Here is a 71804-nt window from a genome sequence, read left to right on the forward strand (position 1 = left end):
ATTGACCCTCATCAACTCTTAAGGCCCCCAACCTCCTTTTCATTCAAGGGAGATTAAGTTACCAACACAGAAGAATCGTGACAGACATCCAGGTCAGAGGGACGGTATTTTTTTGTTGTTGTTGTTGTTGTTTTATTTTATTTTATTTTATTTTATTTTATTTTATTTTATTTTATTTTATTTTATTTTATTATTTTATTCCCCTTTCATTGGAGAACATGGGCTCACAGGTTTGAGTGACTTATCCAGAGTCCAACAGACAGAGTTCCCACTTGAAGCGTGGGGTATCCAAACTCCAAATCCCCACCTTTTTTGTTGCTACTGGCCCGCAGGGAAGTCAACCAGTGGCAGGGTCTCACTAGGAGGGCTCCTTAGGGGTGGAGAGTTTCTGCTATCTGTAGTGCAGATTGGAGTAGTTAACTCCCTTTGCAGGGCTCTGGAGGGACTCTCATTCCTTCCCACTCCAAAGTAGGAGGCTGTCACCCTGTGCATCCTACTTCCTCCTTCTCCAGGGCTCCTCCTGCACTCATGAGCTTACTGACAGCAGGCTGACTGTCCCCTGCACGGAGCTGGGGAGAACTTCCTGGATTACAGGCTGCAGTTTATTACTTGTCCGTAAGTACCTGGTGTGGCAATATTATTGCCATGGAGATGTGTAACAGTCAAACATGTAAGAAAAAAGTGACTGCACAGCAGACCTTTGAGATAGTTTCCCTATTGAATATTTGATCTTTTAAATGAAAAAACAAGTCGTTTTAAAGAACAATACCAAGGGCACCATGATGCTGAGAGTATTGAACCCAGGCCTGCCAAGGGTAGTAGTCAGATGGAGCTAGAAGTGAAGTGTGCATCTGTACCCGACACTGTATCTCAGAACCTGCAGACTAGTGCTGGACCTAGAAGGTCAGCTGGAAGCCAGGATGCTATGGTTCATTTGCTAAAGTCTTGGCACCAATGACGGCACGATTAGGCCTTTAAAGTGGGTCCTGGTGAGATGTCATTAGGTCACTGAAGGTATTTCTTTAAAGGAGATTATGGGACCTCAGACTCCAGACTTTCTGCCACCTGGCTCCTGATGAACCTGCTTAATTCAGACATATGTGTCTGCAAAACTATATATATGGACTTTGCCAGAACAGTGAAGATTCTGCATTTTGGACTTGATTCACCAGAACCACGAGTCAAAATAAACCTCTTTACTTCATAAGCAACCTGTGCCAGGTAATTTTTTTTTTTTTTTGTAGTCATGTAAAGTTGGCTAATGTCACATAGTGAGAGACTCTGGCTTCTTTAAGTGGTGGGACCACTTGTCTCATCTTATCACCCTGCCTCTCTGGCACATGTAGGGATGTGGCACTAAAGTGGCCCCAGCGATCCTAGCCTCTTACACCATCCCTTCCTCTAAGTGTACGCTGGAGTGAGGAATTCTAAATTCTGAGACACTGCTTCCAGTGTGGGTGGTAAGATGGTGGCAGCTCCCCTCTTGGGTTCAGGCTCTTGCTTCCTCTTGGATAACTCTGTAGGGATAGAGGAGAGGAACATCTGCATGCTCCAGGCAGGAACTGAGGGGCCTCAGACCCACAGCCCTAGAAGAATGGAACCCCATTTGGGTGAGCGTACTGGCCTGGCTGGTCCGAAGTCAAATGGTCCACTGAGGGGGGAGTGAGGATGATTATAGGAAAGATAGAAAGAAGATACAAGAGACAGGTATGGGAGGGCTGCAGGTCAGCACCACGCCAGCCTTGAATGTATTTTTCATAACCTCATACTACAGTACTGTGGGAAGCAAAGCCACAAGCTAACTGAAACAACTTTGATAAAATGTACACAAGATATTTGTTCCCATCCTCCAAACCTCTCTGTTCTTTCCACCAAAGTCAATAGAATCTTCAGCCCCTAGCCTCGAGCCTCGGGTGTACCTCCTCTTATCTTTCCATGTCTTAGCAAGCTGAGAAATCTGCCAACAGGCCCTGACCTGCCTTGACTCTGCCTGGCAGGCAGATTTTTTTTCTCCAACAGAGAAAAAAGTGTCTGGAAGTGTCCCCTTTCCTAGTGGTTTTCAGGCCACACAGCAGCCTAAGCTCTTGGGCTTTAGGTGGGAGGCACTTCCATCTTCTCTCTCTCTCTCTCTCTCTCTCTCTCTCTCTCTCTCTCTCTCTCTCTTCTCTCTCTCAATATTTATTTATTTTATGTGAGTACACTGTATCTGTTTTTAGACACCCCAGAAGAGGGCGTCAGATCTCATTATAGATGGTTGTGAGCCACCATGTGGTTGCTGGGATTTGAACTCAGGACCTCTGGAAGAGCAGCAGTCAGTGCTCTTAACTGCTGAGCCATCTCTCCAGCCCCTATCCACCATCTCTTAACCCTGGTGCAGAGCTAAGTGAAAATATCTGCTGATGATACCCTGCCATGGACCAGTGCTAGCTACCATCCAGGGTTTAGCGGGAGCTCCCCTCCCAGCTCTCTCTAGCACCATCTCCTAACCTCCAATTATCAGAGTAGAAGAGCTGAATCCGAGAAGGAGCAGGTGGGATCATCAGGGTCCAGGCATGAGGCAGGGGTCTGGTACCTCCTTGTGCCAGGCACTGGCCATCAGCCGCCTTTCAGATACAGCTGTATGCCAAGGTTAAGAGCTTTCCGTGGCTTCCTTGGGGTGGAGAGGTTGGGGTCCTCTTTCCATTGCTATGGACTTGGGCTCACCGTCTGTTTTATTAATAATACATGCCTGGCTGTGCAGCCTGTGAGCATGGGTTCATCTCTCAAGTCTAATTGTTCTGTCGGCATGCCTCCTGTAGATGTATCATTTTGTCTCTGTTCTTTATTTAGCAGTTTTATTGCAAGCAATTAGTAATGGCATCAGTTGGAGTCCCTCTTTATGGGAAGATTCATCTCTGTTTACTCAGTGGGACGCTTTTGGGGTAAGGGAGCTTGCTGGGGTAGACTTGGCCCACTCGCTTCTCTCACCCAGCAATGTCATGTTCCCCCAGTGCTTCCCAAACTAGGGACTGCTCATGTCAAGCCGCGGCCCCACCCTTCCGGCTGGGCACAGATATCCCTCAGGCTGGACCCTGTCTCCTGCCCATCAGGAGGTCTCAGTAGCTAGCAGGTATGAGATAACTTCACTTTTTCTTTCTCTTATAGCCCCTTAAGAACTGAACACCTGACACCCCGAGTTTCCTTCCTTGATGTCCCCAGCACTATCTCTTAATAGCAAGCTCCTAGGAGTGTTAATCTGTGGAGATGCTCCTGAAAACAGATCTGGGGTGAGAAGTTTGTCATTGTCACCAAAGCATCCGAGAATACCCATTGCTTGACCGTCCATTGCTGTGGTTGTACTTATGAGCCAAGAATGGACCTTTCTCACTTCCAGTGACTATGCTCTTCACTTGAAGTGGTCCTCAGTGACAATGGTGACTCCAGAAATCAAACAAAGCCTACAGGAGTGAAGCTAGGCCCAAGGTTTGCATCTGCATTCCAACTCATGTAGACATGGGACTTCGGCCCATTGCTGAGGCGTTCACGTGAAGCTAGTGTGTGGAGAGAGTCAGAGTGAGACAGGCTGCATGTGGGTTTGTGAGGCAAGCCATGGACTTGCTTTGCTTGGGAGGGAAGTTAGCTAACAGCAGTGGGGGTTCAGCCCACCACGCAGGATGCCAACCCAGCCAAGTCTGGCTATGAGGCAGTTATAAAATTCCTTCTTTCAGAACCCCTCCCCAAGTCCTCTCACCCTGGTGCAGTCTCCACAGATGGCCTCAAGGATCCTGGGTATAAGAATGTACCTTGGCATTTGTAGTTGGATCTGAAATACAGTAACTTTGTCATGTCAGGGATTATTTAGATCTTCGATTGTTCTTCAGCACAATGGACACCATAATTATCCATTGATGAGGGGTTTAATCTGGAGCAGTTCTCGACCTGTGGCTGCAGCCCCTTGAGGCTTGAAGCACCCTTTCACAAGGGTCACATATCAGTTTCCCTGCATATTAGATATTTATATTAGTATTCATGAAAGCAGCCAATTTACAGTTATGAAGTAGCAAAGGAAATCATTTTATGCTTAGGGCCTCACTGGAGCCTGAGGAACTGTATTAAAGGGTCGTGGCATTTGGAAGGTTGAGAACCAGTGCTCTCCAAAGTGAAGTCAGACTTGAATGGAAGGGAGGCTGGCCGACTACAGCTTATGCAACAGCATCGACTCCAGTCACCAAGTGCCCTTGAGCTGTTCTCTTACTAACAAGCTGTCCTCCAATGGTGAGCCATGGGATGAAGGGTGCTTCTCCTTTTAACCCCAGCACAGAGACCCTTTTCCTGACTCTTAGTAGCATAGCATGGCCCAGTGGAAATTAGCTTCAATGATCTAGTTATCTATTGCAGAGTGACAAGGTATACCACGACCTGGTAGCTTAAGACAGTACTAGTGCCCAGTGCCAGTCAGGGAAAGGGGTAGATTCTTTTTTGATATTATGGGCCTGTAAGTTAAGAATGGTTTGCTTGGTGCTTCTAGGTCTAGATTTTTTAATAGGGAATTTTATATATTTATATAATGTGATCAAACAATCTCATCTCTCCCCTCCAGTCTTCCCTTACTCCCCATCTCTCCAAACTTTATGTGCCATATGTATATGTATATGTATCTGTATATGTATATGTATCTGTATCTGTATGTGTATCTGTATCTGTATCTTTATCTGTATCTGTATGTGTATCTGTATGTGTATCTGTATATGTATACACACACACACACACACACACACACACACATTAAATGTACCGAATTCACATGTGCATGGGTGTGAGCCATCTACTGGACTGTGGGTTGCCTTTCAGGCACTACATCCTTGAAGAAAACTGACTTTCCTTTTCCCAGCATCCCTCAGTTGCCAGCAACACCTTAGGCTGAGGCGAGACTCACGAGCCCCTTCCCAACTCGTGCTGGGATTTCGCTGGCTTGATCTTCTGCAAGTGGTCCCGACCTTTGTGAATTCTCGTGTGCAGCAGCGCTGCCAGGTCCAGCACACACTGTTCTACTGTAGATGTCCTTCACCTTTCTGCCCCTGCATCTGTGATGATCTCTGCGCCCTGGGGAAGGGAGTGTGATGAGGATGCTCTGTTTAGAGCTGAGCACTCCACAGTCTCTTCTCTGCACATTGACCAGTGTTGGGTCTCTGGGTTAATCTGCTTCTAGATTTCTCCTGTGGATGTTCCAAGACAGTGCCTGGAGTTGAAGGGCAAGGGCTGGGCTAGCTGAGCGCAGCCCCAGGGTTTACCAAGTTGTCTGCTCATGTGACCTAGTTAGGCTTTTTCATAGCATGCTTGATTCAGGTGTCCTACTTGGCAGCCTTAGGCTGCAAAGACAGACACAGATGAGAGGAAATTATAACTAATTTTGTGACTCAGGCTTACATAGGGTCATTTCCATTGTACTATATTCCGATGTAATCTCTCTCTCTCTCTCTCTCTCTCTCTCTCTCTCTCTCTCTCTCTCTCTCTCTCTCTCTCTCTCTCTCATCTATACATATATTTGTGGGAAGTCAGAGGACAGGAGCAAGAGGAGGAGATTGTTGATAATAGTCAGGTTTCTAGGAGAGCAAGCAGGCTGGGACGTATTTGTCATATTCATCCCTCTATAAAACAGAGTACCTACAAAGAGATTTATGACTCTGGGAATCATTAGGGCACAAGGCACCTTACTTCCTTCAGCTTGGGGTCATCATGGCTGCACCCTAACCACTTTAATGACCCCTGCTACAGGCAGTAGCTCAGTAATTCTCCCTGGAGGCTGTCGTGTACATAGTCAAGGCTTGAGAAAAGTGCTCCAAGAGCTAGGGTAGCCTTGTCTTCCTGGCCTGGCTTTCCTTTCAGGGTCCACCTCTGGTCTAAGGATCTAGCCCTTTCTTCATGACTATTCACCCTATCCTAGGGAGCAAAACGCTATAGTCCATTGCCTGGTGCTATGGGCCAAGTACTGGGCCCATTAAGTGATGGTCCTCACATCTGCGGTGTCTTGTGGCAGCGACTGAGCAGGAAGAAGAATCTCACCTTAGTTCTTAGTCTGGCAGCTTCCTGGTCCCTCTGACACCTAGTTCATTGAGCTCAGAATTCTGCAGGGTTGGGGGTCCTGATAGCCTAGTAAGCAGCAGCCTTCATCTCAGTCTTAAGCTTGCTTTGAAGCTGGAGGCCTTCTACCAGACACTAACCCATTGCACTCCTGCCACCCAGCAATTCCCCCTTGGTTCTTCCCTGTCTCCTCCCATAGTTCCCTGCTTTCTTCTACCATCTATATCCCATATAGATGGAGCAGAAGATGCTTGGAATGTATGTTCTATGGATCACATAGATCACATTGCACATAGATGTGATCACATAGATGGATCACAAACAGCTTTGAGTAGGTGAAGAACAGCAAACGTTTTAAATTTATTTTTACTTTTTAATTACTCTTCCTTTTCTTTCCCAGCAGTTATTATTTGAGAATAGCTTCTTGGCTCAGGGTGAGACATTGTGTCTGCTTCCCTTCCTTCATTTTGAGATTTTGTTCTTCTTGAGCTGGTGCTGGTATAATGTAGTGACCTGAGTTCATCTGCACTCTACCTGTTGTGTGAGGAAAAATGCTATTTCATTAAAATCAGCATAACCTCTTCTCCTTACACTCTTCCTGCCCTCTCTTTCACATATGTCCCTAGACCTTGAGGAGAGGGGCATAGAAAAGACCCGGAGCTCAGGGCTCTGCTCTCCAAAGCCTCTCACTCTGCACATTGTTGACTCTGTGTGGCTCTCTGTGTTAATCACCATCACTGCAAGAAGAGGCTTCTTTATTGGAGGCTGAGCCATTCTGTGCTCTGTGTAACATGTTATCAGGATTCCGTATATTGTCAGTTAGCAGAGTAACGATGGTAGGTTGTTCTCTGGGCTCACAACCTATGTAGTCTTAAGTTCTTCTTTTGCCTTACAGAAACTTTGTAATTTTATGAGGTCCCATTTGTCAATTCTTGATCTTAGAGCATAGGCTATTGGTGTTCTGTCCAGGAAATTTTCCCCTGTGCCCATGTGTTCAAGGCTCTTCCCCAGTTTTTTTTTTTTTCTATTAGTTTCAGTGTGTCTGGTTTTATGTGGAGGTCCTCGATCCCCTTGGACTTGAGCTTAGTACAAGGAGATAAGAATGGATCAATTTGCATTCTTCTGCATGCTAGCTGCTAGTTGAGCCAGCACCGTTTGTTGAAAAGGCTATCTTTTTTCCACTGGATGGTTTTAGCTCCTTTGTCAAAGATCAAATGACCATAGGTGTATGGATTCATTTCTGGGTCTTCAATTCTATTCCATTGATCTACCTGCCTGTCACTGTACCAATATCATGCAGTTTGTATCACTATTGCTCTGTAGTAATGCTCGAGGTCTTGGATGCTGATTCCCCCAGAAGTTCTTTTACTGTTGAGAATAGTTCTCGTTATCCTGGGTTTTTTGTTATTACAGATGAATTTGAGGATTGCTCTTTCTAACTCTATGAAGAATTGAGATAGAATCTTAATGGGGATCGCATTGAATCTGTAGATTGCTTTTGGCAAGATGGCCATTTTTACTATATTAATCCTGCCAATCCACGAGCAAGGGAGATCATCTTTCCATCTTCTAAGGTCTTCTTCAATTTCTTTCTTCAGAGACTTGAAGTTCTTATCATACAGATCTTTTACTTGTTTGGTTAGAGTCACATCAAGATACTTTATATTGTTTATGACTATTGTGAAAGGTGTTGTTATATATACACCATCAGGGAAGAATTGCACCAAGCTATGACCCTTGTTAGCTAAGACAGCATGCCTGCAAGATATGTCCACTAATGCAACCATGACATGACTGTTAAGGAAGTAACCAACTACTTTTGCTCAGAGTAAGGTTCATTCTAGAAGATAGAATATGCTCTGACACTATTAATGAGGGTATGAACTTAACCAGAGAACTCCTACAGTTGCTAAACAACTTCAGCAAAGTGGCCGGATATAAAATTAACTCAAACAAATCAGTAGTCTTCCTATATTCAAAGGATAAACAGGCTGAGAAAGAAATTAGGGAAACGATGCTAGCCAGTAGGGGTGAAGTTTCCAACTGAGTGCCGCCTAGATTTCTCCATGCTCTATGCCATGGTATAGTCAGTATTAGGATCTTATGGTCAAGCTGTGGAAGGTAACGGCCTTTGTAGCAGCCAAGAATGTTTGTGTAGCAACCCAAAAGATGTAACCTGTTACTGGGGATTTATTTGGTAGTATATGATAACTAGTTGGGATATTCTTCCTCCATTATATGGTGATTCTATTTAGGTATCCTTAACACAGGCATGTATTTTAGGACGCCTCTAACAGTGGTATGTTATCACACAGTCTTTCAGAAGGCATTTAGTGTCAGTTATTCATCCCATACTCACCCCTCTAACCTGTTCTCCCACTCCCTACCCCTTTAATCTTCTTGGTCTGATTTCTCTCTTTCCCTTTATTACACTATATTTTAAAGTGAGGAGGGTTATAGGAGCTGTTTTGAAAAATTATCCTTGGCTACAAGGTTAATACAGTGGATGGCATGGTTGAAGAGGCAGCTGCAGGGTAGCTATTCCTATAGAAGTGTTTTATGCAATGCTGCTGTTGTGATGTTCTCTTTCGATGTTATTATTGGGCAGATACAGTGACACCTTTTTCTTCTTGCATTTGCCCTTGCTCTTTTTCTGGCCTTGGTAGATTCCTCTCATATCTATGTGTGCATATCACAACTTAGCAGGGACTGGAGAGACACTCTGCAGCTTTGCAGTGCTTTCTTTTGTAAAGTCCCCTTCTGTCCAGTTTGTCACCCTGGCAATGCTCATATTCAACTCTGACCTCTGTGACCACTGATCCAGATTTCCTCTGTGCTCCTATCTGGAAACTGCTTCCAGATAATGAGTTGGTCCTTTCTTTTCAGGACCTCAGTGCTGCCTGCTGTTCAGGGACTAGAAGCTATAGCTTCATGCAAAATGCTGGCTGTGAAGATGAAGACTTTAAGAAGGTTGTTTCTACAGCATGCACTTTAGCTGGCAATGGCAACTAATTTAAATTACTGGCAAACTCAACTAAGAGTTTATTCATGGACCATAGCAAAATTATTTCCAAGCACTTTTCTTTTGATACTGAGTTTTCTTTAAAGGTCCAGAAAGCTTTGGTTTACCTGGAATGGAGTGAATGGACGGACTCACAGATGCCTTTTGCATAGTCACATTTCATCTACTTTGCTGGAATTCCTACCTGGGTGACAGAAAGGAAGATTCCCACTCAGCCCCACTGACCTGATAATTCTTCTCCAGGGCCATCTGCACAGCACCAGATCTACACAGAAGATGCGCACTTAGCACATCCTGTCAATAGCCCCCAGAAATTACATTAGATTAAAATGCAATGATGTGTTTTTGAAGATTCATTTCCTCCTCCCCTCCCCTCTCTCTTTCATTCTTCCTTTACTCCTTTCTTCTCTCCTCCCCTTGCTTTCTCTGCTCTTGGTGGCTTCTACCTTCTCATGTGAAGAGTGTAAGGAGCAAAGGTCTGTCCTGGGGCTATCAGGAAAGATAATATGCAGTAGGGTGACAGCATAGTCAGGGCCCCTTTAACAAATGTGCCCAACTGTGTCAACTGCTTTCAAGTTGTTGGAACCCTGCAGCCAGGCTCTAGGGATTTTGGTATACACTTGTGACCTAGTCCTTGGGAAGGTGGAAAGATGGATGCACAAGACCAACCTGGGATACAGAGTGAAGCCTTGATTCAGACAGACAGACAGACAGACAGACAGGGGCAAAGCAACATGTGTTAAGGAACTTCCGGACCTTTGGAGGGCATTCAGATAACCTCCCTCTGGCTGATTTGAGCTCCCAGCAACCTTCAGAAGCACACATTTCAACAACTCAGAAAACGGCCTCATGTGTGAAGATGTCCGGCACTGTAAAGATGCACTGGGCTCTCCAGAAACTCTGCTGTACCTGATGATGCTCAAACACTCCTCCAGATTCAAACCTCGGTGTTCAGGGAGAGTGCAACTTATCATTTATCATCATTTACATCTGAGATAACCTCCATCCACCCCTCACCCCATGGAACTAAAAGTAGACAGACTCATTTGAATGGGGTGAGAAGGATAAGAAAGCCCCACCCATTTCCCTGACTCTGACAGATGGCACCTGGGATCTTCTCAGGATACATAAAAGTTGAAACTCACCTTCATTAACCTGGCCTCCCCACTTGGCAACTGGGTATGAGAAATGCTTTAGAAGACTGGACTCTGATGCTGAGGTCTCCCGTGGTAATAAACACAAATCTCAGGCACATTTAACACTTTCACATAATTCAATTTGCTTAATGTCCTCATCAGTCCACATCACAGAGCCAAATAATTATTTGGTTCTAATTTGGGTTTTGGATGTCATCTGGGTGCTGGGCAGGCTTTTTGGCCTCGTCTTGTTGGCAGGTATAGATTTCTCATCAAAGACCATTAGTAAAGTGTGAGTGCTTACAGGTTACATTGTGGGACATCTGTTCATAGTTTTTGGGTCATGACCCAATTTCTGGAGTACAGGGTACATGGTTATTCAGCACAGGGATTGGATCAGCAGAATGCTTGCTTTGCCATGCATGGCCTAGGGATATCTATATGATGTTCTTCCATTGGAAAAAGCAATAACATGGAGCGCTCATGGCTACTTTCCCAAAAGACTCTTTTACCCAGCTTCAATCCAGGAGTTGAAAAGAAGAATTCTACCATATTCAGTGAGGTTTTCAGACGGTCTTCCTTTTGTCTTTGTGAGACACTGGACAATGAAGCAGTCACATAGACAGTTTCCTCCCTTCAAAATTGACTACCAAGCAGGCTTTGTAAACACATGTTGCACACATTATTATAATATGTGCAGCTTGTGTGAGGTACATAGTGCTTGCAGACTCAGGAAATTAGGTACGGCTAGGAATTAGGACATCTCACAGGCTAAGGTAGGGCACTTTGGGGTACATAGGAAGGAGGTAAGAAAAACTGTGAACTTAGGACTTATAATGAGTTTAGCGCTCATAAGGAAAAGGTTGTAAAATCAGGGTCTGTAGGTATCTGGTAAACAAAAACTACACTGTTAAGATTCATAAGAAATATGTATAAGAAAAGTGTTTATGCTTGTTTTGTAGACAGGAGGAGGCTATGAGGGACAGACACAGAAAACAGACAGGAGGAGACTGTGAGGACAGGACAGGCAGAAAACAAACTATGGGTGTATGTTTGTAAGAATAGGAGCCTGAGAAAGCAGACAGGAAAGGGTATAGGTTGGACTCACACAGGAAGTAGCAGGAGGCTGCAGTAGGTTCGGACTTATAGGAAGTAGACAAAAGACTGTCAGGGAGAGGGTGAAGGCACGAGAAGGTGGAGTGGGAGAGAGCACCTGCTTACCTCCTGCAGTGTAACCACATTCCAAAACCCAGAGCTTTAAAAGTGACATCACACGGGGCTGGAGGGAAGGCTCAGCAGCTCAGAGCACTTCCTGCTCTGCCACTGGACCTGGGTTCCGTTCCTAACACCCACACCGCATTGTGACCACCATAAGGCCTATTCTAGGAGATCTGACCGTCTTCAGGCCTCCTCAGGCACCTGCAAGCATATGATACACATACATTTATGCAGGCACATGCACATACACATGCAGTAAGCAAACAAACAGCTAATCTTTCCAAAATAAAAATTAATAAGAATTCTTTAAAACCCCACCACTTTACCATCTCTTGTGGTTTTGTTAATGTGGACTTTGAGAAGAATCTCACCACCTGTGGCTGGAGCTAGGCGGGAGGACTCTTCCCTCTTCCTGTATATGGATGATCTCAAGGCCTCTCAAGGCCATTTCTCCACAGAGGCTGGTGGGCTTCTTTATAGATGAGTGACCTTGGATTATGGACTGTCTTTTTGGCAGCTGAGAGGTCACTGAGGCCCGTGGGAGTGGGCCAAAAATGTGGTGACATATTTTAACACTACAGCAAGAAGAATTCTACACATGCAGTGTATGGTCAGTCCAAAAAGGCTCAGGGGAGCTGGTGTTTCGGAGAGCTGCAGGGACAGATGGGTGTCAAGGAGTCCCAGTCTTTCTCGAGGTAAGCAAGAACACTCTAGCAATGAACATGAGTGGTCAAACATCTGTTTGAGTCCCTGTTTTATTTATTTATACTTTTTTACAGACCGCTGACATTACTGTACCATGTGATAATTAATTATATATTCAAAATGTTAAAGGGATCACCATACTGTTATGCTCTAGCAGTATCATCATTTGTGTTAATCAGCTCTGTTTTGCTGTGACAAAATACATGAGAGAAATGAAGCTAAAGGAGGAAAAGTTTATTTTGGTTCATGGCTTTAGAGGTGTCTACCCATGGTCAACCAATCCCATTGCTTTCAAAACTGTGGTGAAACAGATCATGGCAGTAGGAATATGTGACTAGAGAAATGCTTATCTCATGGAAACCAGGTTGAGGATCTCAATAGTCCCATCAAGGCCAATCTATGTCTTTGACCAGATCTCCTATCCTAAAGACTTCTCAATTTCACCACAGGCTAGAAACCAATGGCCTTTATCAGGTGGCCTTGGGGGATTTTCTGACTCAAACCACAACACCATTTTGGTTTCCCCACAAGGGAACATAAGGGTTCCAAGCCCTCCTCTTCCCATTGCTGTCTTGGTGGTAGCTTAGACAGCTGGCATGAGGTACTATTTCCTTGTGGTTTTGATTTACATTTCCTGATGTTAGTGATGATGAACATTGGTCAGAAGGAAAATATGCATCTTCTATAAAAGCAGTATGCCAGACGATGCCAATATGGTAACTATGGGTGAGGTGGAGTTCCACCGAGATTGTATTACCCTGTGAGGTGACTCCTTCCTAGTGAAAGTACACTGTGGGCCAGAAGTGTACAAGTGAGGGCAGCATGGCTTCTACTTGAGCAACCTTGGCTGGAGTTCTGTGGGACTCTAACCACTGGGGCAACCCTTGGCTGTCCTGCTGACACTCTCCATTTTATTCATGGAGAAACAGAGGGCTGGTAAAAGCAGAGTTCCAGACCAGAGTCACTCAGAACACTCAGGGGTTTAGAAATGAGAAAGAAGAGGTTGGGCTTAAAGTTTCCAGATGCAGAGGAGAATAGAGCCGTGAGCCTGTAGGCAGAAAGGCAGGGATCAGCAAGGCCATTCCAGAGTCAGTCGTCTGAAGGGGATGGAAAGGCTGTAACCCAAAGGAGGGATGGATCTGAGAGATGGGAATCAGGGCTTAGATCCAAGAACACCAATGGCATAAAAACCAGGGCCATGTGGGCAGTGCCACCTAAGCTGAGAAATGTGCTGGCGTAGCTAAAACAAATGCAAAGTGAACTACTGTTTAGCAAAAGAGAGCTTGGTATGGCTTGTCCTCCATAGACTCCTTGATGTTTGGTCCTCATTATTGTCGTATTGAAATGATGGAAACTTTAAGGAAAGGGTCTGAGAGGGGACGGTGAGGTCACCATGGCAATGACCCACCTAGAAGCTTAATGCTGGTCCTGTAGGACATGTTGGTTTTGTCTAGAATGGTTGTTATAGAAGAGTGGATCTGACCCCTTGATCTCTTTTTTCTTTAATGATAGAATTGAAGATTTTTTAATTTGATATATTTTTTATTTACATTTCAAATGACTTACCCTTTTCTAGTTCCCCACTCCCCGAAAGTCCCATAAGCCCCCTTCTCTACCCCTGTTCTCCCACCCACCCCTTTCCACTTCCCCGTTCTGGTTTTGCTCTATACTGCTTCACTGAGTCTTTCCAGAGCAAGGGGCCACTCCTCCGTTCTTCTTGCCCCTCATTTGATGTGTGGATTATGTTTTGGGTATCCCAGTTTTCTAGGTTAATATCCACTTATTAGTGAGTGCATACCATGACTGATCTTACCCCTTGATCTCTTATGTGACGGTTAATCTTGACTGTTGGCTTAATGGGACTTAAATCACCATGGATACATTTCTGGATGAGAGTGTTTCTAGAAAGGTTTAACTGAAGACCAACCCCGAGTTCAAGTGCTTGGTTTCTGGACTGAATAAAAAGGAAAAATGAGAGGCAAGTACCAGCTCGCATCTCTCTTTGCTTCCTGGATGAAGACGCAACAGGACCACCTGCCTCTGGCTCTTGCCATCACCCCTTCCCTGACATGGTGACCTGTGCCTTCAAATTGTGAGCCAAGACAAAACTTTCCTTCTTTAAGTTGCTTTTATCACAACAACAAGAGAAGTAGGTCATGCCTCTTAGTCTCTTGTGCGATGCCCTTTCTGCCTGTAGCCTGTTTCTAGTTCCCTTCCTGGTTTCTCCACCATGGTGTTTGTTAGTCAGTGACTCTCATCACAACCCTAAACCTCCTAGCAATCTGAACTTTGAAGAGATAAAACTCTTTCTTTGTTAGGCACACAGCCTCAGGCTTTTCTTAAGACTCCACAAAAACAGAATAAGACACACCCCAGCTTGGACATGAAGTTCTGCAGAATTCTTTCTTCTTTGAGTATCTAGTTTGTTGATCAGAATCCTGGGAGGGAAAGACCTCCTTCCTAACAATGCTTCAAGACACCTGGAAGAACAAAGGGAGGAGCACTCCATTGTGAGAGTGCTGTAGATAAGACACTGAGGAAGCCTGCGTGGAGTTTAAAGGTGACAAGCTCTTGTGGTACTGCCCAGCGTTGCCTACTCGGCTTGGCTTTGTTCCTGCATGTTGTTGAGAACCTACACAACAGTTGTGCCCAACTGCATGGTACTGTCCGGGCTGCAATATATTTCACACATAAGCAATTCAGATTTTCCTTGAGATCTCTTTTATATGCAAATGATCCCCCCCCCCCCGTTATTTGCATGATGCCACACTGTTTAGACTTCAGCTTCTTATCCCTTACACATAGTTTGGGTTATGGAAAGCTGTAAGGTCCCTGTGATACTTGGATCCTGATACCTTTTCCTAGGAAAGAGGTTCTTGGCTTCTGTTGTTTGTTCCAGTCACGAGGAACCAACGAGGAACCAACAATCCCAATGGCTTATGGTAAGTGGCAGCAGCTCAGGCTGCTGGAGGTGATGCTCTCATGGACTACATGCCAGCCTTACTGCCACCCACTCTAATACCAAGTACGAGGTAGTTCAGCTGCCCTTCTGTGCACCAGAAAATGCAGCAGACTGGAAGGCAGGCCCCTCCTTGACTGTCCAGGATCAGCTTCTCAGAACTCCTTGTGCAAATAATCCTTTGCCACCTTGGCAAGGGATGAGGCACACTAGGGTTCGAGCCAGCTCTTTGGTGGGGTAGTGCTGGCAAGTATGGGGACCGCATTTAGTGCAGTGCCAATTAGGCGGTAAGGATGTCCTTCTAAAGATGTGAGAGGCTCAAGCCCTGGACACAGGCTCTCTCTAGGTGCTCTGAGACTGTTTCCATTGTAGTAAAGGTCAACAGAAGTACTTCTTGGAAGACTGAGATCAGCCTCAGAGGGGGAGAACCCAGCATACCATGTAAGCTCTTGGCCATTCTAGCTGAACAGTTCCAGGATTTTCAGTGGTGCCCTTGAGTGTTCTTCATTTAGGTCCCCTCTCAGGAGACAAAGGAGTCCCAGCTAACAGAAAAATGGCCTTCTAAACAGGAGATGCAGGCATCATCTGCAGTCTCCACAAACTAGACCCATTCACATTTCTCACTACTTTCTTATTCGAGATAGTGGCAAAAGGAGGGATGATTTTTTTCAGGGGGGGGCAACCAAATGAGTAAAATACTAGTTCAAAATTGAAGGATATATCAATAAGGTTATCTCATGAGGCTATAATTTCAGTTCCCACTCTGATTAGAAATAATAATGAATAATTAGCTAAGTCAATGCACTTTGATATGGTATGACAAATCTCTTGGTGTTCGATCAATGTCATCTTTGATAAACAAACCCTGGGAGAAGCCTTCTGTCTTCATGGGCCCATGCATACCTTGGATGTCTTGACTTGGATGCCATCTGCCCAAGGACGACCCCTCTCCTCCTGTGCTAACTTAGGTAGGTGCTCCACAGAGCTACCTCTAAATTCCTGAACATATGGGATGGTATTTGTCATCCTTGTCTGTTATATTGGAACTCCAAGTGTTCAGAGACCAAATTTTACTGTGGTAATTTCGGTGTCCAATTGAAGTGTCTGTCATAGTGCAAAGATTTGTAAAACAGAAGGATGGAGAGAGGAAAAAGAAAGGAAAGAAGGCAGGAGAAATGGAAGAAAGGAAGGGAGGGAGGGGGAAAGAAAGAAAAGAATGCAGGAGAAAAGGAAGGATAGAGGAAGGGAAGAGAGACAGGCAGATAGGAAGGAAGAAATGAAGGAAGGGAGGAAGGGAGGGAGGAAGAAAGGGAGGAAACAGGGAGTTGAGAGGTGTAGGGGAGCGCTGTCATTTCTCACAGAGACTGGAAGAGATCCCTGGCCAGTGAATGGGAGGAGACTTAACCTTTTGTTCTCCAAGCTACTCTCTGAATGTAGGACCACCGATGCTTTGCTGGGAGTGAGGACTGGCTTCCTGGGCTCCAGGAGTCTATGACATGACCTTCTTCCCAATGTGAGTAGACCCCACCACCTGCCTGAGCCCCTCTCCTCTACTAAATCCAAGGGAAGTTGACCCTGACCTCCAAACATCCTTCTGACCTTGGTTTCTGTTTATTGCCCTGCCAATACTGCCCCCAAGACCACTTTCTCCAAATTGCCCCTTCCATTTTCCTCCATGGAAACAGTTTTTTCCCCTCTAACAATGGTGAGTATTGAGCCTTGGGACTCTTTGGTTGAATACTTCTTTTCTAGGGGTCTAGAGACCTTCAAGATGAGAAAATTTTTATTCTTTAGTCAGATGAGGATGTAGCAGAGAGGACCCTGGAGGTGACTTGGTGGCACCAGTCAAGCACTTCTTCTGTCTTGTCTCTTGTCAGTGACTTGGAGAAGCCATATTTGTGGGGCAAGTGACATGAACTGCTGACGGGGAGTTCTAGTCTGACAAGTGCAGCCAAACCAAAAGGTATGAGTAGGTGGGAGTCTCTGGGGGCATTTCCATCATGAAATTCTATTGTGGTTTCACTTGCTAGGAAAATAATTAGATACAAAATCCTGAATTCAGATCCTGATGCAGAATATTGCTTCAAATCCTGTTTTTCTTAGACATGGTGAGCTGTGCAAAAACCTCCCATTCTCAGGGTGGATGGCATCCCTGTGAAGGAGGTTTTGTAGATTGTATCTGGTTCCTCCCATCCTCCCATTTGAAAGCAGGAGTCACTAATGTCTGACTTGGTTTCCTCAGTTGGTCTCATTTGCTAGGCTGAGACCATCTTTTGTATCCCCTGTGGAAGCCCCAGACCTAGACTAAGAAAGTACAGGGTGTGGCAGCTCTGGGGGAGGGGGCTGCAGGGTTCATGACCCTTTTAACCTTCTAGCTGGGAACACATCTAGAAAGCACAGAAGAAAGACAAGAGTCCAGAGACAGGACCACACTGGCAAACTTGTTTCACATTCCATTTTAAATGATAACATTTGCTTTATCAGAAGATCTTCTTTAGAGACAAAGCTCCCACCATGAGGAAAATCCACTCCCCAAACGATCACTTCTGCAAGATTGCCTTGGGTCTGCTCTTAGCCAGTGCCACCTGAGGGGACCTAAAACTCTGCTGTGTGCTATGCTTGACCCCAGAATGGGTGTGGTGGGGTACTTCCCACCTGCTGCAGGGTTCAGCATTTCTAGGAACTTTGCTGAGGAGGCCCACCCTGGAGGAGAATTTTGGGGTACCCTGAGCCTAAGTGTCCCATGGCATGTTCCCCCCACACCCCTGCCTCACTGCAGGATCAGAGAAGGGCAGAAGATAACTGGGAAGAGGGAAATGAATCTTGGCCCTAGGGAGCCCACAGGGGTCCCCAATTCTTTTTGGACTATAGAGATCTCAAATGGCTAGCTATAAGTTGAAGTGTGTGTGTGTGTGTGTGTGTGTGTGTGTGTGTGTGTGTGTGTGTAAAGACAGATGATAGCTAGATAGGTAGATAGATAGGTAGATAGATAGATAGGTAGATAGATAGATAGATAGATGATAGAGACATTGTTGGAGAGGGTCTGTGACTGTAAGCTTTCTTGTTTTCGAGAGTGGGGGAAGTCAGTCTGCTGCAATTCTCAAGAAACACCCTCTGTGGCAAAGTCCTCTAGATCATCTGTGGAGATGATATTTAGGCTTGGAGCTTCTGCACCCTCTTCCTCTGGACTACAGGGAGGCCCACGGGCGCGCTGGACAGAGGTATGCTGGGTGGACTCACCCAGTGGTTCAGGCTGCAGTCGAGCGCCCTGGGAACTCTGGGGCCTGCGGCTCCGGGAACCCTGCCTGAGAAAAGTGGGAGCTGCAAGCTGAGAGGAGCAGCGCAGAGGCATCAAGGAAGTCACAGGCACTGGCCGGAAGCCGGGGTACAGTAGGTAGGGAGCAGCCAGGGCATCCTGCAGAGGTGGCTCTGAGGAGGTCTCCTCAGAGGATGGGACAGAGACCTTAACATACTTGCCAGTCTCGGGGTCATAAAAAGTCTTGATTTTCACTTGGAGAGGCACATCGAAGACAAAGTATTGTCCTGACTGAGGATCCTGGAGCACCTTCTGGGTGGCTGGGTAAGGGGGAAGAGGTGTGAGGGACTGGGGTCCCCAAGGCCGTCTCCCTGCAGGCTCCCAGCCGCAGGACACTGAGTGGCGGTGAGTGGGCGGCGGCAGGGAACGGATGGCAGGGAACCTGGGCTGAGGCCCTTTTCCAGGAGATACAGACCTTTGCTCTGTCCCCTGAGTGTCCTCTGTGTAGGACTTGCCCTCCCAGGCCTCGGCATGATTCTCCAGCACCTGGTCACTCTTCCTCCTCTTGCTTGCCAGCTTCTTGGCCCTGCGCAAGGCCTTCTCGGTCTTGGGCGGGACTGCAGGGGGCTTGCCTGCCGCCTTCTCCTGCAGAGCAGGGGGCTCTGGTTTCTCGGCAGCACCAGCTAGCAAAATGCCTCTCGGAGGAGAGAGGGACCTGAGATCTGCCAACCGCTCAAGCTGGGGATCTGTCCCTTCAGCTTCCCATGTGAGGCCATGAGTCATGTCCTCTCTCCTGGTGAGCCTTGTAGGACCCGGGCTGGCCCAGGGGCGGGACCAGTGTTCCCCAGCGGCCTGGGAAGCTTCTTCCCAAATAGTGCTGGCTGCTGGGGAGCATGTACTGCTCTCTCCTAGAGAGCTGGGGTTGGGGGAAATCGCTGCCTCACTGGGGACCTGCCTTCTTCCAGAAGGTCCTGCTCTGGGCGCAGACAAAAAGTGGCCTTTGAAACCTTGCTCTTCCCAACAGATATGTTGTTGCAGGGAGCGGGGCGAGTCTTTTAAGTCATCTGGGGGTAAAGCGATGGTAGGGATATGCTGCGGAGCCCCAAGTTTCCCTGAGTCTGCAGATCTGTTTTTCTCCTGCGCTATCGCTGTGTCTCGGGGTGGGTTCATCCTGCTCTCCTCTTCCACCAATGGTAGAAAGGAGAAACTCCCCTTTCGGGTTTGCTGAGAAGTCTCATTGCGGGCTGCAGCGTGTACCGGGTCTTCCTCCATGCCCTCATACTCCACACACTTCTGCTGTGTGCCCCGCATGTTATTGGATAGTGAGGTGTTAGGCGTTTCCTGGCTTTCTGAGGTACTAAGGCCATCAGCATCTTCGCCCCACGGCTGCCTTGGTAATTCATTCTCTTTGTGTCCACCACTAAGTGAGTCTTCTGAGGAGACTGTCCTCAGGAGAGGCAGGATAATTGGTTTTATCACTGGGGTGGCCCTGAGCGTGTTGTCTTTAATTGGGAACAGTCTGTGCTTGTTGGTAGAGGCTGGCAAGGGGGTTGAGTCCTTGGCATGGGAAAGAGCTGCATCTTTATCAGTCGCCATCCAAGAACCTCTGGCATTGACTTCTTCCGCTGATGCTTTCCTGGGTCTTCCTCCCGAAACTCCTAGTGCTTTTCTTTGTGTTTCCTCCTGTCTGTGCTTGTCCACGCCTCCGTGTCCATCACGCAAGGCACAATCCTGTGGCTTTTCTTCCTCCACCACCGCCGTCTCCTTCTCGTCCTTCTGATTGTCACCTGCACTCACATGACTCTTCCTGTCTTCCGGGGAGCCTTCTGTAAACCACACCTTCTGCTGATCATCAAAAGAAGCAAAGGATTGATCTGAAGAGCTGGTGCTGAATTTAGCTTTTGTTTGGAGGCACGGAGTAAAATCAGACTGGCTGTCGCTGTAAAACACATCCTCCTCCTCAGGGGAAAGGGGTCCTGGGGAGAACTTCTGGTTCAAGGGTACATCCTGGAGCCCCATTCCTCGCTCAGGCTCTGTCTCTTGGGAGATGGATCTCGTGAGCCCATTCTCCAGCTGGTGGGGCTTCATTTTCTCCGCAGCCTGCCCTGTTTCAGACTCCCTGTTGAAGAGTTTCAGGGAGAGATGTTTTCTCCGGGGAAGGCTTTCCCTGGGGTCTGGATGTCCGCCACCCTCAGAGGGACTCTGCTCCGATTCTCCATTGGCTTCCTCCTTCTCATTACTGCTCCTTTCTGCGGCTCCCCCATTGACGCAGAAGTGGGTTTTGGAGCTAGCTGAAGGTGAACTAAGGGTCGGGTGGCTGTCTGCAAAGGATTCTCTGGACTCGATAGCAGGATCCTTCTGGATACTGCTGTGCAAAACGCTAGGGGTACCATCTAGCGTCTCCTTCAAGAGCTCTGGGGGAGGGTTTTCTTCCAGGCCGTTGGCAAGGGTGACCCCATTGCTCAGAGGTTCTTGCTTGCCATCAAACTTGCCCCTGGTTTTCTCATCAAAGCCTTTTAAAAGAGGCAAGGGACTGTATGTACTCTTGACACGCTTCCGAACATCCTTGAGGTTGAACAGCAGGCTGGGCGCTTTGGATTTGTAGCTGTCCCGGGACTGAGCCTCACTGGACTCCTTCTCCTCCTGGTATCCATTTAGCTGTCCTGCAGGGGATGGGCTGATTTCCGCTGGTTGGGTGTCTGAAGTTTCCAGGACATGCTTTGTAGATATAATTGGGGTGAGGAGTTTACTGATGTTAAAAGGGGGACTGTAATGGTCATTGGACTCCTCTGGCGTGTCTAGAACACCATTTTCTGGAAGCTGACCTTGAGGGTTAAGCTTTGAATACAGAGGTAGACCTCTCCTATTGGGTTGTTTCTTGTCTTCCAAAGTATCATGTGGGCCATCTGTTCCTCCTTTGCCAGTCTTTGGCTTCCTCCATGGGGCTTGACTGCGTCTCACCTGAGGGTCCATCTGTGAAGCATTTTCCTCTACAGGGAACACCTGGGATCCTGGGTCCCTGGAACCCCAAGCTCCAGATGTGACCTGGGTCCCTGATGGTGACCGGTTCTCTTCCTGGGCACAGTTAGCTTGGCCCTGAGAGGGGGAGACTTTGGACTGTGCAGGATAGGGTTCCTTTAGCAAGGGCACGTCCTCATAATGTTTGGGGCCTTTGCTTTCTGGGGTGGTTTCAGCAATGTCCTTTCTCTCCCGGAGCTTTGGTTGGTGGGTGTCCCATGACTCAAAGGCACTGTTTTCACTGTGTAGAAAAGTCCTCCTGGGAATCCACTCCTTCCCCTTTCCTGGCTCAGTTTTGGCTGGGTTGAGAGGTGGAGAGGGAAACCTTGACTCAAATGAGCCAGCCACATGGTCCGGTGTCTGGAGGAGGCTGTCTGAGCTGGGACAGGCTATTTCTGGGTTCTTGGGAGATTCTTGCTCCCCAGGAGCCCTGCCAGGCTGGTGGCTACTCTGATGGGTGTTGGAGACTTCAGCAGGCACCCTCCTGACAGTTAGAAAGGCCGAATCGAAGCAGAAATTGACACCACTTTCCGGGGGATGTGCAAACTTGGGGGGATTTTTGAGAGCCGGAGGCTTGCTGGGAGGAGGCCGGCTGTCACAAGGTTGAGTCTCTGTCCTGTCAAAAGATCTGATCAGTGATGAGACTTTGGAGATGGGCTTGTTGCTGCTCCTCAGGCCAGAAATGGGCACCTCCAGTCTCCTCTGGACTGGTGTTGGCAGAGGACTGTTTTTAGGGTACTTTTCCTCTCCCTGAACGTACTTGGGCTGCTGTTGGAAGGTGGCTGCCCAGCCAGAATGCTCTGTGCCTTGAGATGGAACCTGGCTCCAAATTCCACTTTTCCTGTTGGCATGGCTCACTGTCTCCTGGTGAAAAGTCCCCGACACCTGGCTGGTGATATCTGGGGACAGAGCCAGGTCAGAGTCATGGAAGGATGTGTCCTCCGAGATGCACAAACTCCGGAATGCCCGGTCTGTGAGGTTGCTCACCTCCCTGTCTGCCTCATCTAGCACGCTGCCGATGCTGGAGGTATCACTGAACCCATCTGTGCATTTCTTGTTTCCCTGCATAGTCCGTCAGCTTCCGTAGGACTGTCTCCGTCAGCTTCTGTTTAGACGTGTCTGTCAGCTGTAAGGTACCGTTCAGTGAGATTCGGGCGAGAGTTAAGAGAAACCTACCTGTCACAAGGTGGAGCTTTGAGATGACCAGTTACAATAGCAACTGGATTCTTTTTCTCTCTGTAAACAGAAGAAGTGTGTGGTGTGAGTCGGACACCCAACTTAATTAATCTATACGACTGTCAGTCTTAAATGGATGAACATGTCTACGTGTAGTGAACTTCATGTGTTAACTTGGCTAGCCAAGTGCACCATTTCTGGTTACTAGTCCATCATCATGACAGTATTTCTTGGATATGATTAGCATTAAAATAAGTAAACTTCAGGTAAAGGAAATTATCTTGTGTCATGCAGTGAACACCACCTAATCAGTTCAAGGCCTGGAGAGGAAAGATGATTGAGGTGACAAGCAACCAAGGACAAATTGGCTGAGTGTGACATTAAACTAAAAGGCTTCTGTGTAGCAAAGTAAATAATCAGCGCATAAAAAGGCAACTTTGTGTCTCATAAAGAATTAGCATCTAAAGCATATAAGGAATGCCAATAACTCGACAGTAAAACCCCCGAACCTCAAAACAACAAAACCAACAAAACCCTAATAAGCAAAACCAAAGAACTCAATTAAAAAGTTTGGAAAAGGAAGCGGGACATGGCGATCAATACATGCCTACAATACCCAGGACAGCCAAGGCTATGTAGAGAGATTAAGCTTCCAAAAAAAGAGTAATTATATAGATTTTAAAGTATTTCTCCAAGAAGATATTTAATCATGAACAGGTATAGCAACACGTGCTCTACATCATTAATTGTCTGGGAAGTACAAGTTAAAATCATAGTGAGAATCTAGGCTTGTTAGGTTAACAAGTGAAAAACGAACCAATGATTAAAAGAGGCGTGTGGGGAGACGGCTCAGCAGGTGAAGTACATGCTGGCGATGCTGGCGAGGCTGCTGCCCTGAGCTTGGTCCCCAGAAACCACACAGTGAACGAAGAGAACCGACTCTCACGAGTCAGCCTCTGACCTCCATACTCAAACCTCGACATGTGCATACTGATACACACAGCCCATAAAATAAATAAAATGAAAAAATAGAGTCATGAAGGAAAAGAAAGCCACTTCCCACTGTTGTTAACGGTGTAATTTAGGGGCTCGAGTGATGGTTCAGTGGTTAAGAGTAGTTCTAACAGGAGAAAGGAGCCTGCATTTCCAGCACCTACAGGGACGCTCACAACTGTCTGTAACTCCTGTTCTCAGGATCCAAGGCCCTCTTCTGACCTCTGCAGGCACCAGGCATACCTGTGCTGTATATACAGGCAAAACACTCATACACATAATATAAAATAAGCACATTAAGATGTGAATTAGTCTTTTCAAGCACTATAACCATTACAATCACTATTATATGAGTTCCTCAATACAGCCAAGTGTGCATAGCCAGCACAGTGCAGTGGGGCCTACAGAGACATGGCTCCCTTTTGGCAACACTGCTATCAACAGACCAAACATGGAAGCAACCTCAATATTCCTGGGCACGTGAATGAGTAGGGAAACACGGCCCACACACATTAGCATACTGTTCATGCTTAAAAACAAAGGAAGGTCTGATGTTAGGGACCGCGTGGCTGAAGTTAGAGGGCATTGTGCTAAGTGCAATAAACCAGGTACAGAAGAACGAATAAGTGGGATCTAATACCGTTTATGTGAGGAATCTAAAAACCAAATTCCTAGAAACAAGACAGAATGGAAAGCAAAGTTTTAATTATTTCTTTCCTTCTTGTTCTTCTTGTTCTTGTTCTTCTTTTTCTCCTTCTTCTTTTTCTTCTTATTCTTCTCCTCCTCCTCCTCCTCCTCCTCCTTCTTTTACTTTTTGTGTGTAAGCATGAGGGTGCCACCATGTACGTGTGAGGACTCGAACACGCGTTTTCAGGAGTCTTTTCTCCCCTTCAATCACATGAGTGCAGGACATCAAGCTCAGGCTGTCAGTCAGGCTTGTGGCAAAGCCTGTTAGTAGGCCTAGAACGCACCTAGGGTTAGTAGGTGGGGTTAGTAGGCCTTTACCTACTGAGCCATCTTGTCAACCCCCAAAGTTTGGATTCTTTTCATAAGGCCCAGAGCTGTCCTGTAGAGCGTGGTGCCTGTAGCCGTCAATGCTGAATTTAGAAATGTGCTGGGGCTAGCTCGTTCCTAGGTTGTATGTCTTTGGGATCTTCTTGCCTTTGTTCTGCAGAGCCTAAGCTAAAGTTCAGGTGAGTTCTGTCAGCAGAGTCCTTCTCTAACCTTCCATTGGGCTGCCCCATCTTAGTCTCATCACATCCTTGTCCCTGGTGCACATGTTAGACAGAGTGCACCTGGAGCTTAGGAGCATAGGGCAGTCTGCTCACCAGCTGCCACTCATCTCAGAACCCCGCCCAGAACCCCACCCAGAACCCTGCCCAGAAGATGCTCCTCCCTCCTGCCTCATTCCTGTAACTGTGGCTGCTACTGTGGCTCCTCCCTGGACTGAGAAGCACCACTGCCCACCACTGTCGGAGACTGACTGGCTTCCATTCTTTTTTTTTTTTTTTCATTTTTTTTAAATTCAATATATTCTTTATTTACATTTCAAATGATTTCCTCTTTCCTGGATCCCCCCTCCCCGAAAGTCCCATAAGCCCTCTTCCCTCCCCCTGTTCCCCAACCCACCCCTTCCTGCTTCCCTGTCCTGGAATTCCCCTACACTGCTGCACTGAGCCTTTCCAGGACCAGGGGCCTCTCCTTCCTTCTTCTTGGGCCTCATTTGATATGTGAATTGTTTCTTGGGTATTCCAAGCTTCTAGGATAATATCCGCTTATCAGTGAGTGCATACCATGAGTGTTCTTTTGAGATTGGGTTACCTCACTTAGGATGATGTTCTCCAGTTCCATCCATTTGTCTAAGAATTTCATGAATTCATTGTTTGTAATGGCTGAATAGTACTCCATTGTGTATATCTACCACATTTTCTGTGTCCATTCCTCTGTTGAGGGACATCTGGGTTCTTTCCAGCTTCTGGCTATTATAAATAGGGCTGCTATGAGCATAGTGGAGCATGTGTCCTTATTACGTGCTGGGGAATCCTCTGGGTATATGCCAGGAGTGGAATAGCGGGGGTCTCCCTGAATGGTTCTACATTCCCGGGCCCTCCCTCGTCCTGCCTGTTCCTCAGTTATACCACTCTTCATGTTCCCTTCTTTAAAAGCTGCAGTGAAATATACACGCTATAAAATTTTCCATCTTAACTATGTTGAGCACACCCTTGCGATACAATCCTATCTCTATCCCTTTCCAGCATGGTTTAAGCTTATAAAAGTGACACTCCATCCACTAACTGCCATCTCTCTGGTCATCTCTCTCCTATTTCCCACATTATTTATTTTACTTGTTGTTTGTTTTTTTCCTGATTTGTTTCCTTGAGATGAGAGGACTGCGTTAAGCTTACGGCTGGCAATTCTCCTGCCACTGCGGCTCAGTGCTGGGCTCACAGGGACACTCCTTCATATATTTACAGTGCTGGGATCCCAAAGGCAGGGGCTTCAATGCTGCCAGGCAGTGCTCCCGGCCCTCAGTTCTGCTTTGCAATCATACAGTATTTTGTCCTTTTGTTTCTGGATTGCCTCAGTTTATCGTAATGCCCTTGGGGCTTATGTTATAGTCAAGGTGACTGCTGAGCCCCTCAGACTGTGGGTGGCGAGGGACAAGTGTCCATTGCAGTTTGTCCTGTAGATGCTCAGGTGCTAACACATGCTAGGGAGTTCTCCAGGAACTTCAGCCTCTTCTCTGAGCACTGTCTTCATTTTGTTTGTTTGTTTGTTTTTGAGATGAGTTCTCATATAGCCCAGAATGACCTTGAACCTCCTGTCCCTACCCACCAAGTGCTGGGATACAGGCATGTACTAACACAGGTGTCCTGAGTCTCCTTCTCACGGGGAACCATTTGTGTACGTTCAGGTTCTGTTTCCGTTGCTTGCATGTAACCTTACCTGGTCTTGGCTTCAGCGTGGTTCCACACGGGCAGAGAAGATCTCACTTATGCTCAGCCAATAACCACATGACTTCTGCCCACCAGTTTCATGCAGATAATTTCTTCAATTCTGGATGACCCCTGGAATCAAATGGAATAGTCATAACGCTGACTGCACTTCCGCCCTCCCCGTAGTACCTTTGGCCCACTTATAAACTACACAAGGTATTTCCTGATGCCGATTTTTGGATTGGTTCCATTGGGATCTGATTTGGACCTGGAATGCCCCGCTGAATCCTCATGTGTAAGGTGTAGTCTCCAGTTTGGAACTACTGGAAGATGTTAAAAACCGAGGGGGTGGGGTCTAGCGGAAGGTCAGTAGGCTTCCTTCAGTTAGCAGTAGATCACTGCTAACGGGCTGCTGTGAGGTGAGCCTCCACCTCCCCCACCTACTTCTCCACGATATTCCTCTCTATAGGCTAAACTCATGGAACCAACACTCAGACAAGCCCAGACTTTTTCTCCAATCGATCTTCTCAGGTGTTTGCTGTGGTAATGGAAAGCCGACTTACACACCTACTACCTGTTACGGCAGCAGGAACGACTTACACACTTACCCGTTACAGCAGCAGGAATGACTTACACACCTACCCGTTATGGCAGCGGGAACTGCAGGTGCCTGGCTTTTAGGATCTGTGTTTTTTGAACATGTCTGCGTGCTGAGATTTGCTGTCATCACTGCCCATCTAGGATGAAGAAGAAGATATGTTTTCAGTGGAACAAGAGGCAGAATCTTCAATGGAAAAACTGTCTTCAAGTGTCAATAGTGCAGCTTATAAAGTGGTTGGCTGATAGTCCTTTTAGATTCATATTTAAATGCATTAATATTTAAATATAGACACTTTTTAGTAAAAACCAATACAAAGTTAATATATATTCTTCCCAATATTCATGAACTTGCTGGTGGTCTAAGGAATCTCCAAGAACCTCTGATAAGCCTGCAAAGGATTTCTAACAGGAGTGGACCAGTTCTGAACCTCTTCTTTCCATACACTGATGAGTGTATGGGGGACTTAGGGAACATGGAACTGAGGTGGGGTGATGTGAGCTGGAGATCTTTCCTAGTAAGATCTGGGCAAAAACTCCTTCTCAACTAAGTTGGTAACTTAGTTTTTGCAGTAAAGGGACGTAGAACAGCCAATTCAAGTCCACTCAGCAGACAGCTGTGGTGTTCGATTTATTGTTGGCAGGAGGCGTGAGTATCTATTCTGACAGCTAAGAGAACCCCAAAGCTGCCCAGGAGGGTTTCCAGAGCGCTCAGGATGAAGGTAAACTAATTAAAATAAAGCCACTATGCAAATCTTAAAGGCAGACCCTTGGGGCTTCCTCCAGACCTTCTCCAGATTGTAGCTCCTGGATATTAATCTAGCCTCAGCTAGTTTATTAATAATATTAATAATCATAATAACTCAAATTTGGGGAGCATATTTCTTTAGAGAATCAGAGAGGCCTTTTGCGTGTGTTGCCATACGGCGAGGCCCATCCTGACTCCCCAGTTAGCTTTGATGGGTCCCCTTCCTGTCCCCACAGCATGCTGCCATTACTTTTCCCAGAGCACACTGCGCTGTGACAGATCAGATATCAGGACCCATATGTTCTACAAATTGATGATTGATTCTTTCACAAGCTAGAAGGTTCCTTGAACCTGAAAAGAGGAGAGGGTTTTATGTGTCTGAGGGCTGAGCATGTCAACACAGATGAGGCGATACTTTCAACTGAGCATCATGATTTATGTCCCAACCCAGGGCAAAGTGCGCGTGCATACACACACACACACACACACACACACACACACACACACAATGCATTCGCACGCGAAAGGTTGAAGGAACAAGATGATAGGGCGTCTGGTGACAAAGGGACCTGACTTTAGGCTCCAAGACCATCTGAAAAGATTGGATTGACTAGTTTACAGCACCAAAGAAAATGCACCCCACAGCCAGCAGCTCTGAAGCACAGCAGGGAGGGGAGTTCTAGCCAGCTGCCGCCACATGTAGACACGGTCTGGACAAGAATGACATGGTGGCATTTATTGTCAGTATGTGGAGGACCTGCCATTCGGTCCTCATAGGTTCATTGTCACAGCTGCTACGATGGTCTCCACTGGTCACCATGGCAACCCCTACTCACTTCTAGGAGCCATTTGAAAGAAGCCCACCTAGGCTCGTGAGTCCTCTGGTACAAGATTGGGGTGACAGGACATACTGTGCAGGCTTGAGCCATGCTAGGAACCAGGCCTTAGAATAGGAGCTGACGAGTGTATGGGGGACTTAGGGAACATGGCACTGAGGTGGGGCGATGTCCTCCACGTGGCTCCAACCTTCTGAGGCAGTGGTTTCCCTACTCGCTTCCTGTGCATGCTTTCCTGAGGAGCACCTCAGCCCATTTGCTTTTGCCTTGGGCTGTTGTATGTTGCTCCTGGATGAATCTTCCAAGGGCTTGGGGCTGCTGGTCTGACCGATCTTCTAGCTACAATTAGGACTGTTGGCTTCCAGAAAGTTCCCTTGGCTCCTCCTCGTCCTGCTCCGATCAGGTTTTTGCCTTCCCTTCCTCTCTGTGGTGTTTCTTCTGCCTCTAGCTAAGGGTTCGCTCCTGACTGGGTAACACGGACATAGACAGAACCCACTTGTCTGACAGGGATGAATAAATTCTAAAGAGACATCTCCTCCCCTCTTTGGCTGTCAGACTATCAAAAGAATGGACCTCAAGTTTTTTCAGGAGTGTTACGTGGGAAGAGGAAATGGCTGAAGGCCTGGGGCCATCCTTATCAGACACTCTTGCAGAAGAGACTTGGAGCTGAGGTGATGGCGGTCAGGGACCACACCTGGCCACACTGTTCAGTCATGCAAATCTCTTGCTTTCTGTTGAAACACTATCTTCATGTCAGGATACCCTAAGATGGAGTTGGATAGTTGCTGGGTATCTTTGTCCCCTTTCCCAATGTGTCACATTGAATAAAACTCCCTTTTCTGCTTTTCACTATTCATGTGGTTCCTTAGATTGGCTTATCGGTGATGGGTGACTGAACGTGACTCAGTGGGACACAGGGTATGACCCCTGAAGTTTGGTAACTGTGACTTTGCTCACATCTGAGCATCTATATACCATTCTGTAACCAGGCCCAACTGCGGCGTGTCTGGCTCCAGCCGCCTGCCAGCCAGCTCCAAGCCCGTGACTCTCTCCCTCCAAACTCGCATGTTTCAAAAAGCATCCAGGTGCTGGAATCCCACTAACTTCAGAAACACAAGCAACTCCCTTCCCTTTATCCCAAGTCCCCCATTTTCCTCTATTTCCTATCCCTGAGATTTGTGTGTGTGTGTGTGTAAGTGTGTGAGTGCAGGTGTGTGCTTGCCACAGAGCTCATGTGGCCATCAGAGGACAATCCCAGGAGTCTTACTTCACCTTGTTTGAAGGGTCTGGTCTCTTGTTCACTACTTGTACTGTGTGTGCCAGACTGGCTGGCCTGGTAATTTCTGGGATTCTCATGTCTCTGCCTCCCATCTTACTGTAGGCACTGGAATTACAGACACTTGCTACCCTACCTTTTATTAACAGGGATCTTGGGGACTTGACTCAGTCCTCTTTACCCACTGTTCTAGATCTTCAACCTCTGAGACTCATTTTAAAGATCTCTCTACTCCATTTACTACTATCTCTCTCTCTGTTACTTCCTGGCACTGGGTGCTATCATGGTTCTTGTGGGCTTCTGCAGGAGACAGTAGCTATTCCTACCCTCCACCCAGCTTCTAGAAGTAAAGTCTGATATGTCAGCCTCTCATTTAGAACCCTCATTGGCTCTCAAGTTTCCAAGAATACTCATGTGTCATTATACATCCCTCATGGCCTTTCCCCTATGCTGAGCTCTTCACTTTCTGAACCTGGAATTATTTTCTTCCTTCTTGAGATTGCTACCTGGTTAGCTCATGCACACAATTCAGAGCCCTGGATTATGTGTCTCAACAAAAAGTCAGCTTCCTGAGGCCATTTCATATCAGCAGTTCTCAACCTGTGGATCTCCACCCCTTTGGGAAAAGACCCTTTCAAAAAGCTTTCATATCAGATATCCTGCATATCAGATATTTACATTATAATTCACAACAGTAGCAAAATTATAGTTATGAAATAGCAATGAAAATGATTTTATGGTCGGGGGTCACCACAACATGAGGAACTGTATTAAGGGGTCTCAGCATTGGGAAGGCTGAGAACCGTTGCATGGCATCCTCCTGTGACAGGCTCTGATTATCTCTGTTACAGTGCTGTCTTACCTGCCATCGTTGGCTCTCATGACCTGATATTTAACATGTCTGTCATGTTAGTCTATGTACCTCACCACTTCTGCATCTCTCTTGCTTCCCAAACTGTCTTCCTCACATCCATAGCCCCAGGTGTCTGTTACACAGTGAGCAAATCCCATACTCCCCTCGTGACTCTGCTCATCCAATCGATTTGGACAAATTTCTTTCCGTGACTCCTTGATAAGTTGAGAATCACACAAGTCTCAAAAGAGTTCCAAATTAGATGGTTTTCATATCCAAGTGGGTTTTATCTATCTATCTATCTATCTATCTATCTATCTATCTATCTATCTATCTATCTATCTATCTATCATCTATCTATCCATCCATCCACCCATCTATCTATCTATCTATCTATCTATCTATCTATCTATCTATCTATCTATCTATCTATCTATTTTTGATTCCAAGCCTCCAAGCATATAAAGTTTACTTTTGGTCAAAGATGTTGAGGTTAACTGGGTTATTCTTAGAGCTCATTCACAGGGTGGCTGGGTTCCAGGCACCCATTCACAATGTATGTAAGTCAGAATTAAGTTCAGCGAGAACTTAGAGGAACCCCACAATCTCACCAACTCTCTGCTTCCAGTGCTCTGAGCTGAGGTAGCTTTGATGTCCTTGGAGTGTCCAGTGTCTGTTGACTCCCTTTGAATCCACCTGACAGCCACGTGGCTGACGGTTATCCAGTGATGCCAATACAATGGTAGGTATCAGAACACATGGTGGGACATCTGCCCTGCATGCCGCAGTCAACCCTGAAGAACTCCAGAGAACACTGGGGAGTTGGGGTCCCCAGGTAGACACTGCCACACACCAACATGGGACTGGTGAGTGACGTACTAAGCCAGAGAGAGAAGCACTCTCAGGGGCTATAGTGCCTTTTCCTTTTGGAAGGCTGTCTCTTTGAATTAAAAACATATCAAAGAAGCCAAATGTGAGGGCGAACACTGGACCAGCCTTTTCTCTAAACTGAGCAGTAAGATCTACTCTGTGGTCAGGGCTCATCGTAAGTATGGGATGCTCTCACCTTGTCTCAAGGTGACCTGTCATTGCACTGCTACATCCTGGCTGACCCCCTGCACACCCGGAAGGACCAATGTGACTTCCTTGCTCTGTGTCTCTGACTGCCCTAGCCTGTCACCCACTGGCTGAAGGATCTGCAGACATGTCCTCTCCGGGTTCGTCTGAGCAGTGGTCCTTCTACACAGAATGTCTTTTTTTTGTCCCTGCACGGCCTCTTGCCATGTCCCCACCTGGATTACTCCTTGTAGAATCCATTTCTTTTATGTTGCATGTTCTGTTCCATCCCATATTTTCTGTATGAATCTGCCTCTCCAACATTTGGAAATCTTTGGAGTGAGGCCAATTTGCCTATGTTCCCTCTGCCTGCTTGCCTTTTGCAAAAGCTGTCAGCTGCTGTACTGGGGAGCATGTCTGGGGATGTGGTAGGGAGCACGTCTGTTCTGACAAGCATCCTGGAGAGTGTACAGATAGGGGGCAGGCTGCGAGCTCAGACACCTCTTGCTCTCTGTATCTCCCTCAGGGATCAGGCCAGCTGCTAACCCAGGCCTGAGAGTGCTACGTAGTCCAGCCTCTGACAGAGTGCCCTGATCTCCCTGCATCCCAGATGGGGAGCACCAGGTGTGCAGACATGTGTGTGTGTGTGTGTATGTGTGTGTGTGTGTGTGTGCGTGTCCACCTTTAGTTCCAGAAGCTCCACCTATAGCCAGGCACTCTTTCACACCCCACAATGATGAGTATAACTGTCCCACCAATCAGAGCCCTGATGGTGACTCCAGGGTGGGGTCCCAGCTTGCATGTCATCCCTCATTCGCATTGTCAGTGTCACTTCTTCAATGAGACAGCAGTGCCTCAGAGTGGTAGTGCAGACATTCTGTGCCTTCCAGTTGGTGGGTGATAGAGCTAGGCTGGGCACCCAGGACACGTGACTTTGGGCTTCACATGGAGCAAGGGGACACAGTAGATGTGACAGTCTCAGGCTGGGCAGAACAAGCCGATTTAAGTATGAGATGACCGGTGAAATGTGGATTTCAGACAGTTAGGAATGACCCTTTCAATTACAAGTATATTCACGTGGAAAATGTTTATCCCAAAAGTTGTTCTGAAATTTGAATTTCACTGCCCTCTGTATTTTGGTCTGGCACTCGGGGTCTTGCAGCTCATAGACCCCACAGTAGATTGCAGTCAGAGGATGACAGCACTGTATCAGTCCTAAGAGGACACAGAGTGAGGCACAGTCCTGCCATCACCCTGTGGCTCTCAGCTCTCTTTAGTACCCTGAATCTTGCTTGATTCTCATGACTGTTGTGAGCAGGGTTGAGCAGAGCCCCATTTTATAGGTGAAGAAAGAAGGCACAGAGAGGTGCAGAATACTGCCTAGTATCACACAGCATCTATAGAAAAGGAAGAATTGGGGTTACCATTCATCCCCAGTTACCACCTGACTCCTCTGTGTTTTCTACAGTAAGAACCTCAGAATACGGGCCCCAGGTTCTAGTGGCTGCATCTTGCCGGGGCGGGGGAGTGGGTGGGGTGGGTGGGGAAGGGTCCTTGCTACTCTCAGCTCCCAGGTGAGACTTGGGGAAGAGCTGAGGGCATAGGAGGAGAAAAGGAGTCTGCTCATTTCACACTTCTAGCTGTCTCAGCTTTCTCCATGGGAGCCACAAGAGCTGCTATGGCTGGGAACATGGGTCCTTCTGTTGGGAGAAGGCTCCGTGCTATAGGGCTGACTTCTGTCCGGCTGGGGCTGGGACTGACTCCGTTGGCCCAGAGCCCGCTCTCAGCTGCCCAGTGTGGAACTGTTGTCTTCTGTTCCCCAGGCTTGCTGCTGGCCACAGGAGGCCTCTGGGATTTGCTCTACCACCGGTTTGACCACTTGCCTGTGGTGTGGTTTCCAAGTCCAACGTCTTTGGGAGGATGTAATCGCCTTAATTGAATGGTATTTTCCGTTCTTAGTAAGGGGAAGCAGGAAGACAGAAGACATGACAGGTTAACTTTATCACACCCAGAAGGCCCTGGGAAATTGGAATTGATTCCTCTTGCTGGACTTTTGGGGTGCTATTTGGAGGAATCGGTGCATGCATACCACAAGGAGCTGTTTAGAGGACTGAGTCATGACAGTTTGCTCATTTGTCGCCCAGCTCGGAAGCCTCATTCCAGCCTTAGTGAACACAGAGCCTCGGCCAGCCCAGCCCAGCCCCTTACTCTGGGCCATGACTTGCTGCCCATCCACTGGCCAGGCTCTTGCATTCTCTGTGCAATTCCCCACAGCTCTGCGGCTTCAGAGGCCATTGTCTGGTGTTCTATACTTCTGGAGGGGACTGTCCTAGTTGTCTTGGAGAAATACCATATGGGTGGTTTAAGTATCAACACTGAAGCTCTTATGTCTGGGAAGTTCAGGCTCAAGGTGATGGAAGACATGCTATCTGGTGAAGCTCTATTCCTGAACGGATATCCTCTTTGTCTATCTACTCATGGTGGTGGTATCTCTTTGGTCTTATCTTTTAAAGGTACTCATAAGGACTCCACCATCCTAACTAAATTATCCTTCACAGGCCTGCCTCTAAACACTAGCCCATCGGTAATTAATGTTTCAACATATACATTTTGGGGGACACAAATATCCAGTCTATACCAGAAAATAATGCAATAGCCAGATAGGCTTCCTCAGGTGGGCTCCTTCGGTGGGGGAGGGGGAGAAGGTGGAGAGAAGCAGGGTGTCCACAGGGTGAGAGGCCTGGGACCCCCTTGTATACCCCTAATATTGGCTGAGTCACTGATAAAACTCAGTGGATTTCCTCGTCATCTTACACTGGGGAAAACTTCCAGGATCCTTGCTTGTCCCCTGCTTAAGGCTCTGGAGACCTGGATCTGAATAACACCTTAACTTTAGCCTTGGGGCCCTTCTCTCTGGTGCTATGGTGATTTTCCTCTGCTATCAGCCTGAAGTCTGATGAGTGTGTCCTTGTAATCCCTCTCAACTTTTAAAAATCAGAGATGTAGATACTGCTGAGAAAAGGCTCTGTGAATGGCGCCTCAAGCCTTTTCATGCATTCAGCCAGTCTGTGGTGGTAGAGTACTCACTATATGCTCAATATCTGGTGCTGGAGATACAGTCTGGATATGGGCTGAGACCAGAGTCCTTTCCCCATGGGACTGGGAATCTTGGTATGGGTTGCTTTGTACTTTGGGTTGCATTAGACTGTCTTAGCCTCTCTCTCTCTCTCTCTCTCTCTCTCTCTCTCTCTCTCTCTCTCTCTGGTTGTCAAGCATGTGTATAAACACAGACCATTGATTTGTAGAAGAGTTATTGTATCTGACACTCTTTTTTAACCTGTGCTGGTTGGTCTTTTGTCAACTAGACACAAGTTAGAGTGATCTGGAACGAGAGAACCTCAGTTCACCAAATTGGCTTGAATAACGATTTATGTGGGAGGGTGGGCAGTACCAGCCCTAGCAGATGGTCCTCAGCTGTATAAAAAAGTAGGCTGAGTATGCCACAAGGAGCAAGCCAGTTAGTAACATCCCTCTGTGCTTCAGTTCCTACCTCTTGGCTCCTGAGTTCCGTGAGTTCCTGCCTTGGCATCTGACACAAATCCTTTCCTCCCCAAGTCACTTTAAATCATGGTGCTTATCCTAACAATAGAAAAAGCTCATTATAGTATTCAAGGCCTGGCCTGATTTGAGTAACCCTCAAGGCAGGAGGTAAGTGCTGAAAGCCAGGAATTCTCACACTGACCCAAGGGCTCTAGTGGAGCATAAGGCCCCTCACAGGGTTGGTACCAGGTCCCAATGGCAGCACTGGCCGGGCTTAAGTTGAAATCTTTCACTAGCCGCAATCACACATACATGGGTCCTTCAGTCCTGCAGCAGGAAAGCAGTCAGCACACTGCCAGGATCTTGGATGAAGACAGCAGTTGACTAGAACTTGCCAGAGACCAGGCACTGGCTACACTCTTGTAGTCTCTGCTGCTGCCTCAGGCCTGTTGTTGATGGGGGCAGAGTCATTTCCATCCTATAGCTCAGCCTGCATGAAGTTCATTCTGTTTGGGTTGCTAGATTACAATGTCTAGAGGGACCAGTTTTCCAGAAACTTACGATCATTGCCTAGACCTGGAGCTGAGTCTGTAGCTAGTGTACCCAGGACTTGAGAACACTGATTCCAGCCATCGTAGATCCAAAGAAGGATCCCGTCTCAAGAGAACTGAGCAGCCGGGGGAAGGCGGGAGAGCCGGGCTGGGACGGAGGCGTCTCCTGCAGCCTGTCTCCTTTCAGCTGCGACTCTGCATCCCTCATGACCATGGCGGTGTCTATCAATTTGCTCTCTAGGTTCTAAATGCTGATTTGTAGACTGGCTCATTTCCTGATGGCAACCGGATGTCCCCAAAGCAGAGTTGGGACCAGGTGTGCACAGCAGGCTTTGCAAGGTGCAAGGGAATCTGGAATACTTCTGAGTCCCAGCAGGCTCCAGCTGGGCGTGCTTTTGAGTGGCGTCTCGCTTGCCCAAGCTTGCCCTCCAGCGAGCAGCTGCATTCTCTCGCACGACTCTTGCCTCCCCCAGACAGGGCAGCACAGGATGTCAGTCCTCTGAGTGCCTGGTAGACTTGGCCAGAGCCGGGTTTCTGTACTCCTGTTGTACTAGGGAGGAGTTCATGGCATCGTTATCCTGTTGGTGGTGCTCCCCTCCCCACATCTCTGCAGGGTCAGAGTCAGAGGTGTCCATCTATCTTTACAGGTGTGATGGTGTGAACATCAGAGGCAGAGATGAAGGCCCCTGGACTGTCTGTGACCCCACTTCCTTGTGCTTTTGTCAGCATGGGGGTGAGTGCTGATCAACATGTACTTCCCAAAGAGGACCTGGTCCCCTTGCCAATCACCTAGACTGCATGACTGATGGCCAATGACATCACCAGAGGAAGGTCATACCACTTCTAAGACATGCAGGGTTCACCAGTACATGGGGTCTTGGTGTGAGCCTAGAAAAACTGCATAACAATATAACCATGACTGAGAGAGTGCAAGTCTTAGACTAAGGTTCTCAACCTGTGGGTCCAGACCCCTTTGGGGGTTCAATGACCCTTTCACAGGGGCTGCCTAAAATCATCAGAAAACACAGATGTTTCTACTATGACTTGCTATAGTAGCAAAATTGCAGTTATGAAGTAGCAACAAACATGATTTTATGCTGGGAGGGGGTGGTCACCACAACATGAGGAACTGTATTAAAAGGCTGCAGTGTTAGGAAGGTTGAAAGCCACAGTCTTAGAGCCTCAGTCTCCTCCTGAGTTGTGGATCCAATGCTGGGTGCCTTGTGGAGGCATTCCTAGCAGGGCTTCTTGACTTGGCCACTGCAGACCAAAGTCCCCTGGGGGGGGGTAACATCTGGCTCTGTGCATGTATAAACTCCACATTCATCTATACTTTCCTTCCACCTTCTCCATGGTCATCCTGCCCTGGACTCAAAGTGTAGGAATCGGTGTTGGAAATGAGCTGCAGAGGCAGTTCTGGGCCACGGGGAAGAGCCAGAAGCCTGGCTCTGTGACAGTACCATTCTGCACAAGTCTCTAATCTGTCATTGTACAATAGGGACAGCACAAACCACCTCCATTTATACTGATTTTCATCTGAATGGGGGCTGGAAACCTGAGGTCCCAACCCTATAACTGACAAGGTCAGATAAGCTTCCCTGGGAAATGGTAGACTTCCCTTGATGTTAGCTTATGAGCAGGGTTGTGTGTTTGTGTACTCACAGTTCCCACAGAGAACGTGCCTAGCACAGGGGCAAGACATTTACCTATCAAAGGAATGAATGGATGGATGAGCGACATTCCCACTTGCTGTGCACCTAACATACGGTCGACACTACAAGGAACTAAATATCATCAATATTTATTGTTATTTAATACAATGGCTGCACACAGCAGTTTACAGAGAAGGGATGTAGATCCTGGTGAGGTTCAGCACCCAGTGGGGTGTGGGTTTGGACCCGGCACTGCTGAGGGAGAGGGCTCTCACCACATGTATCATGCATGCGAAAGTCTCCAGCACCTTCTAAGATGCCCGATAGGCCAAGTATCTCTTCAGCACTGTAGTGGCCCCCGTAGCCCTGTGCTGATTTCACACTTGAGTCTCCCAGGAGCTAATTTTAGGACCTCTGGCCGCAGGATGTCCTCTTCTCTGCACCTACCTGCCTACCATTCTCCAAAACGTGAGATTCAAAGATTCTGGAACTCTCTAGCATCTTGTATAGACAGTAACACTGCCTTAAGGGATTGCAGTTTCATAACATAACAGGATTTGGACAAACTTCTGTTTGTCTAAGCCTCACTTGGTGCTGGTATGCTGGCATGCCGGCACCCCCAGCACCCTGGCACCCATGGAAACCACTTTTGAATCTGTAGAGGCTGTATGGAGAGGGTCCCATGCCACAGACCTTGATTACCCTGGTGCCATTTCCCAGCACAATCATATGTTCATGCAGATGGGGATGCTTCCTTAGGAGAGGGTGTGGTTATGTTAGGAATAGTTTACTACCCAGCAAACATTCCCTCTCCAGCGCCCAGAAGGTATCCAGACAGGGAAGAGAGAGACCCCTGAAAGAACCCAGAGTCTGTCAGGTTGGTGAGAGAAGTTGACCCAAGCAGTACCTCTTCAATGAAACAGAGGGGGAAGCAGAGAGTCTTCCCTACCCTCAGGGAGGACAAGTGTCTCCCGTGGGAAATGGATGGCACCAGCACTGTAAGGGGCTCCAGGCCATCTGCCCTTGAATTTGTCTAACTTCTGATCCTCACCACACACTTCATATAGATGACCTGGTTTGGAGTTCCAGCTAGTAGGCTTGGTACTGAAAGCTTTTAGATGGAGAAATTGAGACTCAGGGAGGTTGAAATGGCCAGGAAGCAGAGGTCAAGATTCCGACCCACGACTCTACACGCCACAGCTCTGTCTGACTAGTGCTTCTGCCTCCCGGCCCTGTGAGCACTTGATGAGTTACCTGGCCAGTCCACCTCACCACTCTGAGCCTCTGGCCAATCAACTGCAGCAACCTCAACTCCCTGGGGGATGGTGAAAAGAACAGGTGGAGGGCAAAGAGCACCCACAGATTTGTATGGGGTGAGGATTCAGCACACGGGAATTCTCACCACAGGATACAATGTGGCCTGGCTGCATATATATCTCAAGTCCATGTATACCCTTAACCCTGACTGTCAAGGATCAGGACACCAGTGACAGAGAGCTCCTCCACTGACCTGGGGCTGAGCAAGACTGCAGAGGCTTCTCGTGGTCTTGGGTAGACCTCTTCTGTTGGCCTGCTCTGGTCAGATTGCTCTACCACTTGTTAACTGTGCATCCTTGGGCAAGTTATTTAACCTCTCTAAGCCTCAATGATTCCTTCTATGAAGGGGATCCCAAGACTTACAATGCTAGGTGACCTCAACAATAAATACAGACATAATAAGGCCTTGTCTATTGGGAACATGTAGCTAGCCACTGAACGAAGGCTGTGGTGTGGAAACTGAGGACTGGGTACAGCCTTGTGTATTTGAGCTCTGACCTTTGTCTTCTGCAGCACTTGGGCTCTACCTTCTATGAGAGCCAGACAAAGTCTGAATGGTGTGTGTGTGTGTGTGTGTGTGTGTGTGTGCTACAATGGTTCAGGCAGGAATGAAGATATTCTAAAGAGAAAGGCACTTCTGCCCTTTCTTGGCTATCAGAATATTGAAACAAAGGTTCCTAGGAAGTTGAAAATTTCCCCCAGAAATCTCATGCTAGTAGAAGGAAAGGTCTAAAGTCTAGTGCCAGCCAGAGGAGGATCTGGTCTCTCAGGGAGATTTCACACAGTTATGACGACTTAGACTGCCTTAGAGGACAGAGCTAGACAATGGTCAGCCAATGATTTTAAGTCTTATCTTTAAACTTAGGAGTCTCATGTTCTACTGACAGAGTTAGCTGCACATGCACATAATGTTTAAACTTAAACTACATATCAGGGCCCCTAAATATGGCCTTGGGGATCACTGGGCCTCTACGTTCCTCTTTCCTATATGGTCACATTTGACTAAATCTCTTCTATTCACCAGAACTTGTTTCTTTAGTTGGCTCATTGAGGACAAGGGCCCAGGCCTAGCTTGTTACAGCTGCCAATGCCCAGGTTTCGACCCCCACCCCACTCCAAAACACAATGCTGCATGTGGCCTGTTAGTCTCAGGACAGCCAGCTAAGGGGCTGCTCCAATATCACCTGCCCCTCAGAGGTTAGGCTCAGCAGTACCAGGTGTGAGAGCAGCTTCCCAGTCATGGCAGGGAGGCTGGGGGAAGACCTGAACAGCCTCGGAAACCCTGCTCTTAGAGATATTGACTGAGGTCCAGCTCTCCCTCCTTCCTTTGGGTAAAGGCTCTAAGATGGAAAATGGTTGAGGTGATATCTGTCTCTCCACCTAGCCAGGCAGTTCCAGAAGAAAGGGACCTCTCAAAGAAAAACAAAACAAATAAACAAAGCCCCCAAAATTCAAAATCCCAAACCAAAGGCCACCACCACCACCACCACCACAACAGACTGCAGTGTATTGCCAAGAGCCAGGGCTGCCACGGAGGCTGAGTCTGAGCCCTGGGAATCATTTCTGGGAGCCCTTACAGGATGTTGTCCTATGTTCACATCCTGTCTGAGACGGACCTTGGAGAGCCGGGTGAGGAGCACCCATACTTCTTGGGTTCTCCAAACTCTTTTGCTGTCAGATTCCTCTAAGGTCAGCTTACTCAGGCCCAGATCAGAATATGTTGTGCTCCACCTCAGATCCACCATTGAGGCTGGTCCTCAAGCCAGAAGATGCAGGGGAAGCCTTCCTTTCCCTGACTGCACGAGGCTGTATATACCCCACACTGTACTAGTCCCATATACGGCTGTGCTTACACAGACACTGCGGCTTACGTCGGGTGATGTACTCAGACTGGTGTGTACTCCACAAGCTCCCTGTTGGGTCCTGACCTCTGTCCTCCGTTGATCCCTTGGCTTCCCGTCCAGCCACTCCCAACAGCTCCTGCCATGCAAACCCCTGGGAATCAACCAGAGGCCAAGAGGCCCTTGGAGTTTTCTCAGCTAACTAAATGAAACCCAAGACGGGCAGGGCACTGCGGCACACTCCTGTACCCTCGGAACTTGGCACTTTGGAGGTTAAAGACAGGATTCAGAGTTCAAGGCTGGTTTATGTTTTAAAAACAACAAGCAGGAACAACAAACAAACAAGCAAAAATCTATGGAACTACCAGGGCTATGGACTGGATAGAATTGGTAAAATGGGGTTAAGTCTACCAATTTACCAGAAACAAAGCCAAGACACACTCAAGCCTGCTTGGATCTTATGGAGGTACAACAGCCCCCCCCCCCCCGGACCATCCCTCGGGGACGTTCTCTTAAAGCCCCACATTCATGTGCAGTAACCCCGGGTAGACAGACTAAAACCCCAAAAGGCAGTAAGCAAGGCAGCCTAACCTTGATGTCACCGGCAGGGCTCAGTTACCCTGAGACAGGCTGTGACTGGAGGAGTAAGCTATTTCAGAACACGGGGTTTCCCCCTGCTAGTACGGGTCAAGAGCAGAGAGGCAGGAAGCACAGACACTCACGGAGAAAAGGCCACCAGCCGAGGAGGAGCTGGGCTCTTCCTGAGGCCAGGAGGCTGCCTGTCCCGCTGCTTTCTCGCAGCTCCGGCTGCCTGGTGTCCTGGTAGACTCTGGTCTTTCTGCCTCAGTGAGCCAACATTGTATCAAGGCACTTCCTCTTTAATGTGAGCATTTGCTCCCATCCCTACCAGCCTCTGGTCATCCAAAAAAGCAGACACACTTGCTCTCAGCCCAGAGACCTAGAGGCAGACACAGGTTGGACTCGGGTCACCGGGAGTCGGCTATTTATAAACTCCGAAATAAGCACAATCTACTCTGCTCGGCTGGCCACACGGTTGCTCCACACGACTGGGGCCTCTAAGGCTAAGGTAACCCTCAGCCCCACAGGGCACACTGAACACTTCCGGTGTGATCCAGAACTGACAAGCAGGGATAGGGGAGGAGACTTCAGAGCCTGGACGCTGCTGGCCATGACGGCCCTGTCCCAGGATTTTTTTTCCTTCTTTCTAATTTTTTAAAAAATATTTCTAATTTTTTTAAATATATTTTGATTAGTTCTGCCCCCACTACACCATCGCCTCATTCCTCTTTCATCCTGCTGACCCTTTTCGCCAACTTCCTGTTTCATACCACTTTCATGTCCTTTTGTATAATTGTCTCGAATTTAATTAGACTCACTGTACTGCTGCTGCGGGTGTATGTGGATTAAAACTCCACTTGGCTCTGGGAGCACGTGCCCACAAGCAGCCAACAGCCTTGTTCCGTAAAAAGATCACGCAAGTTGATTTCATTTTTGCACGCTGTACAGTCTGGGCAGGTGTGTAAAAGCAGCCTGGCCGTATGCAAATGCATGCGCTGGGCTGGGTGCCAACGAAGCCTTATTTACAAATCCAGGCTCCCAGTCACAGGGCACCACTGTTTCCAAATGCTGGGGAAGGAGACGCTGTTTGACATGCACATCTGATTCCTGTATTTACAGAGGTATTTTAAACTGCTAAATAATATTTCCTGATTCTATTACGTTTTTCATATATTCATATTCAAAAGTGTTCTCACCACTTACCAATTCTTCTGTATTGGGGAAAAAAAAAGAAAGGATAGTTTTCTCATTGGGCCAGTCTGATTTGTGGGATCTGGCTGGGCTCCCTGGGGTTCCTGGGGACAGGCAATCTACTGAAGGCTTTGTGTTGGAGACCCACGTGTTTTCAAAGCTCATAAGTCAGAATGCCAGAAAGTGTCCCCATAGCCAGTGCCTCTCCCTGTTACAGCTGAGAGTGACAAAGGAGTCTCCTCCTTCAACTCTGCTGGAGAACCTGGGACCCTGGTGGTCCCATTTGACAGTGAAAGGATCAGATGTATCCACAAGCGTGTACTCACTCTGCCGTGTAGGAGCCGAGTATCGGACAGGTCCATGGGAGGACAAAGTCACACACATATGTTCTAAATCTGCTGTTCACGGTCCACAAGACACACTCGGTCCCTAAGACCCAAGCACTCAGTGTGCCCTTACCCTGCGGACACCATGCTGCACACCTTCACGCTTAGACCCCTCCCAGAACCGTCACCCTTCTACCAGCAGCTTAGACTCGCTCAACCATGCAGACTGTACCTTCCGTCTTCCCGTGAGAGCGAGCGTCCCAGCTGCTGATCAACAGGCCTTCCTAGGATCTGGAGGCTCCGCGGCTCTGCCCAGTGGCCCAAACTTCTTTCCCTTTAGCCAGGCTGTCCAGAGAGGAGAGGAAAGAGGATTCAGCACTCAGACTGCCTGAATCTCACCAGGTTTCCCACTTGGGCAAAAATCAGTGGCCAGAAATTGCTAGCCGTGGAAGTCTCAGAAGCTTACCCAAGCAGAGACTGGCCTGGGGAAACCAAACGGTGCTCTTGGTGGGGAAGAGGCAAACAGTCAGCTCTGCAGCAACACCCGCGTGGTGTCAAGTAACAGTCAGATTAAACAAACAGCCCCAGAGGCTATTTTTACATCCAGATCAGCCACGAGTAATAGATAACTTGGGGAGTGAAAATTGTTTGCTGATTAGCTGGACCCTCACCCCCGATTCCAGCCTCAGCTCAGAATGATTCCTAAGGCTATCCCAGAACCTAGGTTCGAATAAAAATATCTCAAGATGGGAAGGAAAACATTTGTCTTAAGAAACGCTAGGAACATGATAGTGTACGCCTTGGAGCCAGTGCCGGAGGCCTGCTGATGTCCCGGAGCAGAAATAGCCCGTTTCATCATCGGCTCTGGACAACCACAGCCTGCATTCCTCGAGTAAGGAGCTATACTCTGCCGTGGTTGGGAGTAAGATAATCTGGCCAGCCACAGGCTGGGGGAAGGCTGGTCTTTTCAAGGAGAGAGGTGCAGAAGGATGTGAAATTATCAGGGAAGATGCAAGGTAAGTGTCCACTAAAGCTTGGCCCTGGTGATTGCAAAACCTAAGTACAAATGACAAATCTTTTTCTATCAGCTCAGGGCTTCCCTCTCCTTCTCTGGAGACTCCAACTTCCACCCTGGAGTCCCAAGATAAGTTCACGCCTGCCTTCTCTACAGACGCCCCCTAGGTTGGCGTGGGGTCATCTTCTCTACCCCTAGATGACCCTCAGTTACCTTCTTTTCAGCCTGTGTTGTGTGAGCTCCCAGTTGCTCTCCTCACCCCCTCACGCTGGTCCCAAGAAAGCTCCCTAACTGTCAAGATTAAATGCAAGAAACCTTTTCTTTTGACTAAAGCCCCCTTTTACGTTCCCTTGGTCTGTGGCCGAGTGATTCAAGCTGTCCAGTCCTGGCAGATACATGGCACCATTCAGAGCTCAATGCCCGAGGGGACTCCTGCAGAGTGCTCTACCTCTGGGTCTATTTGTGAATTGCCTGTCCTGACTTTGTGGGCACCTCAAGGGCAGCCACCTCTGTCTTAGCCTTGAACCTCAGTCTGTGAACATCAGGCCCTCAAGGTGGGCTCGGCTATACGTTCCTGGCTCAGCATACGGAGATGGTTTGAAGGAGACTCAACCTTTCAGCGTTATCCCTCCCACCCAAGACAGGTACCGACTTGAAATGGGAATGAAAACATTACAGAGATCCGGGGAACATTGATCCTGTTAGCTAACAACAGCCAAACACTCGTCCTTGCTAAACCTCAGTTTAACCTATGTTTAAACTGGAAAGAACACCTGTTGCTCTGTGGGGCTAAAGTTCGAAAGAATTAAGATACATACATGACTGTAAATTGTTAAGATCCCCAAGTATTAGCAGTGCTTTGACTATTTTTTTCATGATTTTTTGTGACATTCTACATGTAGGTTATCATGTATTAGTTTCCTTTAACTAAAACTCAGGGCAACTTACTTTAAAAAAAACATAGAGCTTTCTATCAAGCAATACCAAAGACAACCACAGATTTGATATTTTAGTGATAAAACAATTCATAGTCAGTCCTTTGTCACCTATGCACGGCCAGTCACTCCATCCCAACATCAGACAACACTGGTTGCTAAACCTCATTATCCGTGGAATTTGCCTTGGGTGAGCAGCAAGGGCTAAAGTGTTCAGTGCAGCCTCTGACTTCCCAGCTCTCTTTCCTGTCCACCCCAGTGTCACTCTTAATGCCTCACAGGTGGCAAGCATGACCTCATGTCTGCTTTGGGATCACAGAAACGGTGACCAGTGAGTGCTCCGAGGCAAGAACTGATAGTGTTTGCGCGCTGTGGCTGACTGACAAGAGACAGGGGGACCTGGGGGGGGGCAGGAGCTTTGTCAACAATGCTGGGAGAGAAAAATGTGGCATCTATCTAGCGAGAACCTCCAAGCAAGCTCACCAAACCACAGCTGACCACCCCAGAATCCTCCTGCCTCAGGGAATGTTTCCATCTTCCACAAGCTAGGGCTCCCACATCTGAATTAACTACCTCGGGCACACTGACACAGAGCACCCAAAGCAAAGACAACAGTTTGGCTTTGGGTCTGCAGAGCCCAGAGCTGGCATGGTTCCTGGGGTCTGGCCAAGAAGAAGTGACCACTGTATTCCAGCCCAGGAGCCGTGAGCTTCATGGAAAGAATGTGAATGAAGACACCATTCTAAATGTAGACTCATGGGTGCTATGTGAGCCACCGTGCTTTGAACGGTCTAGAAAAACAAGGCTTGCTTGTCCGTTCAACAAGAACATAAATAAAGTTGTCCTCAGACACTGTGTGACCATGTCCCATCCCTGCCACAGCAGCTCATAGCAGGGGCAGACTGTCTGCTTAATGGTGGGAGCAAAAATGGCCGAGCTGTGCCCTTGATGGACGCGATGATCACTAGCTTCACCTTACAGTAACTTCGATCTGTGCTGTGTCTGTGTTGACTAGACATGGTTAAAGTCTGGGAGCAAAGGCAGTGCACGATGGCTTCTATAGCTGGTTTCTGGCTCTGGCTATTTGAAGCTCACATCCATGGAAAGATTATGAGGTAACTCACCTGATTATTCTACCCTTATGACCCGGACATGGGTGACACTTTTTATTGGGGGGGGAATCATTTCTGTCCATATCATTGGAAACCTGGTGCATCTTCCTGACTTGATAATAAAGTGAAAAAGCTAGCCAGCACATACAGAACACTCGCACCTCCTACCATTCAGTGTTCTTACACTAGTGAGCCACACACCACACACCTTTTATCTCAGCCGTTTGCTCCACCCTATGAGCTGTTTGCTCTTCCAGAGCTTCGAGAGGAAGAGGGGGGACAATAGGTGAACTTCCATGCTCTTAGTGAACTAATTGTACTAGTTGGGCCATACCCACTAAAGGCTCCATAGCCTTCAGAGTCATTCCACAGCTGGGCTTGCTGGTGCGAACCTTTCCTGTGCGATGGAGTGAGTTCAAGGCTAGCTTGGGCAACTTTGTGAACTACTGTCTCAAAATTTACACAAAGAATAAATTAAAGGAGGGCTGGTGATTTAGTTTAGTGAACATGCCTAGCATGTATGAGGCCTAGCACAGGAGTTGGGGCAGGATTGAGACATACCAAACAGCTGGGGCAGAGTGCTCAAAACAAGATCCTATGTGGCACATTTGAGATCCAAACCGTAATGCTCTTTTGGGAATATGAGATCTGTGTGCACACAGAGGGATGCTGACTCCTTATGCTGGTTCAGTGCCTGGCACCGAGGGCTGAACTTAAAAGGAGTGCTCCATTAGCTTACAGTCTGGACACAGCTCACGGACCCAGGTGGCTGAGGACACCTCCATGGGGCTGCTGCTTTTCCTGTCTGGATACAGTTGGGGCGTATTCTAGTTGGTGGAGGGAAATATTGACTTAAAGATGAGATAGACCCTCTGAGGCTTAACCTTTGGGGTTCCTTGGTAAGGACTTAACAGTGAAAGACTGTGAAATGTATATGTGTGTGTGTGTGTGTGTGTGTGTGTGACTTAGTAACCCCACAATATACAAACACTTCAATCATGTCCTGTATCCATCACATGTTGGGATGATAGTGTAGATGATCTACAACTTACAATGGTCCTGCTTGAGATTTCCCCTTTTATGTCTATGATAAAGTGTCACGTGTCTGGTGGTCAGCCTCACAGAGTGACTATTGATGGCTTCCAGGCTGGCAGTATCTGGTCTTATGGTTCTGGTAATGCTGGGCAGAGATAAGAAACTGTACCATCCAGGAAGGGAGCAACTCATCTGACGGAGTGTGCTCTGCTACGGTGGTTGTTTTGTGTCTGATGAATTTTCAACTGAGGATTTTACATGTTTGTTGGACCATAACTTCATTGTAAATTGGGGATCATGATACTTTGGATATTTTGGGTTTAATAAAACATATCATTAGACTTTGTTTCCATGTAGCCAATGAAAACCTGAGCTTACAGGCCCATACAAAATTGGTCCTGACAACTGTCAATCATGGAAATAGGATGGAGGGTTCATGGGACTCTATCCACTTTGCTGAGCTACTGGCTACTGGTGGATTCTTGCAGGGGGGCAGCTCTTGTCTTTGGCTGTGCATCCACTGCTGAGCCAGGTTCTAGTGGGTTAGCTCCACCTTCAGGGCCACACAGGTAGCCCTGGTTAAACTCAGTGAGTTCAAAACAGAAAGACATAAATGAGGGAAAGGGACCTGTGGGGAAGAGGAGGTGGACAGTAAGTAGTAGGGGTGGGAGAGAAATGAGAGGGGTCATGGTAACCATAACCAGAATGGTCATCGTAACCATGGTAACCATAGCCAGAAAGCACTAGGGGCATGTATGAAACTGTCAAACAACAAATTTAATGAGTTACTAAGAAATTGTCTGTGTACATCTCTTTCCACTTGTCAAACTCTCAGGAGATGTGAAATGACTCCTGTGACTTGAATTGTATCTGTGTTGGATACACAGGGCTGGACCGGCTCATCTCTGGGTCGTAGATCTCTACCTAACCCCATCAGGCTGATTCATCCTGGGGTGTGGGATTAAGTTATGGTGAATAGCTTGGTTTTCCTGTCAGCAGTGGTTCTAATCCAAGACTTTAAGCAGGAACCCGTTTCCCCTGGGGTATGTCCTTCTCACACCCACAAAAACAGGGCCTTCCTAAAACAAGCACTGTTCCAATGTAGAGGCCCCGGGGGTTCACTAAAGAAGCCTGGCTGCAGGATTTGAGCAATGGTATGTAAAACAAAGGTGAGCATAGGCTAGCCCCACAGGCAATCTGGCTCCCTCTGCAGCTCTAGGGAGAGAAAAGCTACGGCCTAATGGCCCTTCACCCATTTCTAGAGGGACAGGGTTGTTTGAATCTCTTGCCTTTGTGCCCAGCAGTTGTCTCCTAAGGACACTTTGCTCTGACCTCTGTTCTTCTCATCTCTGCAGTCTCTGCAGTGTGCTTGGGAAGCAACAGGAGAGCTCATCGCCACACCAAGCTACCAGCATTGAGGGTTTGGCCTCAGACATTCAAGGAATTTCTTCCCAGGATGCCAACAGTTGATCAAGCCTAGGCACATATCCTGGTTTCTCCTCAACCTGGTATCTCCAGAACTCTGCAGACATCTAAGAGATGGAACATACGCTTACATGGAATAGAATTGGGGCTCAGCATGTCAGATCATGACATTATTTTGCCATAATAAGACTGATTCAGCTATGCCCTACTTAGGGTGACAGGAGAGTGGCAGCGATTGGCACCCTTAGGACTTTGTGCTGAGGAATTTTGAGGAGTTGCATGCCTCCCTGCTGTGGAAGACTACACAGCTGTGGAAAGGGAAAAGAACTCCTCTGTCCTGTAGCTTGTAATCCTGAGGATAAGGGAGAGAACTGTGGGCACAGTATATTTATTATCTATTCAAGGAGGGACTGCAGATGAATATACTTTATTCTTGTTCTAAAAGAAAATCATAAGTAGATAAGAACCAGAAAGAGAGTTTCCTGTGGGGAGGAAAGGGCCCAGGATGCAGGGAGAGGACTGAAGCTAGAGTGCCCTGGATCTGCCTTTTCTTGGGCACCTTGAAGCCATGAAGATACTTTATGGAATTCTAATCCAACACAGACACACACACACACACACACACACACACACCAGATCCTGGAAGCTAAGGAATGATTTGTTTCAATGAAGAGAAACAAACAGGAGCGCTCAGGATTCGGCTTAGATGTAGAGTGTTTCCCAAGCAGGAAGACGTCACAAGTTCTGTTCCTAGTTTCCAACAATGCCAAACATATAGAAATAAATGCGCTTAATGTGTAGGTAGCTCAGTGGAGAAAATACATCAACTGGCTTTAAAATACAGTGATTTGACCTAGTTTCTGTCTAGCAAACCAAATATAAAATAAAATCCTAAGCTGTTCTTAGAAACACACATGTGCATAAAGGTAAAACCCACCAAAGTGTGCAGATACCATTAGAATGAGAGATTGCTTTTGTTCGTAGCAGGGAAAGGAAATGAACGTAAGAAATGACACTGAACAACGCCTCACCTTCTTACCCTGGAATACTGGCAGTTACTCTTGATTGCCGTCTTTAAGAAAGGGAAGTATCAGATAGCTGACAGAATAGCGATGCTCATAATTTCTGCTTAGATTTTTGCCCCAATCACTCTGTCTTATTTAAAAAGAAAAAAAATTGGCAAATAACAAACAAACCAGAAAACATGTAAGCAGATCCTGGAACACATTGTCACATCAGAAAGACAGGCAGGTCATCAAAACCTTCCAGGACCTATGCTGAGGCATTGGCTTGAAGAGGCTCTCACAGGGGGGGAAGGAAATGGCGGTGGGTGTACGGTTAGGAATGAAACCGTCAGCAATAAGAAACACGTCAATATGTTTAAAGTGATCAGTTCATAATGACTCTGGGGGGTGGGGATAGGCATACAGTCCTCCATGTTCTCTTTGGCAACCACAGGGAGTAGCTTCCCTGTCTGGCACATGAACTGTTATCAAATGTTCCAGAGCAACACGGGACGAGTGAAGGAAAGTTTCCCTAAAGAAGGGAGGGAGGAAATAGAGTATTATAAACTGTCACACACAGGTGGAACCTCTTTTCAGGAGGCGGCTATCCAGAGGCTGCCTGTGGAGACACACTGAGGTGTCTGCTTTCACTAGAAAAGATTCCCAGACCTAGTTTGGCCCCAGTGTGAAAGAAGGGCACAGGTAGAGAAAACTACTAAAGCTAAGTATTGTCAAAGGCCACAGCCAGCAAGACGTTATCTGGGAAAGCAAACGACCCGTGGGAAGAATATAGATAAAGAGGCCGACTTCCTGTTTGGATGAAAATGCTCCGACAGAACCCATGACTTGGCTCGATGGTAAGAAGTAATACCCAACTTCCCTAAAGAAAGGATGGCGTAGGGAAGGACCAGGCTCATATAACAAAGCAGTAAAGCAAAGCAGACAGGGCATACAAGGGGTAAAACTGCTAGAAGATCACTAATCACGCACCTCCTACAGACCATTGTCCATCAGACCCCCAGAAGCTGCTCTAAAGCTGTTGGAAGATTAATAACTCTACTTGGTGATTTGGTATTAAAGAAGTGCTGTGGATCTTATGATAGCATAGGGGGAACTGCAGAAACCCCTGTGAGTGGAACTCTGTGGTCTTTGGGATGTCAGAGTTACACAGGGTCTGAGGTCCAGGAGAGGGTCGGAATTTGGTCATTTGTTTGCCTCTTCTGAGATTTGTATACATTCATTTGAAATGCCCTGAATTAGGAAGGGAAGGGAAGGGAACCCCCAAAGTGGGGAGGACACAGACGAGGTAATCAGAGTGAATAGGTGCAGGCTGAGGGCTCAGGGAAACAGAGACAACCAGGCAACCAGAAACACAGGCAAACCACGATGGGGCAGAGCAGTCTGTTCCTCTCGCCATGTGGCAGGGACGGTGGTACCTAGGCCAACCTGGCCCGTCGCACAGACTCCAGACTGTCTGGTAACCTTACTTGGGGTTATCTGACACTAAGTGGCTTTAGGGAGGCCAACATCTCTACAAACATTGGCAAGATCACAAGACATCAGAAACAGTTAAATGTCCAAGTGGAGAGAGTAACTGTCTGAGGCCGCCCTTCCAAATCAGGAAACTGAAATGGGAGAAAATCATTAGTGTGGATTGTTACGTAACTGGGCAAGAGTGGACTACATATGCTAACACAAACCTCTACGTGTGCATATAAAGAAAGAAAGTACCACAGACACACACACACACACACACACACACACACACACACACATCAAAAACAACCACCACCACCACCTCCAAATCTGTCTCAAGTACTCTGTTGTTTTATTTTAAATAAAAAGATAACCTGAAACCAGAAGCAGCGGATATTTTTCTGTAAGGTGGGCATATGTGTGTGCATGTATGTGTGTGCATGTGCGTACCATGTGTGTGTGTGTGTGTGTGTGTGTGTGTGTGTAATAATGCCATGTATATCTTGCAGGTGGCATGAAGCAGGGTAATTAAGGCAGGTCCTACTACTGACAAGAGGTTCTTTGCAGTCTTTACCCCATGTGGCTCCCTGGGCTGAAACCACACAGGGCCAGTGGCTAACTTCACGGTGAGGAGCCACGGCTCTTAGAATGGAGGTGTAACAAGATGGGGGTGAGGGGGGCGTCATGAGAGAGCATGTGCTTTTACTTGTTCCCAAGGGACAGTCAAGGGTTCCTCCAGTGTAGGCTGGCCTTTGCATTAGGGGTCCTGGAACTCCAGGAGGGCAGTGAGTCCCAGGTCACAGACAACTGCTCAGAGCATCCACCTTGCTGTCCGAGACTGGGGCTTCCTTTAAGGACACAGAGGTTGTCAAGGCTGCTCCTCCCCACCCCTAAGTCCACTGGAGAAGCTTCCTTCCCATTCTCCTGTCTGGTTTCAGAGCCCTGGAGACCGAACCTGGATCAGCAGCAGTATGAACCTGGGCAAAGTCAGAATGTGTGTTCTTAGGAGAAATGGCTTAACAGGTCACCCTCTCACCCCAAAGTTGATATCTAGCTTTCTAGCCTAATCTCCTGAAGATTGGCTTTGCTTCTGGAAGCTTCCAGAGACTTCTATATAACTTGGAAGTACATTCCTTCTATCATGTGAGGATTTTACATGTAGTGTGACGCTGGTAGGCATGCTGACGGCTTCATATGTTGAGTGTAGTGGGTAAGGGCTGGTGCCATTCCACCCTGGTGTGGGTGACCCCTAGGCCAAGATCTTTCCGGCCATTGTCTGCTCTTGGTATCCACAGAGGGAACAGCATTGGTTCTCAGCTCTAGCCTCTGATGTCACCTGTAGCCCAGGGCCAGACTAGGCCCATGAAGTCACAGGTGGGAGTCTACTGGGGAGTATGGAGCAATGAGTAACATTTACAGATGAAGAGATTTGTGCTGCTATAGCTTTTAAATGGGGAACAGAGAACCTCTGGGTATTATTCCTGCATAGAGCAGTGGCTGGTGCTTTATGGGGCCACCCCTTCAGACAGGGTCCACTCTTACTGCTGACCATTGTTCCTTTCCTTCCCTTATAGAACCTTCTGGAAGGCTGCTGGGTTTGGAGTTCTGTCTGCTGAGGACCTGGCTTAGGCTGCAATGTCACTAACTCACCTTTGCCCTCTGCAGATGCTATCTTACCACTTTGGTCGCCATACTTGATATTGGCCATGTTCGACTCTGACCTAGGTTGAGCTCTGGTCGCCATACTTGATATTGGCCATGCTTGACTGTGACCTACGTTGAGTTGAAGATGAGTATGCAAAGCAGGCAGCCAAGGAAGCATTGTGCACATATTGATACTAAGTGTTATCTTTAGCAATGTCCACCTGTGGTGAGCAGATAGCTCCCTGTGAAATATGAAAGCTGCCCAAAGTTATTAAAACCTCCTGTGTAGTGGTGGGGTCTCAAGCTGAGCAGTCTTTCATGGAAGGCTCATTAATATAGTGGCATTATTTATTCATATCCTACCCTAAGACAGACATGATGTAATCCAGTAATTAAGATTGTTATGATCGAATATTTATTAAGCACCTCCAATAAGCCAGACACTGATCTGCATAAAGCGAGTCTATCCCCTCAAGAGCTCCCATTTCACTACTGTGGGGGTCCAGTGCCTCTCACAGGGGAGCAGGAGGCTTTAATGGATTTTGTTTTTCCTGAATGAGCCTGAAAAATGAAGTCCATCAGAAATTGGACCTGGTTTAGTTTTTGCAGAATGAAAAGGTTTCACAGTTAGCTTGGAAGAGCCGGAAGAACTGGAAGACCCTATCCTTGAAAGTGGCCTTAGGTAGGGAGCTAGACTTCCCTGGAGGCCAGCTGTGCAAACATCTGCACAGGCCCACTGCAGGATGTTGTGGTACGTTGCAAACTGTTATTTTCTTGTTCCCTACTGTGTCTCAGGACCAGGGCTATGGCAGAGAAGTGGTTGCAGCCAGGATCTCCTAAAGGCAGCTCCCAGTGTCAGGTCCAAAGAGACCTCTGTCCATCTGGCATCTCCTTCACCAGCACTGGGAATGTGCAGCGATTCCTGCCCCTAGTTTTCTCTTGCTGGTCTTGCTTCTTCTGTCTCCTGGGCCCCCGCCTGCTCTGCCTCTCCACTTCTGAGAGCCCGGCCACTGTCCAGAGGGCAACAAAGGACACGCATAGGAGTCACTGAAGACGCGTCATGCAGGCGTGTGGTCACCCAAAGCCCTCAGACCCACTTTCTTCACTTACAGCACTCCCCTGCTAGGTAGTCTTTGTGTTTGGGAAGAGAGTCAGATGTCCCTTGGGTGCTCTGCACCTTTGGTAGTTTCTTTGAAAATGGATACAGAAAGGCCCCATGTCTCTCATCAGCAGCCCTGGCTTAAACATTCGGTTCACAAGACCAAAAGAGAACAGCAGAAAAGCCACTGCCTTGTGAGGCCCGAATCCTTCCCACACCACATCAAGTTTGCACTTTAGTGCTGTGCTTTTCCTTATGAGTTCTGACAAGGAACACATGACATAAAACCTGCCATCGCAGGCACACTCCACCCATGGCTGGTGTCATGCGCATCCTCAAGGCTGTGAAGACACTTTCCAGAGTTTTCTCATTTTGTGAAACTGAACTTTGTATCCATTCCACGATAAGGCCCCATTTCTTCCCTTCCTGCCTCGGCACTGGGGTAGTTCCCGGCCTTCTTCCTGTCTTATGGATCTGGCTCCCACTGTTTTTGTCATCCACGTGTCCTAATACAGTGCCTTTCCCCCATTAGCATATCTCACATAATGTCCTTAGGATTTGTTTTCTTCATAGCATGTGTCAGAGTTCTTCTGCCTGCCAGCAGAAGAATGCTTCCTTGGCTCTCTCTACCACATACACCTTTAGGCTGCTGGGCATAATGTTGTTACAAAGATATGAGTGCCTGCTTTCATAACTCTCTCTCTCTCTCTCTCTCTCTCTCTCTCTCTCTCTCTCTCACACACACACACACACACACACACACACACACACACCACACCACACTGCACACACCACACACACACACACACACCATACCACACACCACTAACATACACACACCACACACACACACCACACCATACTGCACACACACACACACACACACCATACCATTCACACACATACACCACATACCACACACACATACACACACATATACACATATACAAACCACACACTACTCTCACATACATATCACACCACACACACACACACACACACACACCACATACCACTCACACAGATATACCACACACACACCACAAACACACACACACACACACACACACACACACAGAGAGAGAGAGAGAGAGAGAGAGAGAGAGAGAGAGAGAGAGAGAGAGAGAGAAAGGAGGAGGAGGATGAAATTGCTAGATCAAATGACAATGCTCTGTAACTTTTCTAGGTACTGTCAAACTCTTTCCCACAGACATGGCCTCACTGTCCCTCCCGGCAACACTGCACAGGTCTTCTATTTTTCTACCTGTTATTTTCCACTTCCCTTTTCACTCGGATTTGATTGTAGTGGTCCTAGTGGCTGTGAGGTGGAATCTCACTGTGGTTTGATTTGCATCTTCCTGGTCATTAGCGGTGTTGAGTGTCTTTCAACAAACAGGCTTTAAAGAAGTGGGCAAACATGACTTAATAGTCATGAAATCAACAGGGAATTCTTGTGGAAACAGGGCTGGTCTTGCTCTGTGCTGTTGGGAGGCATCAGGTGAGCCAGGGTGAACTTCAGTGTCCTGGGTGTAAGCCCCGCCTTTGGTGCAGGGGCCTGGTTTCTTAGCCAACACTGCATATTAATGGTATGTGGGGCACTTAAGCCCTGCAGACGGGCCCGTCCCTTGTGTTCTGGGTGATGTGTACGGATTGATGCTCGCCCTTAGGCAGAGGAGCTATGAAGCCTCCTAGGAGTATGGCTTTGGCTTCTGTCGTGTGGGATACTGTGCATAAGCCTTGCTTTGGGCGATAGTGGCACTATCCTGGGCTTTCAGCAGGTTCCACAGGGAAGCCCACCTAGGCCTGCCTCTTTCTTAGTTTCCTGGATGTCACCATAAACATTCCACAGAAGCCTCCGGAGGTCTTCATTAAAAGGCTGCAGGACTCTTTTCCATCAAGTAAACCATGCTGCAGCTCCTTAGCCACGCCCCATGTGAAAAGGACAAGGGTGATTCCTTCCTCATGCATGCAGTCATTGGCAACAGAACGGATGTGCGCCTGCCTGCAGTGCTGCAGTGTTCCCCTGCGTGGCCGAGAAGCGCTCTCTCCCTGAGGCCCATCACCAGAAGGATTACCAGCTATCTCCCTCGGGATGTCCAGTTGCCCGAGTCTGGACAGAGGCCTAATCATCTGCTCCAGTTTGTTTTTAAGCACTGGGTCTGGTGCTCATCTTCGGGTCAGGAAACACCGCCTGGGCGAAGTGGCCGTGTTTGGGTGGCTTCCCTTCGGTGGCTGTCTGCCCACTTCCCTGTATCACAGGCCTGATGCCTCTCAGCCCAGGGCACACTGAGCACACTCAAGCATCTCTCTATAGCAGCTTGGAGCTGCCTGGGAATGTGGGTTCTTAGGCTCAGTGTGCCAGAGGTCCCCTGCTTCAATAAGCCCCGCAGGAGACTGATGGTCCTGTAACCACTGGCCTAAACCAAACATGTTCATACATTATCTACTTCCATGCTCATGAAACATAGAAGGGGAAACTGAGGTCCATGACACTGTGACATGCCAAAGCTAGATAGCAAAGGGGGACAGAAACGGAAGCCCAGAAAGAACACTCTCAACACCTCTTTCCAATGAATACAAAGGCTTTGGTGAGGGTGTTCATTAGAGTCTTGACACCGAGCTTGACTTTGCTGCAAGGCGTGAGGAGAGCCAGGAAGGAGAGAAATGGAATGTCCTCCATGCAGAACACACAGACACTCTTCACCTAAAGGCACCCTCCTCCAAGAAAAATGCCACCCGCTGGGGTTCTGAGCTCACAATGATAGTACAGAGGAAAAAGGATTGCATAAGAAGACAAATCAAATATAGATCTGATGTCACCAGTGCCAAGGGCAGCAGTGAGAACGCTGTCCATGGGGAAACGGACTGCCAGTGACAATAGCTTTATTTGGAGCAAAATAAAGCCACAGAGGCCAGGACACACCCTAGGGAACAATTTTAATGGCTATTGCTGTAGAAATGCTGGGTCCGTCTAGACTAGGTAGGAGACCTTTTGAATAGAGCAAGAAACTGGCCTCAGACAGACACAGAGTGGTGACTTTAGGGACTATTAGGTACCTCTTCCATACCCTTCCAACCCCTGTGACTGCAACACTGACCAGCATCCCGTGAGAGGCAGGCAGAGAAGAGAAAAGCCTGTGTCTGGCTTCCAGCTTAGACTGCCTAGCCTGCAGGTATGGTGAAGCGCTTTCTCCACCCTCGGTCTTGGCTCGAGTGTGCAGTCAGCACCATGGTGTCAGCCTGGCTCTTTTGTGCAGACTAAGACGGCCTGTGTGAAGTGCTTGTTTTCCCTTCAGTATGCAGGTGATTGAGGGGAGAGCAGCCTGCCTTAGAGAGCGGTGCACTGCTTGAAACAAGGGGTTTTGTTTGTTTGTCAGATCGTGCCTGTTTGCATGTAGGCAGATGGTTTTAGCAACAGGAAATGGAGTCTTTTTGCCTCAAGTGAAGATGCCACCATCATTCAAGCCATCATCAATTTGTTTTTTGTTTTGTTTTGAGGTCCAGAGTGGCTCCTCTCAAACTTCCTACACAGCCGACAATGATGCTGAACTCTTGGTCCCCGTGTCCCACAGACCAAGTGTTGTAACTGCTTGTGCCACCACACCAGGCCCTCTACTATCTATTTTAAACCCCAAATCAGAGCTGGCCTCCCTTTCCCCAGTGCCATTTCCTATCAGTTCTGACCCAGGCTTCATGGTTGCCCTTGAAGGTTCAGAAGAGTGATCCCATTCCTGGACACTACCCATGGGCATCTACAGTGCTGGGTGGGAAATGTGCACGTGTGTTTGTTTGTGTGTGTGGGGGGCACATGCATCTATGCATTTGAATATATGAGGGTTGAAAGTGTATGAGTGTGTGTGTGTGTGTGTAATTGTGTGCGGAGGGTGCATGCATGTATGCATTTGAATATATGAGGGATGAAAGTGTATGAGTGTATATGTGTGTGAATGTGTGTGTGAGAGAGACAGATACACTCTCTCTCTCTCTCTCTCTCTCTCACACACACACACACACACACACACACACACACACACACACACACACACAGGACAGTTTTGTGGGTTACAGACATTGCATTATCACACCAGAAAGAGAAGGAATTTTGGTTTTGTGGAGAGACTAATCCACTAAGAATCTTACCTTGAATTAGTTGTGGATTATAGTCTAAATGTTATGAAGTCTAAAGTGAGCGCTTGAAGATATCTTATGTTTTAGAAGTGTTTGGCCTTGGGGGTCTTATCTCTTCAGGCCATCGGAGAGCGCTGTAGATTGGTCTAGTCCGACCACCCCACCCCATCATTTCTACTCCCTCCTAGGTTGTCTGACGTGCACAAGGGAGGCTCCAATTCAGGCATTTCCCCTGGCAGCGCAGCTGGGTGGGGCAGGCCCGTCTATGTATGACCTTAGCTACCAAAGCAGGTAACAGGAAGCGTTCTTCCAATGGGATTGAGAACGCTTTGAAATGGTCTCTTCTCCATGGTGGTAGATGGACAGGCAATTGAACTCTCACACTTTAATGGGCGAATGTTACTACAGCTGGAGAAACTAAAAAGCATCCCTGAAGGGTCAAGAGCTTGCCTGGCTTCTTACTATGGGCTAAGAATCCTTTGTTGCCTGACCTTTCTTCCCCTTCTCTCTCTCTTTCTGTTTATCCCTTTATCTTGGGTAAAATGTACTTTTCTCATTATTGACAACTTGGGGGGGGGAGAGGAGAAAGAAGGTGAGGAATCCCTCTCTGGGATGGAAGAGATGGAAGATTGGGCATGTGTGGGCTAGGTGTTTACTGGGGCAGCTGTAAACCTTCTGCTCAGTTTTCCTACAAGCATAAAACTATGATCTTAGAGAAAGATAAATAAAAATCCTTGGTGTGTGTGCACTTGGGTGCATATGTACATGTGTGTGTGTGTGTGTGTGTGTGTGTGCATGTAGGCACATCTGCATGTGTGTGTAGGCCAGAGGTCAGCACCTATCTTCCTCAGTCATTCTATATCTTTTTTTTCTTTTACTGACCCCGGAGCTCACCAGCTGGCTAGACTAGCTGGCCAGTGAGCTCTAGAGAGCCGTCCGTCTCTGCCTCCCCAGCACAGAGAGCACAGATGCACCTTCATACGGCTTTTCCATGTGTGCTGGGGAACTGATCTCAGGTCCTCGAGTCTGACAGCAAGCACTTTATCAACTAAGCCATCTTCACAGCCTGATAAACAAAGTCTCTATGGATAGAGTCCCTGTCTCTATCCATGGGCCACTTGAATGTCAACTATCTTGTCCAGGTGACCATGGACTCAATTGTCTGAAACTGTTGGCCAGAAAATCAAAGTTCCTTCCTTCTTTAAGATGCTTCTCTTGGGTGTGTAGTCACACAGAGAAAAGCTAAGTAATGTAGTAAGGGCCGGAGCCCCAGTGGCACCGCTGTCTAATTCAGGGCAGCTCTACATGTCCTTCACTGGCCTCATTCAGGTGAGGAGAAGCCACTGGGCTCTTTCTGGGGTGAGTGTCTGGGGGGAGGGGGCAAGCCATGACTCCTTGTCTTTGGAGCAAGGACCTGAGCTGCAGACTGGAAGACAAGCCTCTTTTTAATCAGGTGCCAACAGTGCTTTCAGCAGCCTTGGGCAGGGTGCTGACAGGGGCAGTCTCAGGTCAATTTCAGGCACTTCAAAGGGCAGAGGTAAGATTGCTTCTGGGAAATGAGGCCCCTACCTCAGCCCTGATTTTCTTGAGTCACCTCCAGAGGTGGGAGATGTTAATACGTCTGGAGCTCAAGTATTGTTGGGGCCTTTGGTGAAATTTCTGCAAAATGCCTTCTGTCTCTTTGTCCGTAGACTGGGGATGGATCCAGGACCATCCACTCGAAAGATTGGCAGATCTTAGTTTTCTTCCAAAGGACGCCATCACGGCCAGCTCACCTGGGACCCTCGCTGAAATCTCCCAGGCGCCGAAAGAAACTAATTTGGTGAACCAGAGCCAGTACATTGATCAACCTCCTTGTGAAATTTCCCTGTCCTGCAAACAGAGCCAGCTGCTTTTAGCTTCCACTCCTAACAAGGTCACCATATTCGGTGACTTCAATCAGGCCTCCTGGCCGAGTCATAAGGTCTCTCTAATGCTGCAAACAAAGTTGTGTTTGGAAAGCCGACACTTGCCCGAGTAGCTAATTGAGGCTCCATGGCTGGGGCCCTGTGGGTGTGTGAGGGCCTCTTCCCTACTCCCCTCTGCCCCCTCTGCGCTGTGTGTCTGCTCCCGGTAGATAGCATCTTAGGTCAAGCATGTGCTAAATATAGCTGTCCTCCCAGCTGGGCTGTCATCGGGGCTGTCAGCAGCACTGTCCCCAGGTTTGGGTCTTAAATGTTATGGCAGCCTTTGGCTTAACAGCCAAGCCCAGCCGTGGGGTGAGGATTTGTGTTTGGGAGTCATCTCTCTTCAGACCCCCCAAAGGCAGGTGAGACTAGGGAGAGAGTCTGAGAAGAGGGAGTGGAACATTGGCTTGGAGATGGGCCATAATCTTGTGAACGCCTTGAAGAGCTGGGTGATCAGCTTTTGCACCCTCACCAGTCTCAGGAAGCAGCCTGGCTGAGTGGGAGCTGCAAGACTTGTCAGGAGGGCCAAGGCTGCTGTCTATCTGCTTCCTCACTCCCACACACCAGCAAAGGACTATGGGAACCCACTGAACCTGTTCGGCCCCATGTGCAGGGAAGAATAATGGTGTTTTGTGCTGCCCCCCATGGTGAAGGAAGGAAAGCCAGGACATGCTGCCGTCAAGGAGGAGAGCCTTCTGCAACCAGAATTCACACACACTCATCAGCACAAGGACCTGCTTAAGCATTTCTCTGTCAGTCGCCAGTGCAGATATCTAGTTGACTCAAGGCCATATGTTCTAGGGTCTCTAGGTGCTGGAAGCTTAAGACTCTAAAACAATGGTGGCTCAAGGACACCCAGCTAGTAAACAGCAGGGACAGGGCTTAAGGCTTCATTCAATTTGATGGCACCAAAGTGTCCCCTCTTCCTGTCTGCATTCCATCCACCTTCCTCCTCTCGTGGCAGTCAAGGTATGCTTTCTGGTTATTGCTCTGAGCATTCTTAAGGAAGGCATGAGTTGAAGGTAGAGAAACATAGCGAACTCTGGGCAGGACCCGGGAAGAAAGCTTGGTGGGGGCTCACTCTGATGGAGCAGACTGGGGACCCAGGTCCGTGCATTGCCTTATCCAAAAGCTTAATAGTGTTCTATATTAAGGATGCCCCTAAATGTATGCAGTCTGGAGCCTGTGGAGCTGAGTGCAGTGGTCTTTCTAGGGCCATTCTGGTTCTTAGAGATGAAGCCTGTGCTGGTATCAAGTACTTCCCTTCTGATTTCCACTTGTTCACTGGCTTGGTGCAGGGATTGTTAAACGGACACATTTTGTTAGCATGTTTTCCTGCTGTTCAGTAGTACACAGGGTTTAGGTATTGACTGCAGGGATCTGATCATTCTTTATCTCTAAAAAGCATTTGTTTTCTAGCTACCACAGGCAGCCAAGGGACAGTCAGAGCCCTTAAATGTAGGGTCTGAAATCGATTTGAGGGGAGAGTCAGGGGCAGATACAATTGGATCTTCTGGAGTCTTGAAGGCCAAGGCTCCAGGAGATCCAATTCAGTTTCACAGGAAGCAGATGGTGGATTAAAGCAAGGGTCTATACAACCTACTGTGCGTTAACATAGCACACCATATGCACACACACACACACACACACACACACACATGAAGACATATATGGAAACTCTAGTCATTGAATAAAAAGCTCTAAAGCTACTGAGAAGCTGGGTGAGAAAGAGGAAGGGACCGAAGGTCTGGGGGGTAGAACAGCCTTTCTCAGTGAGAGTGCGCTTGCTGAGGCTTGAATGTGAGCGACAAGGAGTTACAGACATACACGAGCCTTATAATGCTGCTGGGCACTCACTTAACTGCAGAACATGGGAGGTTACACCAGTGCTGGGTAATTCTTCAAGCCACTGTGTAAGGTGTGGGGCTAGTCCACAGCTAACACACAGTGACCGTGTCCGTATGTCAGGTGTGGATTCAAGTCTATGGGAGAATTTGAATGACCACAGCATCCTGATGAGGGAGGTTCTATTGCCAGCTACAGAATTTGCTTAAGGTCATTTGGCTAATAACATAGGCACCATGCCTCCCAGAAGCTTGGTCTCAGCAGTAGCTATTATCCTCTTCTTGGGCCACCAACTCTGGTTACCAGCAGGAATCTTGCTCATGCCTGTTGCTAAGAACTTAACCTGTGTGAAGTTTTAAAACTCTGTGAGTCTTCAAAAAGCTAAATCAACCATTCAAATCACTTGACAAGTGAACAGGATGGGATGGGAATTTTGCTTTGTTTGGGGCTGAGTTGGAGCACCTGACCTTGGAGATCCTAGAGGCATCTGTGAGCTCACTTAGATGGTTGGGCAGAAGAGAAGGGCTGCCACTCTGAGTGATCCCGGGAATGCGTCCAGAGGTGCCCGTGCAGTGGATGTTCCCATTGTTAAGGGGCAGCAATGGATGTGAGGCCGGTTAATATCTTCTCTGGCCACATTAGTGTTATAAACGAGCAGGAGTAGAAAGTTGAGTTTCACATCAGAATAAGGAGACAGCATAAAGGCTGTCTTAGTGGAGAAAGACAATGATGTCTTGGGTCGGAGGATAACCAGATCCGTCAGGTGCTGTCACCACTGTCTTCCAGAATAATAATCTTGGGCTCCAGCTGACCTCAGCATCAATGGCAGGGCGAGAAGGAACCCAGCACCTCTCGCTGTCTCCCTGTTCTGCTCCCGCACAGCCATCCAGAGCGTTAATTAAGTGCTTCAGTAGCGTACGAAGGCTGGGTTTTCTGCTTGAATATATTGCCACATTAATAACTTCAGAACATTTTAGGTAGTGTCAGAATAGTAAATTAGGACACAATGGGCCATATATTCAGCGCAGAGAGCTGAAGTGCCATTTTATTACACACGTCATGGAATTAAAGGCTTAATTTTCCTTTAAAAAATGGCGATGCATCATTTCCTGCAGCCAGGTGAAAACAGTCAGCAGAAATGATTTATCCTTCATTCCATTTAAAAATAGGAAACCAGATTCCAGGATCCTGCTCTTTGATATTTATCTCTGCCTGGAGGGCACTTGAGACATTTACCCACCATCTGACTTGAAGGGCACAGCCAGGCGCTAGGCGTGGTCAGGAGACGAGGATGGTGGTGGCATCTGCAGGGAAGCCTGTCTGCTGGTTGGAGGACATGGCCTCCTCCTCTGGGCCCCAGGGCAGACAGACCGTGCTGCATGTCCAGGCCTGTCCACAGATGAGCTGCCTCATGGAGCCCTCTGATTTCACCTGACACGGGAGAGCAGCCAGACCTCCCCATGACAGGCACTGGAGAAAGGAGATCCCAGATGGGAAGAAATGGGTTTCTTTGGCTTCTACATTTGTGACAGCCACAGGAAGATGTCGGTTTTGTAAGCACAGCTCTTTTCCCCATCCTCCACATAATAATAGCAATATACTCCTTGAGAAGAACTTGGAAACAGAAAAAGACAAGGAAGGTGATAAATGTTTGGTTCTTCACTGTTGATGATGTATGAGTCTCCAGTGGCCGCTGTAACAGTTGCCAAAGCTGGCGGGCTGAAAGCAACAACTTTAGATTTATTCCCACCCAGTGTTGGAGGCCAGAAGTCTGAAACCAAGGTGTCAGCAGAGACGTGCTCCCCATGAAGGCTCTGAGGCAGGAAGCATCCGGATTCATACCGTTTGGATGTCTGTCTGCATGCAACTTCTTCCTGGTACTTCCTTCCTTTGTGTGTCTTACATAAGATCACTATCACTAGATTTGGTGTCTACTGCACCCACATCCCTGACCATTATGTTACTCTTTTCAAGTGTTCTGATGCAAGAACACCTGAACGTATCCTTTCCCAATAAATGCCTACCCAGGATCCCAGTGAAGAATTGGGGGTGTATCTTTTAGCCACCAATGAATCCACATCAACCAGAAAAGCAAGCCTTTTGATCAAGTTCAAAAGGATGTAGGTGGTGAAGCCCAACCCATCTGGCCTCTTGGTATCTAATTTGTCCAAAAATCTTATATGCTAATGTGCATCATTGGTTCATGACTGGCTTTGATGCACCATCAAGCACTGGCTGTTTCCTGCCTTTTCTTTTAAGCCAGGTCACCACTGGAGGCTGGTCCTGAAGTCCACACTCTCTCCCAGCAGATTCAATCCTAATGGGAAGCTGAGCCTTCCAGGCCCTCTGATTCCTGCCATCCCTGTCCATCATCCACCTTCAGAGATGTCTTGTACCCTGACCACCACCTCCCCTAGCCTTGCCCGCCTGCTTCAGGCTTCTCTTTGCTAGAGAAGACTCCTGAGCGCCTAGGGAGGGCTACCTGCCTCCTTACCCACCATGGTCCATTGAATGCTACCCTCAAGTTGCATGGTCTCCCACTGTGACCGGAACTTCTGAGAGGTACGGGTGTCAGAGAGACAGTGGTGTCTCTGCATATCCTGACAGCTCCATTTCCTGGAGTGACTGTGCTCCGCCCACTGCTCTGCAGGTCTGAAGAGTTCAGGAAAGCACTGCCTTTCCTGGAGGTGGGTGTGGGAAGGTCTGGCTGGCTCCTGCAGCCACAGTTCTGACCTTAGAGCTGAGGGTTTCCTGACAGTTCCCAGTTGATCCCAGCTCACCACCGAGGTTCATGGCTGTGTGTGTTTGCATGAAGGTCCAGGTTCCAATCCTGCAATGTTGGTGTCAGTGTCAGGAATAACAGAGACCACGTGGGTGACAGTGAGACCTGACTCCAGGCGTTGTCTCCTTGGCAGCAGCACTGCAGGACCCTTATTCAAGGCCTGAGGGCAGCATGCTGCCTGAAGGGCAAGTGTGACGGTGGCAGACAGGCAGGGGGATTTACCTTGAATGGCAACTGCGGTTGAGGAAGAGAGGCTCGAAGACATGGACTTTCAGTTCACCAGAGTTGGTGATAGGCTGGATTGGAAGAAGTCCTAAGAATTGGCCTTTCTGTGGGGGTCCTCTCACTGTTAGTCTGAAGTGTGGGGTGTATGGGCAAGAGCTCAGACTGGAGAGACTGGGTAGTCTTCCTTTCTGCCCAGTGCCATGCCTATCCCAAGGCCTCCTTAGTGTCAAGATTCTGTGAGCCTCCACGGATGTCTTATCCCAGGATGAGTAGCACTCAGGCAGCATTGCAAGGTTAACTTGAGCAGCAGACACTTTGCTATATCTTACCTACCTCGCATGGGTCCTAGACACACACTCAGGTGCTGGGTGCAACAGTTGAAGACAGAACCACTCACACGGGCCTCTTCTAATGTGCACAGGCTATCCCATTCAGCCCTTCCCAATATGCAAAGTTTACCCTACTCAGTCCCATACACTCTATGTAGGCATTCACACGGAACCCCTTCCATAAGTTGGGCAGCCTGGTGGGCTTGTAATGTAGAGAAACATACAGATACATGGTGTGTGTGTGTGTGTGTGTGTGTGTGTGTGTGTGTGTGTGAGAGAGAGAGAGAGAGAGAGAGAGAGAGAGAGAGAGGAGGGAGGACACACTCTTCAGTCAGTCCAGTGGTTGAGAACCTCCAGGCTTGCACATCTGGATGTCAGAGACTCTCCCTTCTGCTTTCATCTCTAATTGCTGTGGATGTGTGCCCCGTGTGTTAGTGTGCATGAGTCCCAGTGTGGATGTGTGTGAGTGGATGTGAGTCTATAGTCATATGTGAGCAGGCCTGTCTTGAGTATGCGAGGCTGTACATGTGCTTGTGTGTACTCTGGGAAGGAACTTGTTGCTGGTTCAGTGTTGAATGGGTGTGTAGTGCCCATGACTACACAAGAGGCTAGAAACAGCACCTGGTATCTCCCCGTGACAGTCATTTCTATCAGTGACCCCTGCTACATGCACACTTGGTGTCTACTTCAGCAGGAGCGTCTACAGGGGACATTGTGGCTACTGGTAGATGAAGGTGCAGTTTTGTTTTATGTCTAGACTTCAGGTCATTTGACTATGATCAGCTATGGTGGGAACAGAGTTATGAGGGGAAGTCTGAGTGACCCTACAAACCTCCTTCACCTACTGAGTCACACCAGGCATTGCTGAGGGCTCAGTGGGGTGGATCTCGCCAACCCTCTTTCTCAGCAAGAAAGATTAAACAGAAACTATGCTGTCCAAAGATGCCCTCTAATGACACTAGAGCGTGACTTACACTTGCAGTCCCCTCTAATGCTCCACAAGCTCAGTTAAGCAGGCCTGTTAGCCCCATGGTGCAGACAAGCAAACCAGACTCAGAGAAATTAAGTGACTTGTTGTCAACACAGCCAAGAGGTGGATCAAGTTAGAATTGGAGATTCATTGATTAACCCCACCTTCCCTGGATCTATGCAGGTAAGTCTGTACCACAATTCTTCCTGCCTGGACTGCTATAGGGAGAAGTGCTTCCAGGATAGAAGGTTCTGATTGAAAACCGATCCAGACTCTAAGCTGACCAGAGGCTACTGGTGCTGTGGAAGAAAGCTGTAGCTGGCTCCCAGGAACCCTGGAGCCTCAGAACAGACCATCTCCCCACCTACATCTGCCCAGTGCTAGGCAAAGCCGCCTGGCACCGGCTCCTTTGTGCGGTGACCCCAGACTGAACATCACTCCTCTCATTAAATCCCTCCACCCTAAGGACACAGTGGTTCACTTACCGTGATGGTGATCCCCTCAAGATGGAAGAAGAGGGCAGGCACAAGGGTCCACAGACTGGGCACAGAGGGGCAGCCTCCAGGGCACTCTTGCTTCCTTTCCCGGAGAAGCAATGAGACAGCAGGAAAGAATGTGCTCACGCCCAGCCCAGGAGAGCCTGCCTTTCGCCCAACACCAGATATGACTTGGAAGCTGGCTGGACATTCTTGTTCAGAAAGGGACCATGGCCCAGCACTCTGAGAGGGTACAGAGTACCTTGACTCCGCCCCTGCCTTCCTCTCGCTGTTGGCTTTTCCCTGCTCAGTCTCCTGTCTCCTGGGACCAGGCCTCTGACCTTGGTGAAGCCGTCTCGTGACCCTGTGCCCGCCCTCTGGCTCCATTTGTTTATTAATAGGCCCATTTCTCATCTTCCTCTGCCCTGGGTTCCACACCCTGGCAGATGTAACCTCAGGATTCCCTTCCCAGCCAAGAATGGACAGAGCAGGACCCAGCCAGGTCCTGTAGGTCCTCCTGCAAATAGCAGCTCACTCGGTCAGATGCTGCCTGCCACGTGTGATAACCACGCAGTGGCTGCCATAAATGACCACGCGGAGCCAGCTCCAAGGCTGCATTTCCTAATGTTACAGAGAGTGGCAGATGAAAACCAAGCAAAGCGGCACAACTCCATGCAAGGACTCCTCCCTACCTCTCCCAGTGCTGGTGGCCCCACTTTTCCCTCACTCTCGGGCTCCCTGTGAAGGTGCCTCTTCTTTTCTGTCTCCCTCAAATGCCCCCCACACTCCTGGTTATGAAAGCACACGTGCCACTGGGGTTAGGGCCGATCTCAGTGATGCAATTACACCTGCAGGGACTCTTTCTCCAAATAAGGTCACAGTCCCTGAGCCTGGACCCTAGACTGTGACTGTGTTTTTGGAGGGGACAGGGGTCACCATTTAATTCACAGCAGTGGGTCAGAAATGAATTTATTGCAATGGTCACTGACAGGTGAGGCAAACCAGGAAGGTTGAAACAACATAGATCCATCCTGAGAGCAGGGTGTCTCTGTCCTGTTGTCTCCTCTGTCCTGTGTCTGGGGTAGTACCTCAGGCTGCCTAGGTAGTGCTGATTCTTAAGACAGCTCTTTAATGGTGACTAACACTATCTAATCTCAGGGCTAGGGAGGAGGCTGGGTGTCATCATGGGCTGGACAGTGGTGGAGCTCCTGGGTCAGCTGCCCAGCTATTGGCTGGATTAGTGAATGGTCAATAGATCCGGTTGAGCTAAGACGGCTGGAGTCAGCAGGCCACGTGGAGATGCCTGCTGGTTACTCTGGCTCTCTTGATGATGTGGTATGATTTGCAGCCTGGCACTCTGCCACCACGATGCTTACACAGTTGATCAGCTAGCTGTCACTGTGCCCTGTTCTTTGCTGAGTGCAGGTGACCTGAGTGTCCTCCTATGGTGCTTGCGATCTCTCCCCCATTGCCGTTGCCTGTGAACCCTTGGAAAGGCTCAGTTTCCTTCTCAGTTAAACGAGGAGGTGCAGACCCATCTGACAGTAGTGTTTGGGGTTCCAGGCTGGATCCCCTAGAGTGGTGTGGCATGCAGTATCTGCATGCAGGAGGCACTTACACAGTGGCTGCTCAGGTGGGGACATCACTTTGGCTGGCACCTGCTCACATCCTCCTCTTCTCCTCCCCCTTTAAGTTGCATGTGTTGGTTTCTCCCCGTCTGTGGCTGTACCCAGGCCCTGTAGCAGTCGGGAGCTCTGGGTCTGTCACCTCCCTGGCCTGAATGTGATTTTATACTCCTGTAGGGCTTCCAATTTAGCCCTGCCCCAGGAGTCTGGGCCTCCCTGATACTCTTTCAAGTCATGCACCCCAGACCACAAACTTCAGACACTCCCTCCTCTGACCCTGCCCCTCCCTCTTCTTCCCTTCCCATTCCCCTCCATCCTGTCTTCCTCTGCTCTGATGCCAGACTGCAGATCAGCCTCCTCTGATGCACCTTGTACTCATTTGTAAGACTTGACTGGCTTCCCAGGATCACATTGCTGAGGGTCTGGACGGTCTGATATTACTATAGGTTTTGAGATCTTTTCTCCCCACTAAACAGAGCTCCAGCTTGCTCCCCTACTGGACAACAAAGGTCATGACCGAGTGCATAAGTATTTAGGTTGAGCTTCCTGTGTGAGACCTTGGGTAAACTGACTCACCTCTCTGGGTCTTGTTTTCCCATGTCTTATGCTTCCTACTTATTTAGGTGACTGTGCATTAATCCATGCAAAAGAGTTCTAAGGTGGTATGATGTGTGTTAATCTGTCATGGAGTTTGTAGGTTCCAGAATAAACAGTTGCAATACTGTTTGATGAGAAAAATATGGGGTGCACAAAGAGGGCAGTGGGATCACTTTACTGTCCAGGGATCCGGGCTATGATGCCCATTCCCTCAGAGACCGTGAGTTGCATGAAGGTGAGGATGTGTCAGTCATGGATAACTTTCAAGGTCTAGCACCATGTGGGTTCCTGAAACTCTGCAAAGGCCTGCTGAATGAAGGACTGGAAGGATGGATGGATGGACCGATGGATAAATGGATGGGGAGCACTGAAAATGATTGCTGAATGAAGGATTGGGTAAATGAATCATGGAAAGAATGGATGGATGGATGGATGGATGGATGAGTTGGTGTATGTCTATATGTATCTATGTGTGGATGGATTGGGTGGATGGATAGATGGATGGGTGGATTGGTGGATGGATGGATGGGTGGATAGATGGATGGGTGGATTGGTGGATGGATGGATGGGTGGATAGATGGATGGGTGGATTGATGGATGGATGGGTGGGAGGATGGGTGGATGGGTGGATGGCTGGATGGCTGGATGGCTGGATGGGAAATTCTGCAAGGGCTTGATGAATGAATGGATGTGTAAGTGGACAGATGGACAGGTGGGTGGATAAATGGAGACAGGTGGTGATCAGACCTGTGAATGGGCAGATGGGGGACTAGACATGTGAACGGGTAGATGGAAGGCAGAGGACTAGGCCCTCCGTGTTACTCACAGATGTGATAGAAGGTTCCTGTTCTGTTTCATGCCCCTGGGCTACTGGTTTTGTTTTGTTTGTTGTTTTTTTTTAAAGCTTGCTAGTACTTACATTTTCCCACATGATGTTTTTTTTTTTTTACCTTGCTCAACAGTGTATATGATGCTTCTAGAAGTTTCTAATGAAATTTTATTCTAATTAAAGAAACTAATATGAATTTCCAGTCTGTTGGATCAGGAAGGCCATGGCCTTACTAAATCCCCTGTTCTTGTGAGTGATCCCTCTGGCTCTGGAGTGATTACTAGTAGCTTAAAACCTTCAGACCAGTTCAAACCCTCACTTACAAAACTAGCTATCAGAGCAGAGACTTGTCTTACTCTCAAAGCAAAAATATCACCCGCCTTCTCAAGATCTCACTCCTCATATGGGCTTCAGGGCCGCTGGATGCCAGGTGCCAGCCTGTCCAGTGCCAGGCATTTAGGACAAGTGGATCTCCGGGGTGGGCCAGCTTGCTCAGAGACCTTTGATAGAAGCCTAGTCACACCCTGCCTTCCAGAGCAGTCTTCCGGTAAGTTTCTTGATTCTGTTATTTCACTTCCCCTGCACGTGAGGGTTTGACCTTGACTTGAATCCTGGAAGATCACTTGCCATCCAGACTTGACGGCTTTGATCTCTCACTTGCGTTTTATATTCGACTTGTTCACGCTCAGAGCCTAGACCCCACCTTCCCACCATACCTGCTCCATTATTATCCCCTCACATTGGTATCAGTAGCTCCAAGGAGACGAGTTCTACCACAAGGCAGCAGGGAACAAGACAACCTTCTTAGTACTTGTTAGGACTTTTGAGTTATCTCATCTTGGGTACCTTCATCAGAGCTTAGGCACCCAAGGCTGGAGACAGGTAGTGCATTTGGGACAACGTCCAGGGAGGTAGCCTTTAAGATGAGAAGCAGGCTGAGAGACAGTGAAAGTCAATTCAAGGTTGCAGGTGGGGTTTTCTGTAGCTAATATGTAGGAATACTATGTGATCTGGCACATATATCCCAGTAGCTCCTTGAACTAGTGTAAAAGCCCCCTAGGGGGGCTTAGATAGAAGTCATTCATCACTCGAATCCCATTCTTCCATAGGTCGAGGATATAAAGACCCTAGATATGAAGACCCATGAACTTTGGGACTTTGTGGTATAGGTGTTCACTGGGGCCACACACATAAAACAGATAAACAATAGTTTAATAATTTTATCATCAAATAATAATTTAATAAAGCAGGTCTTGAACATTACATGGCATTTTATTTACAAATATTTTGTAACATTTTGTACATAGGTTTCTCATCCTCTTCCTTTTTACGCTCTGTTATTGGGAGCTTTCCAGGAGCTATAGGGCCATTTCCAAGACCTGCAGAGTGAGATACACAGTTCTCAAGATGGTTTCTGGAGCCAGGAGGCCCCTTGTAGCAGGTTCTGAGAGGTTGCAGAGAAGAGTTATGTATAAGGAATAGTCTTCTGGACACAGTGAGTGAGTGCATGCTCCTCTGAGGATGGGGATGTGCAGACACTGGGCTTGTCTCTGTTGTAGCCCCTGCCCAGATGACTTGTCATGGACGTTTCTTACTATAGAAGCCATGTCAATGGTCTCCATGCCAATGGTCCCCATGTCAATGGTCCTGATGGGAGCTGTGTCCCAAACTGTGGGAAAAAACTCTTTCTACTGCTAGGCGAGTGGGAGAAGCTCTGTCGTTGCTAGCATGGACTCTGCAGAGGTCTGCTCTACTCCCCAGTGTGTGCTTCTGTGACTACCCCTTTTCCATGCCCTCCTACGTGTGGCCAATTGGCCTTCATTGCTCTGAGACCCTTTCAGTCACTGTCCAGGACCTACTTAGACTGATTACACCTCTGGACTTGTATTGTCACTGTGAGCTTCTTACTGCTGTCCCCACAGCAAGGCTGCTGTGTGCTGTGTGCTGATGTCAGCCCTATCAGACCAGAGTTTTCTAAGCTCTTTAGTCTTTGAGCTGAGGCTTTTGGCCTTTCATTGGAAAGGCCTGGTGGGGGTTGCTATGGTTTGAATATGGCATCTGTGATGGGCGGTTGGTCCCCAGGGTGGTAGTGTTGAGAAGTGGTGGAGTACCTTGAGAGGTGGGTCTCGTGGGAAGTCACTAGGCCATAGAGCTCCAGCCTTGGAAAGATCGGTTCTAGTTTCAAGAGTCGGCTCTCCTTAGAGTTCATTGCTACTAGTAAGGTCATCTGCATTCTTTGCCCCTTCGGGATACTGTTGTTTCTCTTCCTATTTTCTGCCATGCTACGGCACCCAGAGGGGCTTTCACCATAGTCCAAACATGGAGACACTCTATCTTGGACTTTCAGCTACTAAAAATGGGAGCTGAATAAACTCTTTTGCTTTACAAAATACTCAGCCTCAGGCATTGTGTTTCAGTAAAGGCAAATGGACTAATTCAGGGACTAATTCAGCTCCTGCCATATG

General features: G+C 48.0%; 1 protein-coding gene and 1 long non-coding RNA gene across 2 annotated transcripts; both read right to left on the reverse strand.

Annotated features, from left to right (window-relative positions):
* Positions 1-18123: 18123 nt before the first annotated feature.
* C8H10orf71 (chromosome 8 C10orf71 homolog) lies at positions 18124-22599 on the reverse strand. The gene has a single exon (XM_052190655.1). It carries the CDS (start codon positions 22440-22442, stop codon positions 18201-18203), a length of 4242 nt encoding a protein of 1413 aa, XP_052046615.1. The 5' UTR covers positions 22443-22599; the 3' UTR covers positions 18124-18200.
* Positions 22600-26428: 3829 nt separating this feature from the next.
* Positions 26429-43302, reverse strand: LOC127690610 (uncharacterized). The gene is made up of 3 exons (XR_007979170.1): positions 43075-43302; positions 27122-27216; positions 26429-26611 (listed from the first exon to the last, which is right to left on the reverse strand). It is a non-coding gene; the product is annotated as an uncharacterized LOC127690610 (long non-coding RNA).
* Between the last annotated feature and the right edge of the window lie 28502 nt (positions 43303-71804).

The sequence above is a fragment of the Apodemus sylvaticus genome, chromosome 8 (assembly GCF_947179515.1).
Source record: "Apodemus sylvaticus chromosome 8, mApoSyl1.1, whole genome shotgun sequence".
NCBI lineage: Eukaryota > Metazoa > Chordata > Mammalia > Rodentia > Muridae > Apodemus > Apodemus sylvaticus.

What these genes read in the sequence shown, in the direction of transcription:
- C8H10orf71 (XM_052190655.1), bottom strand. Translation starts at nt 22,442, where the DNA reads ATGCAGGGAAACAAGAAATGCACAGATGGGTTCAGTGATACCTCCAGC.